Source organism: Poecile atricapillus, chromosome 9 (assembly GCF_030490865.1).
Source record: "Poecile atricapillus isolate bPoeAtr1 chromosome 9, bPoeAtr1.hap1, whole genome shotgun sequence".
Taxonomy (NCBI): Eukaryota; Metazoa; Chordata; class Aves; order Passeriformes; family Paridae; genus Poecile; species Poecile atricapillus.
The window spans coordinates 19,938,899-20,010,987 of NC_081257.1; positions in this window are offsets into that span (position 1 = coordinate 19,938,899).

Below are 72,089 nucleotides of genomic sequence, written 5' to 3' on the forward strand. Positions count from 1 at the left end.
GACACTGTATAAGTATTTATGAAAAAATCTGTGTGCTCTTAAGATGTCACGCATAATCCACACTGTGTGTCTCTTCAGTGTCACAAGCACATTTACATAGATTGTCATGAATTTCAAATTGCACCTCAAATCAATGCCAGAGTAAAATTACCTTGGAGCACAATGCAGCCTTCCTTTAAGAGTTAATCATCCAGGTGCCTCTCCGTTCGGAGGCAGTGCTGGCCCTGCAGTGACACTCACAGCTTGCTGCCAGTGTCAGGTGCCCTGACACATTTGTGGTGCCTCCGTGGGACCGAGTGCCACCAGGCTCTGGTGCCACCTCACACACTCCACAGAACACCAAGTGTGAAAATCGTGTATTACAAATGCAGCCATTGCCTTCACTGGTGCCAGCAGTGTCTCCAAAGGGTGCCATGTGCGTGCCTAGGGCTCTGCTTTGACAAACCATTTGTAAACATCCCGTGGGGACTTTGCTCCAACAGGTACGAGAGCTCTGATCGAGCATTTTCCCAATGCTGTAATGCTGTTGCCGTCATCTAATTGCATGTGCCTCAACTGTGGGGAAAGATGCCTTAAGTAGGCTGTTCTCTGGTTCAGTCTGACCATAAAAGGCTAAATACAGCCTTGCTCCAGCTCCATTGGTTGCCCACATCCAAATGGGATTAAGGCTTAGGCAGCAAGACCTTCTGGTTTTGGGGAGACAGTAGGAACTGGAGGTTTTACAAGGACCAACCAGCTCAGGGTGATACCACTCGGTGGGAACAGCTGGGTCATCTGATCCCAGGCTTCTTGCCATGTCCCGAGGCATGTTGCATCTTTCCAGAGAGGATAAATGCTTCCACTATGCCCAGAAACAGTATTTATCTGGTGTAATGAGTTTATTTCTGGAGCGAGACCATATGGCTGAAGCAGTTTCTTGTGGCAGATCACCAGTTTGCCAGTGCTGTAAATCATGGTGCATCCCATATTTTTGCCACGGCTCTCTCCGCTACAGGCCACCCTTCTGCTCTGCAGATCCCTGTATCCAGAAGCAGGCTTCCAGCAAGCCTGGCCATTCAATCCCAGGGCTGGAATTACCACATGGGGCTGGGGCAGGATGCTCCTCATGTGCTCCTGCTGCTTGGGTAGCCGGTGGGAAGGGAAAAGGGAAGGAGGAGTGTTTGGGCCGATGGCAGCGCAGCAATGAGACATGTAAATGCCAGCAATGCTTTTTAGCATTTCTCAAGCAAGGGAATGGGCCAGCAGATACGTCGTGGAGCCTCGCCAAGCATGTAGGGGGACATGTTGTTAACTTGCTGGTGGCTGCTGTAGCCAAGAAACCGAGTAGCCATGTAGGAACTGTGGCGGGCGGGAGAGAGAGAGAGAAGAGCACATGTAGAAATAAGGCTTCTCACTCAACAAATTCTGCTGTTTGCATGCAGAAAAAGAGGTATTTTTGCAAGCAGGGACTTAGGAACAAGATGAAATCTTCCCACTTTTATCAGCAAGGCAGTTAGTGACAAGCACATGGTGAAAGGCTCAAATTTTGGTGCAAATTACCATGAAAATAACTGAACACATAGAAAATTTGGAATTGCAAATATCGGGAAGCCATGGCTTTGTGGACTGACAAGATGGAAAATACATTCATTCTAAGGGCTTTGAGGTGTAATTTAGTCTCCTGGGAACTATCCTCCCTTCTTGGGTTTGGGGCAGGTTGAGACATTCCCACTGAGAGACACAGCAGGTATTTTATGTACATAGAAAACACAAATATCCCAGGCACTTGGGACATCTAACCAAGTATGGAAACACTGCCCAGGACTGGGGCGAGCTGTCCTGTGATTGTTCTCCTGGAGATCAGCCCTCTGTGTACTTAACTGCTTACCTGAATTCTGATGGAGAATTTATTTTTCTTTTCCAGTCCCGTTTTAAAAGATGCTGGGAGCTGGAAGTGAGTGCTTTGTTCCATCTTAAGGTAGCCACAGTTTGGTGGTAGGTGAAGTAATGACTATATATAGTCACTAAAGTGCCTTTGGATAGTTCTGGAGAACAACTGATGTATAAAATTAAGGTATTATTATTATTAAGGTATTATTATCCCAAGTTTGCTGCAAGTTAGAACGAGACTGCAAGAATTACCTTGGAGCAGCTAATACTGGCACAGCTGTGGAGTTTAAAGTTCTCTTTCTGTCAATATTGTGTTAATTTTATCTGGTGCTTTTGATTAAACAAACTAACCTGGAACAATTTTGGTAACTGATTTTCTAAATAGAAAAGGCACTAATAAATGAACATCAAGTTGCACCCCCCTGGCATCCAGAGAAAGGAAAATCCTTTATGAACAAATCAGATGTGGTCACACTGAGTCCTAAACACTACTCAGCTACCATCATGCTGATTTAATCAATCCACACGAGGTAAAAGAGGTAGAAAGTGGAGAATAATACCTCTGATGATGAGATATTTTAATGAAATGCATTGGGATAATTTAGTGGGGAATGAAAGTACTATGGATAAAAGTGAATCAGAAAGCATGAAAAAACATTGAACAGATCAGAACATGTATAATATCAAACAGAGGCTGAACATCCCAAATCTGTGCTTCACAGGTCAGGGGATGAATTGGAGGTGATTTGGCTGTGAGCCAGTGGGGTCAAAGAGAAGCTGATGCAGGAATTAAATGGTGGCTGTAGTCTGGGAATGAATGGGAATAGGTCTTTTGGGATTCTGCAGTTGCTGTATCTTGCTGGTTCATTAGAAATCATCCAGGGAGAGCTCCTGGAGTGGGGAGATGTGAGGAGTTGGTGTCCTGTTAAGTGTGAGCCCACAGACTTGTACTATCGGCTGTGAAACAGGGTCCTCAGTGAATTCATAGGAACCACCGTGGACTGAGCAAAAATAAGATTTCCTGGGCTCTGTGGCCGTGCAGTGCCCTCCTGCATGATCACCCTCCTTCATGCATCACCTTATCAGTGTGAGGGATGCAGGGGGGTGCTGATGCCCAGGGAGTAGGTATGTGTTTGGACCATGACCTGAAGGTAGAGGAGCTCACTGCAATTTGTTCCTCAACATTTTTGTCCATAAGACTGGTTTTGAGACTGAATAAAGGTGCAGCCAAGATGCATGGTCAGGTAATAAGATTTAAAGCAGAATTTGGGTAAAATCTCCGTGTGAGTCTGAGCACTTTGGGTGCTGGAAGGCACAAGAGATGCTCCTTAGCCTGCTATGTGATATTGGATGTGTGTGAAATGTAATTGTCCCATCCTTCCTGCACCATCAGATGTGCTGTTGACAGCTGTAAACAGGAACTTGTAAAAGGACAAAACCAAACCAACAAAAGGCAAAATTAAAATTTAGAGAAAGATTAAAACATGCATCTCTATGTCTGTTATGTGGCCTAACAAATTACAAAGTGGGAAAACCAAGGTCTTGAACGGATGTTGGTTCCCATACCTTGATTATCCATCTGGAGATTGGGTCCATAGTTTTTCAGAAGCAGCTTTATTTTTTTTTTTTCTCAGAATACATAGAAGGAGCAGATCTTTTGAGTAGGAAGGTGCCATTTTTACACAGTCACTGTTCAGACCATAGCCACACTTGAAGCCAAAAATAGAAAATATATTTTAGAACTTGTTAAATTAAAGAAAAAAAAAAAAGAAAAAAAAAGAAAGAGGAAAGAAAAGCCTCCAGCAGAACTTTGCATTCTCTGACTTTTCAGACTTTCAGGTCTGCTCTCCTGATTACACATTTTCTAGTTGATGACATGCCATCAGCTAAAGATGGATTTTAAACACAAGTCATGTCAAAAGTTTCTTTTAACCTCTTCAATATAACAAGCTGCTGATGGTTTACATTTCTGACAGTAGAGGTAAATTAATCTCTGATGGATGTTTGGAAGGCGGAGAGAAGATTTGCAAAGAGTGAGGAAGAAGTAAGATGGTAACTGGTAAAGGCAGTGGACATCTTCTGGAATGTAGTGAGTGGTGGGTGGGATGTGGGTGTGGTGATATTTCTAGATCTGCATCTATAAGTATAGATGCATCACACTTGCTATGTGTATGTATGTGTGGTCTTTAAATAAAAATAGTTTTCCATTATACTGTGCAAGTCTGACATTTGATGAGGTAGAATATTTCCAGATGGGTTGGATTTTGGAGAATAGGGAGTAGGTTATGATTTGTCTAATGAAATGTTAATTTTTTGGCAGTCAGAGGGGTTTAGGGTATATCAGTTAAACCCAAAGATGATTAAAAAGGGATTTGTGAAAGTTTGGAGTAGTAATTAGTATTAATTGAGGCCATCATTATTTTATATGATAAAGGTAGTATGCACGTGTAGTTGGACAACAAAAAGAATGCCAGGCTCGTCTTCCTTATTTCTGGGGTTTGTAAAAGTTTGGGAGGGAGTTTTTGTTAGTAAGTAATCCCAAGAGACATAACACGGTAAAACCTTGACACAAGGAAATTCAGCCAGGAGACAGTTGATTTCTCAGCTGGGAGGTACTTCAGGAAGAGATGGCATCTTGCCGTCTCCACCAGGACTTGGTAATAATTCTCACTATTCATGAACAGATGTCTTTGGTTGGATTCCCTAGGTGCATTTGAATTCATTAAAGGATCTAGGGAATCAAGATATTAATTCTAAATTATTACATATTATAGATTTTATTTTCTGGAAGAATGGGAGCATGGCAAAGAAAAAAAGAGGTTGTAGGAGAAGTGGTAAATTATGTCAAGGTAGCATAATCACAGAATACTATTATGCCACTCTAGGCTATATTGGGTCTTTTTTTGTTGTTTTAACAGTGGCTAGCTAAAATAGAATGACTTAAATTTTGTGTGCTGTGAGACCACAGTGGGAATGTTCATAAGTGATATTTGTCCTGGAATTCCTGAACTGGAATAAAGTATTAGAACCCTGTTGAAATCAGTGAGGATGCCAATTTACAGCAGATGAGGATGTGACCAACAAACTTAAAGCATTCTGTAATTCCAAGCTCATCTATTTAATATTTAACAAGTAAGGACTGAATTAAAGGGCCATTAGGTCTGTGTCATGTAGTTATTCTCACTGATCAGTACTTCTTTTATTGGGACACTGGAGGATTGATTAAAACTCTCTGCTGAATGAAATTGTATGTGTTAAGAGCAGCCTGCAAACTTTCCCTTCCCAGGCCAGCTACTTTAGAAAACTTTAGAGATGACATTTTGAAACTGAACATCCAAAAGCTTTTCAAATCTTCATGGCTAAAACTATATTCCATTACTTAGTTGCATTAACAGATGTGATTTTTTTGTCAATGGGAACTTGGCTGAAGAACAAATTTCATCAGTTAATATTTGTAAACTGCTTTGAGATCCACTGATGGAAGGAAACCTGGACTGAGAATAAGAGACGCCAACTACTGAAGTTTGTTTGCTGAATTTTCCATCTTTGAATCTATATTTATAGGGTTTCTTAACATCTCTTTAATTATCCCCTTCCAATTTTATTCCTCTTTATTTCTTCCCCGTTTCCTGTGTACAGATTGTTCTTTAGTCCTTTTTTCTCTTCACCCAAGGTTTTTTTTAACATAAAGAAGGGCCAAGTCACTCCAATTGGTCTTACAGGTGTATTCAGTTGGAGTTTGCTCCCTCCTCTACCTCTAAATACAATTTAACCCATTATAGAAAACACCCAGGACATGTATCCTGCTTGATATTAAAATATTAAATATAAAATATTAAAAATAAAATACCACACAGTATGTCCTATTTTAGAGTCCACTTCAAAGAAGGGTTTTTTTTTTCCAGTTTTATAATTTCTCTGCTTTGATTTAATTTTCTTTATTCTTCTATCTCCATTTTTCACGATGGACTTATATGAAAGGAATTCTGGGCAAATGGCAGTGCCAGTGGGAGAGTCTGAGAATGATGCAGATGATGAGCTGTCTTGGCCTGCCCATCTGCCCTAGTGATGGCTGCTCAAGTTGCAGCACATCTTGCAAAAGACCCTTTGATCATCCTCTTTTGATGAATTCATCACCATGGTCATGACTACCTCCATCAGGAAAATCTTCAAGCTGCGTTTCTTCTACTTACATTTGAAAAATTTCTAACTGGACCCTTTTTCTTACTAATTATTACTAATACTAGTAGCATTTGATACTAAATATCTTAAAGAAAAGTAGTTATTGCAGCACAAGATTTTTAGTTTAATTTTTTTATTCTGTGTGTGTGTTTTCTTTGCACAAGCTGCAGAAATATGGAATTTTTAAACATATTTATTGCCTGGACAGGCATCTCTTCCAAAGTTGGTGTATGTTTTATTTTTCCCCCAGCACTAGTGCAACATATGTTTCAAGGCAGCCCTGATAATGGTTTTTAGTGGTATTCATCTGTGATATTTCTAGTGAGTTTCCTGGTGTAATTGTAATTCAGAAGTTGTCTGTAGCCCTGTGATATGTGCATAATTGTCCCTGTCCACTGCAACCACCAGCACCTCTTGTCAGCAGGATTGATGGTAACGTTTTGGTTCCTTTTTTGATAATTAATTGCTGCTCCTTCCAACAACAGGGGACTCAAGCAGAGCTTTTGTTGTTCTAAATTTGAAATCTTAAGTCTGTGGAGATGTTTCCGGGAGGTATTTTCTCCGGTTCAACATACATTGTAACCACAGGTGTTGTATCATCAAAGAAAGAACCCATATGCTAATATAGAAATAACAGGCCTGTTTATTGTTGCAGTGCATCACCATCAAAGCAAACAACAACAACCACCTGTCTTTAGCTGTATAATTAAACTGACGGGTCTTTATTCTGTGCTAAATGATATGGTAATATATGGAGAATAAGAAGAATCATCCTTTTAAACTTTTGAGATGTTTGCAGCACTGTTGAAAACAGGTTTTTAAAATAGTTTGGGTTTGTTTTTTTTTTTTTTTTTAACAAATATGTTTCTAATAAAATGTTTCTCCTGGTGTAGTTGTGCTTTGTTTAACACTTTCTTCTATGCTGGAAATCCATCTTTCCATGGCTTTGGGTGGCCACCTGTTCTCGTATCGTTTTCTATGAGGCCTTCAGTGATTCATCTTGTTTCATTTTAATCACCTTTTACTTCATTGCTCTCAGGGGCCCATTTTTTTGTTTCTTTCTGCAATCAAAGGCAAGCTGAACCCCAAAGGTGGTCCATATCCTGACTGGATATCTGGCACATGCTTTTCTTCCTCTCTGTCACACCACAGAGATGCAGCAGTGGTGGTTCCATTCTGCACACAGCAAAAATCTGTTGATTCTTTTAAAACCAGCACAACTCTGATGTTCCCCCGTGCTGAGTGCTAGAAAACACCTCAGGATCTGAATGTTGACTTCTCAGTACAGGAATCAGTCAGGAATGTGTATAAACGTTTTCTTTGTATAGAAGTTGGACTATTTGCACATTATACCAGCTCTGGAATGGCTTGGTCAGACCTTCATGGCCAAATCTTCTGCTCGTTGACCATGTTTCCTACCAAAACCAAGCTCTAACAGAACATGCCTACTCCTACAGTTACTTTAATTGGAGAACAAATTATAATGTTGTTTTCACAGATCACTCTTCCTCCAGAAACTCTTTTGACACAGAAACTTGCATAACTGGTGCTCTTAGATGAGTAATCCGAATCGTGTTTTCTTTTAAAAGGCCAATCTTAAGTCCCTTCTCCTATCCACTAGACCTGTTAGTGCAGGCAGAAGGTTGTGCTGGCCTGCAGGGATGTGTCATATTGAACCTGTCATACAGGACATGGCTCACAAAGAATTTGGAGCACTAGGAATTTAAGGTTTTTGACAAACTGGGAACTTTCGTTATGAATTATGTATTTCTGTTCAAGAATTAGTGTGCCCTGCTTTTTTAATGATGCCTTTTTGCTATGCCCTTATTTAAATATTTCGGTCTGATTAAAGAGGAAAGGTATGGCAGGTCAGTTGGGGAGCTGTGCACCTTTCCCTGTTCTTCAAGGGATAGAGAAGGGGGACACCCAGCTTTCTGAAATCCCCTCTTTCAGAATCCAGCCTTATTCTTCTTGGCATGTTATCACTTCAGCACCTTCCTGTTGTTTGGGACTCTTAAGAAAAATGTGCCTGTCTAAAGAGTGTGCCCCTTGGGCAGAAATACTGCCATGAGGCAGGGGGCTGGGATCTTCACCTTGGCTCTTGTAGGTTTATTACTCTGAGGGCAGTGGTTTGGTTTTGAGCAGATGTTCTTTACTTCAAGGTGGTAGAAAGATTTTCTTCAACAGGCTACTGTGAACGAGGTAATTCCAGGCAGGAGTGCTGCTTTTGGGGATGTTTTGTGGCCAAGGGTAAAGATTTGTTTATGAAGTTGGCAGAGTGAAGTTTGTGTCTGTTTATATCATATTAGTTCAGTTGTTATAATCGAACAATAAAAACGATTTTGTGTAAAGAAATCAATGTATGCTCAGTGCTTTCTGCACAGGCAGTAGTGGTGGTCTGCAGAAGCCACACCAGACACTGCTCTTGTTTAATGAGGATTGCACTAAATCTGAGTCTTTTCCATGTAGATGTTCAAGCCACAAATTAGCCTCACTAGCCTGTTTAGGATTCTTTGATCATTTACACATAAAGTGTAAACTGTTTTACACTTTTATCTCAAATACCATCCTGCAAAATGCTTCATTTTGCAGCACAGGTCCCCTCCAGATGACGTTCTGCACCTGTTTGCACTGGCAAATCTCTCCTCTACTTTTTTCTAGGACTCTGTTCTGTAGATTTATTTCTAATCATCCATAAATAGACTCATCTGTGTTAGGTCTGTATGTCTGAGTAAGGGAAGCCACATGACAGCACGCCTCACTTGTTGGAGCAACAGCAGATCTGGGGAGAAAACTTGGTTTCATGGGAGTGGATGGAAAATTCTCATTGAATTAAACACATCCAAAATCTCTGACAGCTTCTTCTCCAGACTTGGCTTCCTTGTGTGGGACAGGGTGAGCTGCACAGGCTTGGTTTATCCTTCAAAAATATGGCTAGTAATACTCAGCTCTGAAACAGCTCTGGAATGGGGGAGAAAAAGAAGCTGAAAAAGTAGTTTATTTTTTTTTTCTTTAAACAAAAGCAGCACAGTTTGGTTTGCCTTTTCTGGACAGTGGTTTGCCCACTTTATTTTGTCAAATATGCATGTTATAGAAAGTTTAGGGATAGGGCATTATGACCAGATAATCATGGTTGTTATGGGCGTAGGCATGTGTTGAAGGGTTTACAGGATGTGTATTTACATTTCATGTTAGAGCTGGGCTAAAAGATAGTTTTTCAGTTATCAACTGTAGTTGATAAACTGCATTTTGTCAACCATAATTTGGTAGTTTCAGCTTGTTTTTCTATTTTATGACTTCGGTGAATGAAGTATGTAACTGGTGTTTATTGAAGATAATTGAGGGGAAGCATGAAAAAATAATAACATTTTTCCAGTAGTATTAGTCAATGAAATGATTTCTTTTCTTATGCTTTTATTTATAGGAAAAATAATAATGAATATGTTCCCATTATAAGTGGGAATCTTTCAAAATTACCTCTTTATAGCTTTGAGAAAATCCCAATGATTTCATCAGAGCATGACTGATGATACAGAAACCTAAACCAGTGAAGACTAAAATAAGGGCTGTGATACAATTAGAAGAGCATTATGAGTAAAAATATATGTGATGTTTGGGGTTTTTTTTCCCCAGGAGGGCTACAATTTTGACTACTTTTTAGTACTTTTAAAATGTTATTTAAAATAGTTTTGCAGTTTGAGATCTGATAGATAGGATTCGTGTGCTGCCTGTTTCTCCAGGCTGCAGGACAGGTATCAGTCCCATCCCCCTCTCTCCACCTTAAGGCAAGACCACCTGTACTTGTCATATCTGATGGACACTTGTCTAATCTATTTTTTAAGACCTCCAGGTCAGACTCTCCATCTTCCCCAAGCAATCTATTCTAGTGCTTCCTTAGCCTCATTGTTCAGTAATTTTCCCTAATGTTTAACCTTAATCTTTCTTCCTTCAATTTAATCCTATTACTGCCTCTCCTCTCTGCCATGGGCATGGAAAATAGATTCCTCTCAGCTTCTTTGCAGCAGCTTTTTATGTGTTTGACTCTGCCCTCCAGTGCCCTGTCTGACTTGTTTTCTTGAAGCTAAGCCACCCCAGTCCTCATTTCCTTGGAGGTCCCTGTGGTCTGCACCCTGCAGTGACTCTCCAGATTGCACATGGGTGGTTTTCTTCTTTCTCCAAACATACTTCTCAAGATTTAGTGCTGCATTTTGTTAGCTGGGGAAGCCTTGATGCTACAAGGTCTTGCAGAGTGGGAGAGCATTAAAGTGAGTGGGATGATTGGTTAAAAAGCCCCACCTTTGTGCAAGTCTGTGGATGGGTGTCACAAACTGATCACTCAGGCCAGTTGCTCCTTGCCTGGAGTGGGGTGTGGGGGGGGATGTTTTACATTTTTCCCCTTTGCAAAATAGGTTTTAGCTCCTGGGGTTCCTGAAGCAGATCTAAAAGGGCAGCCAGAGACATTCTTCACCTTCCAGCTCCCTTTGCTCCCCACCCTCCACACACGTACCTGCCTCATGCCACGAGGTGTTATTTTCTGCCCTCTCCTAAGCCTGGGCATATGGACCTGGAGCAGAAACTTACGGGTATATGCAAATGTTTTAATGATGCTATTTGCATATCTGGAAGTGATTTACAAAACGCTGCACATGGAGTTGCTTAAAACTTGGCACCAATAGTTCGTGGAGGATCATGGCACAACACAACAGAAACGGAATTTCAGCTGGTTTTTGCCAGCTCTCGCACTGCACTTTTGGCGACGGCTGAAGCGAGTCTGTCAATGAAGGAAACGCCTGAGTCCTCATACGAGCTTCAGTCCTGCCCAAGGGCAAAACATCCCATCATGGACTGCCTTTCTCTGCTTTCTTGTCACTTCGGGAGGAGCAGCCAACTGCAGTTGGTCCTGGCGGTGGGAAATGTTCTCTTGAGCACCCTCAGGGGTGCAGGCAGGAGGGTCCTGGGGGTCGAACAGCCCAGGGAAAAAAAATTCTGTCATAGAGCTATGGAATGGTTTGCAGTGGAAGGGACATTAAAGATCATCTTGTTTCACCCCCTGCTATGGCCAGGGACACTTTCCACGGTCCCAGGCTGCTCCAAGCCTTGTCCAACCTGGCCTTGGACACTTCCAGAGATCCAGGGGCAGCCACAGCATCTCTGGGAAACCTGCGCCAGGGAAGAATTTCTTTCTCTCATTAGAGGAATCTAAATTCCTCTTCTTTCAGTTTAAACCCATTTCCCCTTGTCTTTTATGCTGAGATCTACACTGCTTTTACAGATTTTGTTTATTTATTTGTTTTCCCCTCCTGCGATATGCATTTCTATGACTTGGAAATGCACTAAATTTAAATATTTGAGTTTGAATCCTTTTCAGAAACAAGTAACATTTTAAATTGATCTGTACAATTTCGTTATAACTGGATCCCTTTTTTTGGAGCCCCCACATTGTGAACCAAATGCACCTTTCCCATTTCTATTTGTAAGAGCTGATAATGTCAAATATACATGCATACCCTATGGAAATGTTTTGTGTGGTGGGGGGGTGGCACAAATGAGCAGAGGCCCCAAAACTCTGCAGCATTATTTTTCCTGTAGGAAGCCAGTTTGCAGGTTTTTGTGTTCACCTTTACATTTGTCACTTCTATTTCCTTTACTTTCCTTTTTTTCTGGATTTAATGTTAGCAGTAATAAGAGTGAGGGCACTGGAACTTTTGGACAGTGCCTAGAAAACGCGTGCTCTAGTCAAAAGAAAATCTCTCGAGTCTCTGTAGGCAAGTGCATCGTAGGTGAAGCTCAAAATAATTTAGCAGACCTTAGTTCAAGCACACAAAATTTTTTGGAGGTTATTTTGCATATGAGAAGCTCCATGCAGAAAGGGCTTCCATGGGTTCAGATGAAGGCTGGACACGTTCTTGGAGTAGGAATCCACAGATTGTTGTTAAAAGAAGGAAATTGCACATGACTGAAACCAGAGTTAAGCAGCATTTAAGGGAAGAAGTTTTATTAAGTTTGATTTGTCGCTGTTTGCTGCCCAGGTATCTACTTGTGCCTGGAGGTGGAGGCAGACCCAGGGTGAGAAGGACTTTTGCCCATTTTTATGGTTGTTTGACTTCTTTGCCATCAGGTAGAAAATTTTGTGCCACCTCAGATGAAAAGGAAGGAGAAATCCAACATCATTCTGAATAGGCTATTTAGGTTCTCTGAGGGCAAACAAATCCCGTCTGCGCATGATGAAAATATCCCTTTCCCAAATGCCCTTCATTGTGAGAGTGAAGGGCGTAGCTGAGGGCCCCTGCATATTAAATCACAGGTTTCTCACCTACTTATGTCAAGAAACAAGTGGTTACAGCAGATGAGGGAAGTGCAAGGAAACAGCAAGGCAGGATATCTTGCAGTGCACCAGCCTCTGAGCCACTGCCAAGCATTTTGTCAGCTTGGTAAGGAAAAAAATCCTAGAGGAATTTTAAAGAGAGAGAGCCCCGTTCAGGGCTGATTCCTCCAGCTGCTCAAGGCTGTTCTTCACAGAAATATTTACCTACTTCATCCTACTTACAGGGCTCAAAGTACTTCATGTAACTCTGTGTCCGTGGGACGGGGTGCTATGGTGGGATACTAAAGGCCAAATATTTTCTCCACAAGGAAATAAAAATGTCCTGTTTCAAAAGACAAAATCATTCCTGAGATTGTCCCTGCTGCAGACAATGCACAGCTCCCATAACACTCACAGCATGTTTTGTTGCCATTCTGCTAACATTGCATGTACTTTATATTTTCTCTGCAATTGTATAAATAGCATATAGGAAGAGGGAGACTATTTAGGGAAAATACTAATTAAAATGAACAATAGAAAATAGGAGACCTTATGTTTCTAAAATTAGAGGCTGGTTATTCAGTAATAAATAGCCCTGTCATTATTAGTTTGTAGTCCCTCCTTTCTCTTGCCTGACACACACAATATCGCTGTTATCCATGGTTTGCCTGTCTAAACATGGTTTCTTTCCAAAGCTCTACATTGTTTTCTAGCCCTTGTTAAAAAAGCTCCCCAGTTCTGGGCTTATCTGGCAAAAGAAAATAAGGAGAAATATTCTTTCTAAACAAAATGAATTTGATGAAGGAATAAAAAGAACGTTAACAAAGGTACTTTCATGCGCTTCCTGCTGGATCTCGCTATTGGTCTCTGGTAATTTCAGAATCCTGGGACCATGGGCCATGGTTTTATTTCCTAATAATTAGCAAGCATGTTGATGGGTTTGATGGCTTTGTTAAGAATGTGCTTGCTTAGCTTAAAGGGAAAGTTTGATGTGAATCTTGGAGCACAGTGAGTAATTGCTCTGTGCAGGCATGGCTGTGGTTGGGGCTGTGCTTGTGGGAAAGGCAACGAGGTTTGTGCCTGTGTCAGGAGTGACCTCGATGTGTTTTTACAGCCAGGCCTCGTCCCAAGCCCATGAGCAGCTTCAGAACTTGTATATCCCATGCAGAAACATGGAGACAGGTGAAATTTATGGTGTTTTAGTGTACATAATGGATGGCATCTTTTGCCTGATAGATGCTGGATCCGTGGTAACAAGGATTGACAGCAGAGGTGCCCATTTGAGGGTGCAGTTAGGGCAGCTATGGATTACCTGAGCTTCTCACTTCATGGAAAATCAGCTCCTGCAGGAGGACCCCCAAGGTTCACAAACTTATCCTCCTGATGGGCTTTTGAATACTCAGGAATGCATCTTACCCCCATCAGGCCAATCTTTTCTTGTTTCTTAGTGCTGAAATTGTGTTGCTCATCACTGGACTGTGTTTTGAATCTGTTTGAAAGATGCTGGACTGAGTGAAGTCACCTTTTTCTGTCACTGCCTCATTTCTATTTTATCTGGAACAAAAAACAACCTTTGTGAAAAGTGAAAAAGGGATGTAGAAGGTGTAGGAATCTCTGCTGGCTCAAGGAACAGTAATAGGGGAAACAAAGAAAGGAAGAGAATAAAGTTCCCAGGGAAAATGATAAATACAAAGGAGGAGCAGGAGAGGAAAAGGCATGAACAGCCATAAAAATCCAGTCCTGGCAGCTGAAAACTGGAGTGATTCTCTCATATTAATGATGGGAAACCACCTCTATAGTATACCCCTACTGGCTTTCACTGATAGAGCTGCAAGCAGCTGCTGTGGAAGAAAAGTGACTCGAGCACGAGTGAAACTATGACACTGTACACTTATTTTTTAGAGTGAGAGTGCAGTGAGGATTCATCTGTCATAATCATATCCTCTGTTGGATGTATTGCCCTTGGCAATGGGTACTCAATAGCTAATTTAGCTTTTTTGTTGTTCAGTAGCAAGATTTTTTGTGCTTAGTTCCCTTAGCTGTGATTTTTCATCAGCAAAGAACAAACAAATCCCTGAATTAAAAACTAGAATTTAAGAAATGCATATTTTGGTTTCCAATGCTACTCATCTGCTGGCATTTAATGAATCAATTGCAATTAGACTGCTTGCTAATTGTTTTTCTGGATCTCCTATTTTCAGTCATAACTGCATATTAAGAGGAGGTGGCAATAGTAGTCAGAGCTTTCCATTCTGCTAAATGAGAAGAAACTGAGCAAAACTTCCACAAACCCTGAGGATGAAGTATAGGAAATACCAGTAGACTTTACCACCCACTTGATTCTCAGCACGGGGCTTGCTCTATGTCAAGGTGCCAAGCCCAGGTCTGTAGCAGTCCAGATAAAGGGAAACCTACAGCTTTCCACAAAATAACATATGCCTGTGACACTTGGAGCAAGAGCACTAAGCTAAATTTTTCTCTTGCGAAAAAAAAAAGTGGTAATAGTTTTGGCCATATGAACAGGTTCTTTCCAAAGACAAGTGTGAAAAACCCCTTGTAATAGTTTATGTTTGGCTTAATTTATTTAAGTTGAGGGAGAAGAGCTGGCTTGACACTGCTGATACACTCCTGTGGATCTGGCAGTTTAGGTAGTCCCAACCCAGTACTTTGGTCACTCAGTCATGCCTTGCTTTGCATTTATCATTTCACCAGTGTAATACTCTATAATAAAATGGAGAAGTTAAGATACTGTGCACAGCGGCCATCAGCTCATATTTAAAGCCCTAAGTGAAGGAGCAGTAAAATCTTCTAGGAGTGTAAAACCCAGACAGCTTCCCCTAAACCTGTCTGTGGCAGCTCAGAGGGTGAACTTGAAACAAACAGCACATGGTGTGATATTGAACATTTCATGATCACGTGCTGAGTTTTGTAGACTTTAAAAACTCCACAACAGTTTAGAAAAGAGGCACCAGTCTGAGATAAGAGTTTCTGGGAATGGAATCCCCTCCCTTCACAGCACAGATTTCAAACCTGTGCCTGAGCAGAAGCTGTTGAACTGGGGGGAAAATACTGATTTTGCACGGGTTTAGCTTAAATCCATCTGGTGGAAGTGTGTATCACTGTCTTATTATGGTGCACTGGCCAGAAGACTTGACCTTCTCCCTCCAGCAGGGCTCCAGGGTGGCCTTGCTGGTTGTTTGTCCATGTGGATTGTAGTCCCCTTGGGCAAGGGCTGTCCCACACCATGTCTGGGGCCTTTCTGCTAAATACTGACAGATCCTGGGGGTCTGGCAGTGGTGCTGAGCAGCCCCAGCCTCCCTGGTGCTGGCTGAGTGGTGGCAGGACTGGTGCCCTCCCTTGCACAGAGCCCAGAGCCCAGTCCTTCTCCTCTTCACCTTGTCTGACTCATGGCATTAAGCCCTTTTCAGACTGTTTCTGCCTTTCCCTCCTCTTCCCACTTATTCTTTATTCCTTTATTCTTCCTCCCATTCTGACTAATTAAAAAAAAAAAAAAAAAAAAAGAAAGGGGGGGGTGAATTAAAGTTATTGGGGAGGTGTGGTGGTTTTCAGAGTTAAACAACACTGAAAAAAATACTTTCCCTTCATTTAGTCTTTTAAAGAAGTAATGAATAACACTGCAGGATACAATTGTAATAATATGAAAAACTCTGAGGTATCTGCAGCTTTATTCTGTTGCCTCCTGCCTCTCCTGATCACTATAAGTCATGCATGAGCTATTACTTTTACTGTACATAATTTCTGTTATCCTTTGAGATCCAATCACTCCCCTGATAAAGTGATTTTCTTACTTTTTCAGCCATGCTTACCTAGCTGTTTGTGTATGTGTGGATGTAATTTATCTGTTTATTATAATTCCAATAATGAAAAGAAGGTGAAATGCTATTATGAAGCTCAGCATGGTAATCAGTTTGTTGTTATTGCTGGCCATGACAATAATTCTTAAGTCTCCATTTTGTTAATGACACACCTTAGATTTTTTCCAAGCTGGATGTGATTTTGCCATAACTTTAATGAAGATATGTGATGGTAGAACAGGACACTTGAGTTTGTGAATAAGTTTACTCACGTGAGTAATCTACATATTTTAAGAGGACATTTCCCTCATAATGTAAGAATTGTTGCTTTTAAGGCATGGAGTTAGGGCTCTTATGCTACTTTACAAAATCTAAACTTGTGGGATCTTTCTAAATAAGGTCATTAAAACTTGTCTCAATGAGAAATAAATGTATATTTAGAGTAGCTTTCAGAAGAGAAAGAAGATGTATTACTAAATTGTACATCTATACCAAACTAAATTAAACAGAACAATACACAGTTGAAGGATAATGGATATTTGCTGTTTGTAGTAAATACTTCCAAGAGAACCATCATAAAATTAGTTTTGTGACTTGTATGGTAAAAGCAGTGGAAACAATTCTTCAGTCATTGGATAAACAGGTTTTCTAACATTGATGGACACAAGCTAGGAAAAGTATTGAATTTTTGTTCTAATTAGCCTTTTTTCCCTGCAAAATTTCCTCTTCATAATCTCCCTCCATGTCCAGTGCATTAAGGTATCTGTGTATATGAATTCAATTGATATGCCAATGATGTTTTATACATTGTCTTGTCTGCATCTCATTACTGTCATTAATAAGCACTCCAATACATCTCGTCACAAGGTTAATTGGGACAAATCTAAAATATGTCCCCTTTTATATTTTAAATATGATATCTCCTGGCAGCACATTCCTGGTGGATGGACACAAAAGTTAGGATGTCTTATTAAAGGTTCTTATAAAGTATCATAGCTGCATTCAGCAACTACACTTTGCTGTAAAAACAACTGTACAGAAAAATTGACTGCATGCAACAGAATCAAGGTGAAACATGCACTTTCCTAGGACAGGATGGAATACAATTTTTTACAGCTACTCTACTTTTCTTTCGGTTTTTGACCACACTTGTGGGTCAAAATTTTTTATATTATGTTATATGTGCTGGTCTTTCTAACAGCTGATTTCTGGTTTTGAGTGTATGGTTTGAAAAGAGTATTCCTTCACAAAGCTTGGCTGCACCCAGGTATGGCAAATAATAAAAAGGGCATTTTTCAAGTAAAAGGTGTTTTCTTTGGGCAACAGATAGGAGCCTTGGTGTTTTCATATCAAAATTCATCTCATGTCAATACCTGCCAATGTCAGCCAAGATAACACACTGGAACAAGTACATGGGTCACATATATGGCTTTACTGCACAGGACCAAAGGTTAAAACTCAGGGAAAGTGGGACTGAAATGTTCTCTCCTGTAGATGTGCATCACACTGCCAGACCCTGGATGCTTCACCTGATGAGCCCAGTTCACCTCACAGCTTTTGGGACTTGAGTTTTGTCGATTGACTACAATGAGTGTGAAGGGTTAAAAATTTCCATAGTATCTATAAATGGTGTTAGTGATGTTCCTCACAGATATTTATATCCTGTACCACAGATTAAATTAATTCTTCTCCATAGATCTGGGCTAAGGCTAAATCCCTCCAAAAGAGGGCTGTCCTGGCCTTTGTTTCCTCTTTGCAGAGTTGAACTTCAGTGATTCTGCATCCCTTAGCCAGGAGATCACCCTGCCACAAATTTTTGATTATAAGCACTACCAAACTTGAGACAGGATCAGGAATCCTAAGGAAAGGGCTTCAGGCAATGGCCTGGAACCATGCAGCTCCAGCCTTTCCTGTGATGTTAGAACACAGTGATTTATGCTTGTCTTAAGTGGAGACAAAATTTAATTTAGTCCACTATATACCTGAAAGAAAAATAGACTTCCATAATGCTGTTTCTATGGGAGGCACAGAAATATTGTTCATGTTCCGAGCTGAGGAGAGAAACGAGAGTGCAAAGCACTGGACAAGAAAGTGAGTATGTATTTCAGAAAATGGTAAATTCCAGCTCCTCATTAGTGCACAGTGAGTGGATATTTTTTTTTTCCCTGACACAGAATGTAAAGTTTCACATCCTCAAGCATGAGCTAAATAGCTTAGGCAGGCTGTGTACCATAGCCCCAGTTTAATTGATACAGTACTGTCACTTCAAACAAGCCATATTAGTGGCATGTTATCTCTACTGTTGTTTGTTCCAGACCCTAGGCAACAATTAATTTTGTCATGCCAACAAATACTTCATTTGATTTCTAATGTACCATTGCCATAACAACTTGGATAAATATACCCTATAAAATCTATAGATAAGCTTTTAAAAAGGCGGCTAGCTGATAAAAATCTGAATAAAAACCCAACCAATCACCAAACAAAACCACAAAAAACACCCCACCACAGCCCCACCATCCTGTAATTTGAGGTTGCTCAGTGGATCCCTATATGTCACAACAGGAAAGGTTGTGACAGATATTATTAGGTTGATGCCATTGGATACTGGACTGTCCATGTATTTCAGTGACCAGTTTTGCAATGCAAAGCCACAGGATTCAGCTAAGACCTGACCTGTTCTGGTCCTGCTGTGTATTGGACCTAAATAAAATCCTAGTGATACTGATGGAGAGATGATTAGCTAAATAACTTTCTTATAATGTTTTTTGTCTAAAGAGCCTAATTAAACTTATATGAGTCTTATAGGAAATGTCATAGTACTTTTGCATTAGAATCAGCCTTCAGTAACACTCTGTATTGCTAATATTAAGTAAATGTTTTAACAGATTAAACAGTTGTTATTGTGCTTGAAGCTTCTCTAACTTGGCAAGAGCAAAATAAATAATGGGTATCAGAGATCTCATCCTGTGGAAAGTATGCCTCAAACCAAACCCCCTCACATGTGCTTTTATCTCTCAAAATCATCCAATGTACACATGCATCTGCCAGCCCTGTCCAGTGGTGAGGCACTTTATAGTGCACTGAGAATAACTTATTGCTTAAATTTACTCTTGCTCTGCAAGTTTCTGGAAAAGTAAGTTTGACTTTACTAATGTCCAAATGTACTAATGTACAAAGTAGCACATAAAAAACTTATTCCTGTTACTTTAAGAAAAAAACATTTTCTATGCATTAAAAATCCACTATCATGTTTTCATGTTCAAAATGTCATACCTGGTTTTTGGCAGGATAAATTCTTAAGAATCTGTTATAGATGCTGAGATGCTTATAGTTCTTTCTCCAAAACATTTTGAAAAACAAAGAGGAATTCCGTTGTTGACTTCATATCTGCAATGGTTAGTTTGGGGAAAATCTGGGAATGTTCATTTTCCTAAGAAGCAAGGGTATTGTTTCTACTTACCCAGAGAAAGCAGCGAAGTGTCGACTAACTTCAGGTCTTTTCAGTCATTAATACAAGGTATTATCTCCATAAGAATAATTTATAAGGTTTCTACCATGTGTGAAGATAACAAAGCATATTTTAATAACCCAAACACAGTGGCTGAAAAGCCCATAAGTCTTTCTTTCATATAGTTTGTGAATTCTTTCCTAAAATTCCCCTTACCCCTAAAATATATCTGAAGACATGGAGATAGCAAGTATGGCTCTGTCCTAGCACTCCTCCCCAGCTGCTGTAAAATTGAACTATTCAAATGTGCTTCAAAAGATGAAACAAAATGAAAAGGGAAATAGATTTATCTCAGAGGCACCCACTTCTGATGGCTGAAGTGTTTGAAGTCCAAAGAGTTTCCATTGAGTATGTGCCAAGGAGCTCAGTTGTGTTCTCTGGGCGCCTGTTCCCCCGGCAGATGTGACATCCTTCATGTGAGCGAAGGATTCTTCTCTCATCAGAGCAAAGCTTTGAGGTGAATTGTTGGATGTTTCTAAATTCTCCTTGTTTGATCACCTGTGGCCAATGACACGGCCACTTGTGTGTTTTGTAAAGCAGCTTTGAGGTGTTTTGGTCTCTTCACACAAGTGAAGGTCACGTCACCACGGAGAGCTGAGCAGCAGGCGGCTGCGACGCTCTGGGCTCTCCCTCACTCCTGTTTGCTGCACTAAGGGCTGCAATCCCCACTGACACAGGGAATCTGTGTGCAGAGCACATAGAACTTTCTAGTAAAATGGTAACGTTTGTTAAACTCCAGCTGGTGCTTTTCTAATTCCTGCTGCTAGGAGGGAGCAGCGTGCCCTGTGCCTGGGATGTGGTAGGATGTCACCCTTTGTCACCAGGTAGCATCTCATTCCATCTCCAGATTGCTACCAAACACAAGCAAGCATAGAATGTTTGATGAATCAGTGATGGTGTTTTGATTTTTCTCTCAGCCAGTACCACCAGGCAATCAGCAATGAAAAGGAAAAAAAAACAAAACAGGGAAAGCATGTTCTTTCAGCCCGTTTTAAAACATAAGTAATTGGCATTTTCCCTTCTGCTAACATGAGTTCCAGGTAAGCACATCTCAAACTCCCTCTTTCAAACAACCCTCTGGGGAGGAGAGGATGGAAAAAAGGGCTAAGCAGCTGTGACTTGTACCTGAGAACAACAGAAAGCTCAGCTCAGCGCCCTGCCTGCCCTAGCGTGTAATGGGAATGACTCAGCCGTGCTGCCACCTCGAATCCTGCATCCATTCTGGCCTGCCCAGTGAGAGCAGATGGGCAGTGCTGCAGCACAGGGACCAGGAATACCTTCTGGCTGTGTGTCCCCAGAGAGGACATCCCTTAGTAGCTCAGGGTAGCTCTGCATCCCTCCCCATTGCCTGGGCTGTCACTACAGCACCTGCTGCTTCTGAGCAGACCCTGCACCCAGGGGTGAGACCTTCACCGCTGCCTCAACAAAGCAAGCTGGCACAAAGAAAACCTCTTTACTGCTTTTCTTCAGGCTGCTGAAGCTCCAGGATGCCTTGTGGCATTATCTGGGCTGAATTTTGGTGGTAGATAGCTGATGCTCTTCTTAAGACCCTACACTTTTTACTGTAGGAGAGGTGAGAATATCCACAGCAATGTGGGATCTGGGTAGTGATACAGTACTTAGATAGAAAAACTTTATGAAGCAAGTTCCTGAAAATGTTGGAGGGTGAAATAAAAGAAAACAGAATGGGTGCAGGCTCTTTCCACTGAAAATTTAATTCCTACCTTGGTTATGCTGCTGCAGTAATCAGGACCATGGTCCCATGGCCTCAATCTTACTCAGAGTGGAGGTATTTGTTATAGATGCCTAAAACTGGAGGAACAGGACTTTTCTGTTAGGATGAGTGTGGTGCTTTGGAAGCCAAAGGTGACCACGTGTGCTGCAGAGCAGGTGAGAAAAGATTGTATCCAAACAGATACATTTATCTTTAGAAAATAAGTAAAAAAATTCATTTTGCTTTGGCAAAATGAAAACTTTATCTCTAATGTTTCTGCCAGATTCTTCAACTGACTTTTTTTTAGATACTGTGTGACTCTGGTCCTCCCATTTCCCAGTGCAAACTGGAAGGAGCTCCTAAGCTGCTGTAGCACTGGTGGAAGTGGGGAATGCAGTCAGACAGAAAGAAGGAGGTTTTTCTGTCACTCTCAGATGTACACTTCTGTTACTGAGGTTTCTTATCAGAAAATGCACAATAGCACTTGAGTGTACGAAAACGAGAGCTCCCACCGAACGTCAGTCACTGCTGATAACAGGAGCTGAGTAGCAAAAACAAGATATTGGAGCTTGTTTATCTCCTGGCTGTGTTGTAACCATCCCTTCTGAAACACAGAGCTCTGGCCAGCCAGGCCTGTGCAGCTGCCCTGTGAAACACCAGGGTGGTTGGGTTTGTGTTCCAGGGAAATGTGGGCATCCAGAAGAGCAGGGGAGGTGGCAGTGGCCCACCCAGGAGGAGTCAGAGATAACAGTGTTGCCTGTTCATCTGTCCAAGCACAAGTGTCTTTATCTGGGAGACTCTTCCCTGTCCATTCAAAGGACCAAAGAAACATTTTGGACCAAGTTGCACCATAAGGCAGTTTGTACTTTAAGAATTTTGAAAGCAATTTTAAAATAAAACCTGTCCTCAAAGCACCCAAATGCTGGGCTGGAGGGAGCTGAGCTGTTTGCATGGCCAGAGGTGGGGAAAAGCACCATAAATGGGAACATCTGAGAGCTGCATCCAGTAATGGACTTAAGTATTTACAGGTGATAGAAGCAGCAGTTTAATGCATTATAGCATAAAAATCCTACTCCCCATCTGTCTGATGCAGAAAGCTGGGTGCTGTGAAGAGCCAGTTTTGCCCCTGCAGATACCAGGACTTGACCTAACCTTGATGGACCTGACAATTTCCATGTGTGCTCCTGGCAAATGCCACAAGGACAGGCCAAGCACTGTCTGTGCCACTGTCAGAAAGTCTTTCTTTGCTAAGTATAGTCTGGAATTGTATTGGATTTATCATCCTACTTGTGAGCATTCGTTTGCAAATGGTTTTACAGAGTCAGTGCTTTGGTTTGCAGGAGAGCAGAGCAGTGAGTCACAGCACAAGCTGGCACTGGCAAAACCTCTCCGTGCTAATGAGCTACACCCAGGAAACGTCTCCTGTGCCTGGGGGAACTGCACCCCAGCCATCCTCATCCTTGTCAGATCCTTGGTGTGCTGGCAGGGAGTGTTGGGGCCATGTGTCACACCTGGGCAGAGCTGGGGGTACTTCCCAAGTGTCATTCCCAGTGCAGGGAGGCAATGCCAGCATCCCTTCGCCTTGTCTCTCATTTTTAGGGAATGGGAGTGCTGCTCCATCCTCAGGAGGAGCTGGGGTGCCTCCAAGCGAAGCTCCAGAGGGGAGCACTGCTGGTTCCCCAGGTGAGGTGCTGGGTCAGTGTCCCTGGAGCAGTTTAGGGGTGCAGCAATGATGAGCAGTGTCCCTGACACTGCCCCATCCCTGGGGCTCAGCTCTCATGGGGACAGCAGAAAGCGTGGCTGGTGCTCTGCTCCCTCGTTGTGCTCAGTTTGCAGGTTGGCTCATAATGCTGTTAAAGAGAGGCTCACAATGCTATTTAAAAATCACTTTTCCAGGAAACAAATGTGCTTTCTGTGAACTGACTGCATGTGTTTATGTAGCAGATAGATTAATATGAGTGGGATCTTTTCACCACCCAGTGAATTACAATACTACGATAAGTGATGTTATCTTTTAAGGCAAATGTTTTTGTGTACTAATACCTTATCAGACATTATACCAGCAAAAAAAAAGTTCCTTTTCTGAGGCTGATAATACAAAGCCTTATGCATGTGCCTGTCTTGAGTGTTGCTTAAGAACGGTGAAACAATGAAGGCATTTGAAGACTATTAGCACAAAATGAGCTCAGCCATTGATTTTATTTCACTTAGTGTTTTAAAGCAGGTTGTATGCTTGCTTCCCACAGCACATATTTGATGTCCCTGACTCAAGCTTGCAAGTGGTTTGGTTTGAATCCTGAGGAAATAAAAGTACTCGGGATCCCATCCTGTGGCAGTTGTGTTCTCCCCAAGTGATCAGGCTGGGTTGGGTGAGGATGGGTTCCTAATGCTGCCTGAAACAGCATTTCAGCTTCCTCAGTGAGCAAAATCCCACACTAGTCACTCAGAGAAGCAGCCTGAAAAATGTGGGATGTCTTCTCTTAGCTCAGTTCTAACAACCCCCTCTTGCAAGTGGAATTTGCACACTGGAATGGTGTTTGGAGATTCATGGTCTAAGGGGGTACCACAGTATGAAATACAAATCTACTGTGTTTTAATTGTGAAAACAATAAGTAATATTAGAGTTGTGCAAGTATCAGCTAGCTCAGGCTATGCTTTTGTTGACATTTTTATGAAACACTTTAGAGGTATTTTTCTGTGAGTACCCATAATGGTTTTTGTACGTGTGAATTAATCATATGGGTTAGTACCATTATCACAAATTACTTGTGGAAGTCTGTAGTAAGGAAACTGAACTGAATATGGGCAGGCAATATTGATAATAGCATTTAAATTTATGTGGCAAATTTACTAACATGATGTTGAAAAAATATACAGTATCTAATTAGAGAAGAAAATCCTTCACTTCACAAGCATTTTATTTTATGCAGCAAGGACTGTCATTCCTCCTGTGAAGTTTATGTTGGTTGAAAGCATAAATTTTGCTGATATATATACAGGTTTCTGTTCCCAGTGGTGAACACTGTTACATTTAGAAAATTGACAAAATCAATGGCAGTAAACCAAAGATCAATTTAAATTTCACATTTAGCTACTTGTTTTAGAGTTTCTCTGAAATTTACAATCACTAACATGTTTTATGTTTAGAAGAAATAGATGATACAGCTGCTGCCCATTTGTAGCAATTGTCTCCTAAATCTGTGAACAGAAAATATAGAAATGCACATGTAAAATTACATATATTATATAATATACATAACACCACTTGTCTGCCATATAATTCTTTGCAGGTTGTTTCCTTATCTGTTGAAAGCATTAGGGAATGGTCACTAATAAGTGTTATAAAAGTAATGAATAGTAATTGTTTTAGATACTCAAGCTTTCGAAGCTGTTAATTTACTCTCCCATTCTGCAATAGTTGTCACTCTAAAATCAGGTCACTATAGAGGTAAGAATCTATAAATATAGTGCTTGTGTCATATCCCATCATCTCCAAAAGGATCATGCTCTCTGTCTGTTTAAGAGGTTTACATATTCCTTATAATACATGTATGATAAATTAAGCACTCTTTTCTGGGGCCCTTTAAATGGAAGGAATTGAAAACACAATAACGAGATAATTAATTACGGTCTTATACGTGCAGAAAAATTACACCTTTTTCGATTAGTGTGAAATATAAGTGTCAAATCAGTAATAAAATCCTGATCAATAAAACAATAATAACGGTGTTGTTAAAAGCGGACCTAGAAAGGTGTTCATGGCAATGTGTTTTAGGGGTTAGAAACCCTTTTAAAATAAACGGATTTCATCTTTACACTGTGTCATCTAAATCATTACAATGTTTGTGTATACAATTATCATCAGACGATAAATTGCAGCTATTGAATGGATTAAGTTTGAACTGTTTGACCTCATAAATCTGGGTTTGTCATAGCTTCAGCAAATGCTTGTGTAACAATCAGTTGATTACATGGCAGAGCAGATGTATGTATGTTAACTGGAAAATATGAAAGGATCAGGGTAATTCAAAGTTCATTGGAAGAAGTTTATAAATGTCTGACAATATCATGTTAACACGTTCTCCATATACCTTTCTAGCTGGTATTTTTTTTCCTATTCTATTTTTTTTCTCCTATTTTAACTGTGGGATTTGTGGTTAATAGAAAAAAAAAATCATAAAACTAAAACTAAAATCTTGAAATATTTGGAAGAGAATTTAATAGAGCAGTGAAATATTTTGGCAGGATCTAGGGAGACATATTCTAAAAACATCATTAAAAATGGACCAAATAGCAATCAAGAGTAAATAGCATTTTGGAAAAAAACAGACACACATACTTGAAGTGGAAAAATGGCATGAAAAAGCATAAGGCACTTGACAAAAGAGGAGCTATGGATTTCTGCAGGATTGTTTTAATCTACAGGTCATATCCCACAGATTATGGATTTGTCTGATGTGGTTCATCTGAAATAAGCATGGGCAGAAAATGCAGATCAGGACTTTATCTCCAAATTTTTCTTTTTGTGGTAGAAGGTCAGGCTTTTTTTCAGTAGTACTGATGATCAAGAGAAGGGAGCAGATAAAAATAGTTAACATTACATGCTAACACTTGTAGCTATGCATAAATAATTTGTTATTGGACCAATTTTTTTAAGAAAATGAATGCTTTTACACAAACTTTCCCTGTGCACACAAAAATTGTGCCTCTGCCTCTGGCTTCTCATGAGAAAAGATAAAAAACACATCTCTGAATACTTATTATATGTAAATAAAGCTCAAGTTATTGCATGTGACGAAATATTTTCTAGGCTGGCATCAGTGAAATCAACTCAAAAATTTTGATAACATGATGGTATCTCAGAATCCCACCAGTATTAAAGGCAGGTTGGACTGATTTTGGAAAAAAATACTAAATTGTAACAAAGCAATTAAATCTCTATGCACATCTGGGTCAAAATTGCTAAGTGATTTTTGTACATTTTAATAATGTCTTAGTTTTTTACATACAAAAAATATTTCTTTAGTACTTCATTAAAAAAATTATATATCTTTTCAAGATGAAATTTAGTTTACTTTCCTGTTAATATTCTTAAAGAATCTCATGTTCAAATCAAACCTTTTTATGATAAAATACTTGAATAAATCCAGAAGAAACTTTTTTTTTGTTTTCATTTAAATATTAAATTATTTAGTTTTGGCCCCCACATGAAAATGACTCTTTTCCCCCTTTATTTCTTAGCTGAGTAATGTAATGTAAAAAATCTCAGCTCTTTGAATAAGAAGAGACATGTTCAGAGTGCACACCCACCAAAAGGTATGTGTAGTGTAAGTGCATTCTGCTCTATGCACGTCTCTTCCTATTTTTGTTCAGAATGCCTTTGAAAAAAGGTTTTCCTCTTTGTGAGAAACACCCTGCTTAACAAGTGTCACTTGAAATTACTATTTTTGTATGCTCCTGTGAGAAATATTTGCAAGTAGTGCAATCGTGCTGCTCTTTTTGAACAGGTCTGCTCTGCCCAGGCTTCAGAACAGGGACTTGAAGGTTGGTGAGGGGACAGCCTTTATGTCATAACATGCCTTTTATTGTGAAAACCTTCAAAATCCAGCCAGGTTATACAGTGACAGAAATTGCAGTTTGCACTTGAGTGACATAGACTTTGATATTTATCAGCTCAGATTTCCATATGTTCTGTCCTTGTGGAGCACAGGCAGTGCCGCTGCCCCTGCGCTGAGCTGATCCCACCCGTCCCCTCCCCAGCTCTGGGGTAACTTCCACCCCCAGAATAATCAGAATATATTCCCACAGCTTTTCCTAAATGTATTTAATTTATTAATGAAATATCAATGCTAATTAAGAACTAGTTTTAAAAATGTTCATATTGAAGTCTTACTGTTGGAATTTTCCTTTGTCATTTATGGTGCCTACAGTGTTCCTATATGGCTGTCTCTCTTCTTAGCTCAAAATTTGTCTGCCTTTAAATACTGAAGACAGATTCTCACTTTGAGGAAGATTCTTAGGATGCAAATTGTCATTACTCCAAGAAAATCAGTTGAGTGACACTTTCTACCACTGGAGGAAACTGATCCCAAATAATACCTTGTTAAATGCAACAGGAACCACTCTACTGGGAAATCTCCCTGTTGTTGGTATAGGTGACTGTGTAAAGTCCTTTATAAAGTACCTGGGATTAGATTGTTTGTTTTCTTAATTTTCCTTTTCACCTTCAGCCTTGTGGCTGTGGAGGGGTTAATATGGAAGGCATTGCAAAGTCGTTTCTCTGTAGCTGTTGTAGAAGTCTGCTTGAATTTGTGCCACTCCTTCCCATTTAAAAATGAAAAAATAAACTGTGACAGAGATAATGTTGTGGTATCACTTAAGTTGCCAGTGAACAATAGTCTATATCATAAGAAAAAAATATACATATTTTGCCACAAGCCTCTGATCAGTAGACACTCCACACAGAATGAGCATAGCAACTACATTATCTTTCACCCTGAGGTTGAGGTCATTGTCAAGGATTTGAGGACAAGCTTGTATTGCAGCTGCCTGCATTTAGAGCTGTCAGAGCTAAGAAAAACCTGCCTGATGGACACATTCTTGTTTTGTATTAATTTTTTTTTAAAGCCCTGAAATCCTGTGGGAGATTTAATTAAGACCAAGTGCGGCAATCTCCAGGAAAAGGATAGCACCTTTAAGTACCTGCAGTTGTTTTTCATTCCGCTCCCGTGAGCTCCTACAACTGAATTTAGTGTAAGAGAAAGCAAATGACTAATGAACAGTACCTACTCTCCAGAGCAGCTCCCCATTCTTTGCTGAAAGGCAAAGGCTGGCTAAATGTCCAGCTTTGGAGGGGCTTGTTTCACGGATATTCAGATCTCAACAAAACAGCTCGCTGGAGCCCTTAACTGTATTACAATTGGCCTCTTAATGAACAGATGAACTTTTCTTTTCACCGTTTCAAGTCTGTTATCCAAGACTAAAGGGTAGCATGGCTATTTCATTTCTGACCTGCCTAACATATAATTAGAAGGTTCCTGGAGGTACTTATAATTGAATTATGGGTTGTTTCATGAGCATTCTTCCTAGTAGGTAGGGATGTAAAAAGCAAAGCTCATCTGGAATGCATGCAGGGAAAGCGGATGATTTAGTAGGTCTGTATATTGCCTGAAATATTAGATTACAAGTATGAGTCAAAAAAAAAATCTACTGGTTAAAATTTATTTTTATTAGGAAAATTATCCTAAGTCTAAAGCACCAATTTCTGTGACAGTATAACTGGATACAGCTCGATTGATTTTAGTGAAGCTCTACTCATTTATACCTACCTCAGGTTAGAGAAGGGTCCAGTGAATTAGTCCCAGTCACATATTTTTCAGACATGAAACATTCAGCTAATCTCTTGGAGCCCTGTAATTGGCTAACATAAAACATTACTGGATGATTAAAATTACAGTTGACTTTCAGATATGTTGTCAAGTAGATTTGAACTGTGGGGAAATAACTTAAAGGGTCTCTTTTGCTCTCTCTCTTCCATGTTTATGGATTGATTGTCAGATGCATAGCCCTTGTAGGGGAGCAACTCATGATTGCTCTCAGCAATACATGTCCTTCACCTCCTGTGGAAACTGCTGCTCTCAGTGCATGGACAGGATTATTTAGATAAATGTCAGCTTGGAAAATACAGGAGTATTAGTAGAGGGGAAGGACAGCACCTTCCAGATATGACCAGCATTGTCCTCCGCATCATTGTGGATTTCGTTTTGATGAAGGTCCCAGCTCCTCTGTTTTAAAAAGCTGCCAAGCAAAAATTTTCACTAATCTGTACTTTGACTATAGATAGCTAAATAACAGCCTATTTCATCCTGTCAGGGATGCTTTTGGAACAGGAACTGTTCAGACATCAAGAATACCTGCCAAATAGCCTTGATTTGTTTAAAACAAAACCAAAAATTCCTTCCACTTTTATCTAAATATGAACTTGTCTTTTCTCATCCAATTCCCTTTTAGTATACATGTGCTATTTTGCCCAAAATATAAATTGGGCAAAAGACTGGAAAAAACCACATAAATCAGAATGTTCCTCTTCCATGGCAATCTCTGCATAAATGTGGAGAAGAGGAGAGGGTTGAGAAGTAAAAACATTGACCTTTCCAGCTGCAGAAGAGGCAGAATTAAGTTCTAAGGTCACAAGGTGCTGCATGATGGAATAAGGGTCAAGGAGCCACTCCCTACAGCATTACCTCTGTGTTGGGAGCCATTGTGATATTTGCAATCTCTCATTCAGAAAGAGGCCAGTCTTAGTCTTTAATTTAGAATGTCATATTTCATGAATTTGTAAATGATAGCCAGAAAGCTTTTCTATAATCTGTATTAAACCATTTGATTTTGGCAGGGGGGAAATCTGATTTTATGAAGCTGATAACTATTTCAGCTACCTTCAAGTCCAGTTGCAGAGAAAGGAGTTTTATTTTATCTGTGGTACATTCTTCACAGGCAGCTTTATCCCACCTTGCCTTTTAAACTAAGGGTATATTAACCTTGGCATGCTGAGGTTACAATGCTACAAGTAAAGACTGTTTAAAAAATATCTGTAGTCTTCAAGTATAATGACCATGAATGTTTATTCAGAATCTTCGAATACTTTCTGATCTGTTTCCTAATAAAGCACTGAATAACAATAATAAATGCACTGTGCACTAGTCCAGCAGAATTATCTTAATAAGTAGTATAAGCAAAGCAAATAGAATCTGAAAACCCTTTCCTGGCACCAAAAGTCATAAATCTGTTTGTATTGTTCCCTTCTGGAGATCCCGTTTGCTGAACGGTCTTGTTGACATTGACTGTTCCTCTCATCTTGGCATAATCAATATTTTAAATATGCAACTACATGCAGACTGGAGTTATAGACATTTCCTCTTCCTCCCCAGCTGGCCTCACATCCACGTTCTGAAAGAATAGAAATCAAATGCACCCCTCTATTTTAGCATGTACATTACACTGCCAGTCCAGGAGCAGGTCTTCAGCAGCATTTTCCATAAAGTGTGCCAAGGACAATGTGAAAAAAACCAGCAGCAATGCAAAGTAGAAAAAGAGGAATATGAAATGGTAGAAGAGTAGAGTGTATTAGAGTCATGTGCAGAGTCAAGATCATAAACAGAGCAATACACCCTCTTCTGGGATCCATACCTCTAAGACAATGGGAAATACCCATGATATTCCATGAGGAATTTCATTTTTTCCATGAGAAATGATGCAGCTTCTTCTATTCCATGTTTTTGGGCACATTTGTATGTCTACAGGGCTTTCAAAGGAGAAGTGGTCCTTGTTTATGCAGCACAAAGAAAATACACAAGCATAATTCTCCTTAACATATCTTGCTCTTGTTTTTTTGCCAGTTTTTGGTGACTCCACTGGAAAGGGACTGACTTTCAGCCACTCATCTTCAGTGCTTGTCTCTGTATTAGTGGTAATTTGGGTACTTTTGGAGGGCCATGCTGTCAACAGCCCACTGCTTCTGCTTGTGTTCTCGCTCTTTAAATTCTACCAAGAAACCTCTCTTTGGCATCTGAGAAAATCCCCCAAATCACAATTTTAGGTTCTTAGGAAAATCAGCCATGTTATCACTATTTCTTTACCCTTAAGTCCCTGTTAAGGAGTGGATTGTTGATTGCCACTTCCCTCTCTCATTAGAGCCTTTGTCATAAGAATCTCGTGGCTCAGGACTGGTCAGTAAGAGGTCTGCATCAAAGCTCTTTTGCAACGTGGACTGAGGAGGTTTTGTTTTGTTGTTGAAAATAGTCTTTTTTTCTTTTTTGAAAAGCAAAACACTAATTCATTCTTATAGCAATCATGTTAGAAAGAACATGAAACATTGCCAAGAAACTATTTTCTTATAAACATCATAATTCACATCTCCTCATTCCCTCTTCAATTTCTCTTCTTGCTGCAAACATCTAGACATTCCCTGTCAGAACATGCAATTCTTTGCTTATGTCTTATTTCTTCGAATGATTCAAAATGTGCACTCATTAAAATACTAAGATCCTCTATTGAGTATTTACTGTTTTTCCTACTGCTGTGTGATATTTTGGCAGCTCTTAAAATGTTTAATTCTGTTATTGTGAGAAAACATCACCTTTTTCTACAGGAGCAATCACTAAACACCTGATCCCTGGCTCTAGCATTGCTGTGAAGAGCCACTGACTGCTCAAAATTGCCTTGTTGAGTGATAATCTCTCATGCAACAAAGAGAAAACCACAAGTTCCTTTGTTCCCTTTCATCATTAATATTGTACCTTGGTCTCATCCAGAGGGAAATGTGCAATATATTGAGAGTTTTGGAAGTCGAGATTGTGTTGTGATAAAGCTTTTGGCAGTTTTAGATATTGGTGACGTCTCCATTCTACCTATCTATGAAACACTTAACTGTTGCCTGTAACAAAGAGAAGGCATAAAAAAGTTCCAGAAAACCTCTTTGTGTCAGTTTTTGGTTAGTTGGTTTTTTTTTTTTTTTCTTTTTCTTTTTTTTTTTTTTTTTCCTAAAAGAAGCATAATATTTGTGGAGGTCAATCTGTGGCATTTGCCATATTTCATGGAGAGAGATGCCTGTAGGGCAGCAGGCCCTGATGACAGCTTGGAGGTTTAATTCAGTGCACTGTGATTGGAGTGTTGGGTGTGTGGGGGGCTGCGAGCACATGTGCAAGAGGCAGTGTTTTTATAAAGTGCAGGGAGACGACTCAGTGCTCAAGAGTGAGCTTCTCAAATGAGTTTTGGAGATGGTATTGAGGAGCTGATCAGCAAGGGGTAGTTTACCACAACTGCATGCACTAAGGAATGTAATTTCTGTTTGACAAAGAATTTTGAAAGACCACAAGGCAACTCTCAGATGCACCAAGCTGGACACCCACACTTGCAAGTTTTGAATATCATGGCTTTAATATTTACAGTAGCCTAAGCTGATACCAGCATCATTTCACTGATGCAGCAGCCATACAAAGCAATGAAGTTGCTTCATGCATTTAACTACTTTTAATTTCTGTGTAAGCACTTCTTAGCCTTGCAGACTCTGGACATGCCAGTCAGCCATGCTCTGTGGTTTCACTGGCTCTTAATTAAGCTGATAGTCTCTCAGTATCACCTTTTCAGTCTCTGTAATATTAATTTACTGTTACTGTTAGGCCAGTAATGGAACTGCAATACTCTCTTTCTAACTGGGAATGTTTGCTATTCTGTATTTTATTCAGGGTTCTCATCTGTAGCTTATATTTCTCTACTTCTTGTTGCTTTATTTAAGAAATTACTATCCTTTCCGTTTCCACTCACTGCCTCTCTCCTTATTATTTCTTTCTGGCTCAGTGCATTTACCTGCCAGCTGCTTCCCTTTGAATTTTTTCAGCTTCCTTTGTATTCTTCCTCCACCCATCTCCCAGTATAATAATATATCCTGTTGCAGCAAATGTGCCTGATCCTGTGCACAGTAGTTAATCTGTGAATTTCCTTAAGGTTTTTCATGTACGATTTGCTCTGCACATGCCACTGTAAAATTATATTTTAATTTGTTAAAACCTCTAATAGTTATTAATATTTAAATCAAATCAAGTTAAATGACTGTGTTTTTCAAATCAAAGCCTGTATATTGAAAACTGCAAAGACTTTTAGCATGTCTCATTGAAGGCTCACAGAAAGTTTTCAGCCTCCTCGAAGAAAGCATCAGTATTCATTTTTGATGCTGAGCCTTATGAATCCTTATGTTTATAACACTCCTCAACTGGAATAAATCTTCCAGCTGATTATCACAGCATTTGGCACAGTGCCACAAGCAGTTCTGGGAACAGTATTCAATCAATGTGTAAACTAGTGAAATGCCAGGAACTTTTGAAAAACCATGAAGGATGATTAGTTACTAAAGAATAAACAATGTTCCAACGTTGAGTGCAGCTACCAGCTAAAGCAGGGCTGAGGAGAATTTTCCATGATTTAAAATGAATATATAACATACAATTTAGGCAGGTAGTTATGTTTTGTTATTTCACACTCTGACATTTATTTAATCAAAGCCAGGTATACAAGGGTAAGATTTTAAAAGAAATAAACACTTTGATAATACTGTAACATGTCTGTGTTACCAACCATTCACTTATCCTTTATTTATAGTTAAATGGGAAGCTAATGGAATATAAAAAGTGAAGAACAAAAATTTGTATCATCTTCAAGAACTAACATAATAAAAAAAAACATTTTCTAGTCTTTCTGGAACTGCCTTAGATTGTTGCCCTTTATACTAAGTTTTGGTGCTTGATTTTATTCATAGAACGAGAATGCCTCCTTTCTAAGTTAATAGCACTTGTACTATTGGGGAAAAGGATTTTTCTGTCTGTGTATGTTTGAAAGAATCAAGTTGTAAAGCAGACTTCTGCATTTCCCTCAGAATTTAGTGCTCTTCTGAAGTGCTCACCTAAATCCTAAAAACCAAAATAATCCTTGGGTCTCAGAGGACAGAGTTAGTCCCATATACTTATATGCTAAAGTTCTGGTTTCCACAGCTCCCAGATTATATACAGTGATGCCTTTCATTTAGCTGTGCTCATTCCAGTGTCAATGGGATCCGTGGGGGTTAATTAAGGGTAGTTTATAATCTTTAGGAGATCTTAAATTTTCCCTTAAATTTAATAACCAGTCTTGTATGCAGAGCTCAACAACTGAGATAAATAACCTCTATCTCCTAAAGCACCCTTTCTATATATAAAGGTATTTCTCAGATGCTGCACCAAACTTTGGCTCCCTGTTTACTAGTCAGGCATAGCAAGAGCAAGGTTGAAACTCAGAGCCCAAAGTATTTTTATATTATTTGAAAGAGCAACGTTAAGTAGGCAAAGTATGTGCTGACAGCCTCTCAGACACACTGTGGTAGCACAGAGTCAGTCTGTTGCTGCATCCTGCCTACTGTTTGGTGCATAAAAATAATATCTGCCTTGTGTGTGACAAGAAGGTGTCGGGATATTCTCTTGGTGAGGCTGGAGACCAGAGATGTCTATATGCTTCATGTTATGTCGTTACATTTATTGACAACTGTAAATATAATACAGCTGAACTCTGCCATGCTACAGGAAAAAATATGTAGGCTCTCATTCCTCTCACAATAGCATTTAGTTCTTTAAGTCCAAAAACTGCACAGGGTCATGCACTGGGTTTATTAGATCTCATAGTTTTATACTTCTATACCCAGAAGTTCAGGTCAGCTGTGTGGTTTTTCCCATGATCTCATTATGTGTGTCAGCAACAGACATGCATACAAAGGCAAAATCCTTGAAAAATATTTGGATAATAGAAGAGTTCATGTTTTCTATTCTCAGATAGAATTTGTAGTCATCTTTTGAGCAGTGCTTTACAGTAGTTACACTATATTCCAAGTGGGAATAAATACATGTTTTCTAAGGACAAGAGTAATATTATGACAGAAAACATAATAAAACATTGAATTGGCAAGATGTGACAAAATAGGGGTAAAAAGAGGACTGTTCAGTCTGGTTTGAAATCTCTAATCTCTAATTTAATGTATGGCTGTGCAGAGATATTGCAAAAATAAGAAAGTAACGTAAATTACAAGTGTGTAATGTACACAGAATTGATACCCTCCAACAAATAAGATGTTTTGCTATGTATATCCCTCTTTGAAACATCTGCCTGTATTATTTATATGCAGAAGTGCTGTATCTCACTTTTTTCCTCCAAACTAAGTCCTTGTGCATGTAGGATTTGTACTGTAATACATTATTGAGACATTACAATGAGATGAGAGTGGGGAGCAGGAAAGTGATGGGGGTGGTGTGCAGGGTGTTTGTGTATGAGAGGCAAAGGAGAGGTTTGTCAGTGGGCAAAACAGACTTAAAAAGAACATTGGCATTTTAAGAGACATCAGTGTATGCCTTTAACACTAGGTTTTCTTTTTCTAATGGGTTTGACTTTTTTAATCTATGGAGAAGGTTAAAAGTGGTATCTTAGTTGAATCGCTACTGTATATCTAATGCTTGGAGGTTTTTTCCCCTCATGATGTGGAAATGGTTTCAATTCCTTTTAATATTCATTTAATGTCAGTGCAATATATATTGCCACCTTACTTACTGCATTAGTAAAAAATGTGCTTATGTGCTATGATTCTCTTGTGATAGAAACATAAAATCTTGGAAGGATCAAAGTCCACCAGCATTCACCCTCCTGCAACAGCAGGAAATTGATCATGCGAGAGATGCTCACCTAATGCTAACAGATTATTATTATTTATTATAGCACTAACAGCAGGGAGGTGCATTAGGCACCAGGAGGAAGATGAGGTCCTTGTCCTGGAGTGGCTTCAATCTCCAGGGTGATCTTGCAAACACTTAACTAGATGACCAACTATATACACATGAAATCTTTCTAGCTCACATATTTAAGTATTTTCTTTTTCTTCTGTACGAGGCATTCCTGCAGGGTCCGCAGCACTAATTAAAGTTAACGTTTCCGCTCTGCATCACAGAGAATGTGAATACATAAAGGGGAAGGGATCAAGCTCCTCCAGTGCCTTATGATTGTATGGAAGTTTTATTAAAAAAACACCACCCTGTTTCACTAGGTGCCTCTTATTTCCCTACACTGTATTTCCCACTTAATATTTTACAGCCAGCAAAAGCTATATTTTGTTATGCAGCCTTATTAAAACAAAGATCTTACTGACCACAGTGAAATTCCCGAAAGGCACCACTGTTGGGCCAGAGTCTACAGAGGCAGTTATATAAACCAGCTCAGAAAAAGGACATACATTATATTCTGTCATGTATATGTTAGGGTTACTCAAATGGCAAATTCTGGTCTAAATCCAAACTAAAGAAAGTTTTGCCCAGACCTCCCTAAGATTTCACTAGTTTAACCCTTCTGTGTTTGTGTGTTTGCTTTCACTCTATCAAGGAGGTCTTGCATCCCCAGCATTTCTGGCTGTGCTGCTGAGGTCTGTCAGGGCATCTTGTTCTCTGCAGTAAAATCATGCAGAGATAGCGGCAGATAGGTTCACTTCTCTGTAAAATTATTCAGCAGATTTCATTGCAACTCTGGCAGCTCTGTTACTCTGCACTGTCTATAAATGGATGGGCTTTTTGCGTGTTGTTGGATATTGTAATGGCTTTCATTTGTGAAACATCTTTTTTTCAGAAGTCCCAAAAATGCTAGCAAATGTGAATAACTTTAATCTCTCCATTTTGGACACATGAAGCTTAGAGACTGCCAATCCCTTTTCAGATGCCTCTCTCAGATTATTTTTTGGTTTAGGTATGGCTATGCCTCTTGCTGGGTTTTTATCCTGATAGTTATAATGCAGTACCAGCAACAGATCAATGCAGTGGGGCTGATGGTGAATTCTTCACCCCACAGTCATGTCCCAGCCACTGATCTGTTTCTTACATTTCTGATCCAGGAATTTTATCCTGATGACAGTCATGGACTACTGAGTCTTGGCTGGGGCTCTGAAATGGACTTCTACTTCTTGTGTAATCTACAATCAACACCTCTTGTCACCCAAGTTATATTCCCTGGGTTTAAAAACAAAAAGCAGGCAAACACAACAAAATAACAACATGCAAAATATATCGATAATGAGAACAAGCTTATAATTACTAAATGCAGAGGGACATATCAAAGCAGTGTTCTTCAAACAGGATATTATTTTATAATTAAATACAACTTCAAAAGAAAAAAAGCCAAAGACATGATCATTATAATGTGCATTAAGTGCAGTTGAAACATCATTTGAGTAAAACAATGCTGGGTAACAAGGAAGAGAATTTATAGAGAAGGAAAAATTAAAATCATTCAGTGCTAAGAGAAGCAGGCCAAATTATATTTGGAGAATTATGTTTTCTTAACATCTCTGTTATAAAATTATTCCCTGCATTATTTATCCTACAAGCCTTAATTGATAAATATTAGGTGACTGATTCTTGCAAAAGAGCAAGAGCTTGGTGGAATGTATTCTGAGCTGGTCTGGTTCATACTTATCATAAAAATGAAAACTACTGGAGCATAAAGAACTTACAAAAAGGCAGCATTACTGTGGATTTAGTGCAGTTGGTGTTTGATACACTGAGTTGTATTCATCACATACGCTGTGTCAAGGCATTGCTTACAATGTGTTGGATCATCTTACAGGCCATAAGCAAGCACTATATTTAAATTGAATGATACCAATATCATTCTGAGTTAATTCTTATATAATAAAGTATAAAAAAAGCAAGTAGCATCCATTTCCACATAATCTCTCTTCAAACTTATCTGTATTTGACTGTATTTTCCCCGTCAGCTTAAAAAAAGCAAATATAACTGAGAAGCCACCAAATTTAAAAAGGGTATTACAAAGACATTTAGTGAGGACATGCCATTTATTGGCTTTTTGATGGCTATAGTGTTTAAGCACATCACAAACAGAAATGGGCTTATTTCACATCTTCCCTAGACCAGGAGGCATCAGTAATATTCCTATTTGCAGAGACCAAAGCAATGCAGTGACACGCCTGCACCCTGCGGGGAGTCTGCGCTGCATCTGAAAACAGAACCACCTTTCTTTAACTGTTTTAACTGCCTCTCTTAAATTTTTTAACTGGTTTTGGTCCCCTGCTAAGGGACACCTCTTGCCCTGTGAAATCCATCTGTCCATCAAGTCCCTCTAGCTGTGAGTGCCAATAGACAGATCCAGGCTCCTTCATATTTGAAAATGCTGAGGGAGATGTGAGTGGAGCTCTGGGAAGAGCAGAGTTGTGCTGCTCCTGCTGGAGTGTTCCCCTGTCCCACTGCACACAGCAGGAGCTTTGCTTCTCTCCTCTAGGACTATTGCTTTACACTTCTTGTGCATGGTGGACCCCACCATCATGGGGTCACCTGGCCAGCAGAGACACAGGTGTCTTCAAACACATCCCTTAATTCCTCTGAGCAGGGAAAGTGCATTCTGGTTTATTCTGCAGGATGAATAGTTCCAGAAAAACCTTCTAATTAAATGTTCCACAGGTAAAATCAAAATTCATGTATAGTTGAAGCTGTTGGTGGCCAGACCCCTGCAGGTATATAGCATTCTTTCATGGAGGTATATTTCTGCATGAAAGAATGACCTAAAATATTTTTTTTTCCCAAAGTTTTATCAGGATGTGTCTTCATTAAAAGGTTCTCCTGTCAAGAAGTCAGATTTCTTTTTCCCATGCCTTTATGTAGATGATATTCTCTGTAAACACTACGGACTTCAGTAACTTCAGAAATAGGGGTCAAGGTATGAAAAGAACAATTGAAGGAGATATCAACGTACGCTTGAAATTTTGGGTAAAGTTTACTTTACCCTTCCTCCCACCCCCGTTTCAAAACACCAACAGGCTGTCCTTGCTTTTGGAGCGTCTCGTTCTCAAGGCTCTCACCTTGCAAATCTCTACGTATGTGCTTTATTTCTTAAGTGTACACAGACCACAGCCAAAGCTTGGGCATATGTGTGCGTAGGACTAGGATGTCGTCTGGCAGATGGTGCCATGGCACCTAGATTTCTTCAGAAGTCAACTGAAGCCTTCCATCATTTCATGCAGATAAATAGGAAATCAATTTTTGAATGTATTATAAAGTGTTATTCACTCAGAATTGTTTAGAAGGAATAGCTAGCATAGCACATAAAAACCTGCGGGTAACCTACACGCTGCCTTGCCATGTATGTGAAAGTTGAATGCTAGAGTTTGCCTCTTTATTTAACATTTTGCATACAAAAGAACAAGGTACTATACCATCAAAACAAATATTTTTATTTTTTTTTATGAAAGGAGAACAGATACATCAAAATCAAGGAGAATAGCCTTGAGTCTTGAATCTTAATATAACTGTTAGCTCATTAAGAGGAAACTCGGCAGGTTTTCTACGTCCCAAAATGTCCTTATCTCTGCAGAGCCCTGTGCTGATTGCTGAAGGTGATTTTGAGACAAAACACTTGCAGAATGGTACGACACAATTTGTCTTTGTGTCAGAGGGAACTGTTTAAATGACTTGAGGTAAGTCAGCAGAATAGAATAAGCACATGTTTGCCCACAGTCTTACCTGAAGATATAGTTGAGCTTGTATTACAAAGAATTCAGCTGTATAAATACCTCGTGCCATCTGTGTATGGCAGGGGAATTGAGCCAGTAGAAGCTCAAGACCTGTGTCAGTGTTCTCACAGAAGGACTGTTTATGAACAGATGTTATGTGGTGTTTTTCACAGAAAATGGGCTCTGGAGAGAGAAAATGTCTATCAATTACTGAGGTATTATGTATAACAGCAATTTTTAACCTTGAGAATGATACTTAAAAGTTCTCTGTGAAATATTCAGTGCCGTGACCACTTCCTTTGTGCACAGTAACACACGCCCTTGCCTATTGCCCAAATCCTTTTTGATATTACATTTTAAGTTCTTTCTGAGAAAATATATTAGATATTGTAGAACTTGTTATTCCCTGGGAAAGAAAAAAAAAAAAAAAATCAGTGTCCTGACTGGAAAACTTTTTCTATTTGCTGATCTAAAAATCAAGCTGAGTTTTTAATACTGGGTGCTTGTATACTCTATTTCATGCTTCTCAGACATATCTAAGGAATACATGGATTCAAAAATTGTAATTTACTAAGCAAATTATAGATTATAAATGGAAAAAAAATATGTATTCTGGCTAACCTTTGTTCAAGCCCTGGTAATTAACACTGATTTCAGTTGGGTGCTTGGAAGAATGAGGTCTTAATCTTAGTGAATAAAGATGAATTTACTTGCAACTGCAAAATCGGGCAATATTCAGTAAAATTTAGTAATTATGATATAGCTGTATTTATTTAATATCTTGCCAGTGCTAGTTTGTTAGACTAGTCATATCTTACTTTTCATTTTTATCCTTCTCTAAAACTCCTGACTTCACAGGGCCTTTGAATTTGGGCTCTCCATGACAATAAAAACATAAAACTGGAGCCCCCAGTTATTGCTAACAATTACAGCCATCAGAGTTGGACTGTGTTTTACCAATGGGCTCTTGCTTCAGGAGACAAAGTGTACCTTGCAAAAATGCACAATTATTAAATATTCTCACACGGGATATCTATGATTCTACAAGACCCTTATGTGACCTGTGGACAGACACAGTGTTTTGTATAATACATATATTTTTATTTTCCTCTAGATTTCTTATTATTTATTCAATAAATCCTTTTTTTTCTTGCTGACAGCAGTTGTATTTATAAAGCTAAATCCAACACAGCAAAATGTTCATCACTTTATAAACTAAACGCTAATGTTTTATTTATGTGCAATGAACAGAGAAAAAAGAACTGAATTGATGTTTACCTAACAAGCTGCAAAAAAGTGCAGTAACATAATAGTGAAGTTCATAAGCATTCTGGCTTGTAATTTTTGGTGTCAACATTTGAATTGCAGAAAGAGCTTATGCAGACATAGCACGTATACAAGTGCAGTTTAGATCTACATCTATAAAAATAACATCTGTTTAAGCATACATTACATTTAAAAATAACTGTACAGTGATCAGCTGGTTAAGTACAGTTAACCAGATGCCGTTTTAAAGTGCCAGATGGAACAATGAAACTAAGATTGAAAATTAAAAAATACTGTGAAAGGTCAAATCAATTAAGCAACCTGTTTTGTTGGCATGTAACAGTTAAAAGTAAGTTTAAACTACTTAAGGAATGAGCAATGTGAAGATGAAGCAGTTAATTTTTAACTTGCTATTTAGAAGAGGGAATGATAAAATGCCTGCCATAGTTCCAGGGTCCCTCAGCAAGTCTAGGGGGATACTGGGAAAACAGGCACAATTAAATAATGTTTGCTTTGTTTGCTTTCAATTTAAAATAAATAATATCTCTCAGGCTTTTAAGTAACGTCTTTTATGGCAGTCTGAGCTCATGCAACACAGATGCAAACACCTCTTTCTTCTCTCCTACGACCAGTGGGAGACTCCTTGGCTGAATCATCTCCTTGGGCTTGTTCTTTATGGCTGGGGTTGGTGCTCAGAGGGGTCAGGGATGGGCTCGGGAGCAGGCTGATGCCAGGGAATGCCATGGGAAGCAGACACCCCTTGTAAATGGGCTCACCCTGTTTATTTCTGGGAACTGAACCCACCTGAATTAGGAATGACACCCAATAAGAGGTGTAAGGTGCTGTTCCAGAAACAAAGGTGTCAGTGTGACTCTGTGAATAAATGACAAACATTTGTTAAAATTGCATTTGATAAGCAGCCTCTGAAAGACAGATTTGAGGAGAAGAGAGCTTATCCACCTCAGGGCTTTGAAGTCCAAGGGGAAAAATAGCATCTTTGAAATATTACTGAGGCAATGCTTTTTTTTTTCTTCAGTCCCAGCCAGTGTAAAATTCACAATCTAAATTTAAATTTTGGACAACAGGACGGTGATATCCTTGTTTTAATCAGGAAGGTGTAATGTTACCTGCAAGTCTGTTGGCAGTCAAGGCAGAACTCATGGATAATGAGAGAGGAAGTGCTGATTTTCTGATTTTCACTGCTGCTACTTTTTGGGGTTTTTTTTCCCTAATTTTTTTTCCCTAAATCGCTGCAACTCAGACACCCAATAATATGTATATACTATATATACTATAGTATAGTATATTGTTGGATAATCCTCCAGCAACAGTGCAGAAACCATGGACATCAGAAACCGTTTTGGAAGGAAGGTTGAGGCACCAAATCTGGGAGAGCCATGTGGCTCCAGGTCGGGGTGAGATGCTCAGCTGCCCTGGGGATCAGCTACCCCCCCCCAGCAACAGCAGTGCCATCCATCAGCAATCCCAGCGGGAATTTTTCCTGAATGAGTGTAGCGCTATTTTCATCCTAGGAACTCGCTGTTGTTCCTTTGTTTTAGTAACTTTGTTTATGTGCGGTTGGCGGAGGCGCGGAGGGCAGGGCGCCGGGGCATGGTGCTCCTTCCCGACACCTCCTCTCCCGCTCCCACAGCTCCCAGGGAAGGAGCAGCTGGACCTCTCTTGCTGCACAGCCAACTGTTTAGACCAGAAACACAATGAAAAATTCTGCGGCTGTTAAAATAAATAGCTTCCCGGCAGGGGGTGGAATAGTATGGCAGTTCCTAGGAACTTCGTGTACCCTGCTTCCAGAAAGTGCTGGGATAGAACGTGCTATGGAGAGAGAGGAAATAAGCCTGGCTTCTGCACTTGGCTCACTCTTCCTCCTCACACTGAGAATAGTTACCCTACAGATCGCTGGTCCTGTTGGATTCCCTTTCATGGAAATATTTTGCGTTCCTGCTGGTTCAGTGGCTGATGTTCAATTATTTTTTTTATTTTTTTTTTTTCCCCAAACAGTTTCTCTTCGTTGACAGCATAAAACAAACATTTGGGCCTGCTGTAAATAGAGAACATACCAGACCAGTGGCAGGTAGCTTGTGATGTTTAAGTGGGTTGCCAACTGAAGTTTGTAAATCTGCAAAATCGTATCATCATATTTAACAGACAAATGTGTATAATATAAAATCAGTGAAAAGCTAACATAATAAGTACTTTGACTATTATCTGGGGGCCTAATTAGACTGGTGGAATCACTGTAGTCAGTGAAATTAGAGTTATACAACTGAGGGGAAGGGAAATCCAGCCCTTTAGCGGAATGAACGTTAATGGAGCCCCGTTGACATTTGCTGTCCTAGGTATTCAGCAGCTGTTCCTTTCCTTTGTAGAAAACAGGACTTTGCTCTTCCCAGACCATATTTTCTTGAATTTAACCCTCTGGTAGAGGAAGCTGTGGAGAGACAAGAGGGGCTAATCCCTGCCTGAAGCCCAGAATGTTTCACCAAGCATCTTCCTATCCTTGTCGCTGCTTCTCTCTGGTCTCCAAAGGTGGTACCTTGCAGCAGAATGGGGCTGCTAAACCCTGTGTTCTGCATACAAGAACAGTTGCTGGGAGGTCACAAACCCTCTAGAAAGCCAGGGTTGTGCTCCCTTCTTTGCTCCAGCTCAGGCACTGAGAGGTGGTCCCCCGGCAAGCAGAGGTTCTGGGACAATATTACTGTCCAGGTGCCAACAGCCAAACCATGTGCAAGGGGCAGGAGAATGTGTGGGCTGGGTATGAAGGACAGTGATGGAAAGGCTGGAGGGTGCAGAGGAAGCAGAGAGGAGCATGGACTTCATTGGGATGTGTTGGACTGGTGGCTTACTTGAGGACGTGAACCATTCAGCCTGAGCAAATGGTTTCTCTGATGAAGGAAATAATTCTCAAGGAAGACCTTTTGATTGAATTTTGCTATTGCCCTCAGGTGCAGATGAGATGCCTGTGCTTTCAAGGCACAGTGCACTACTGGTGGGGTGAACTTGTGTTGGTGGAAGAACATTCTGGCAGCTGGAAGTAGAATTGGGACATTTCTTCCTCTGGGAGCAGGAATTCAAGCAAGCTGGAGCACCTGGAGGGTGAGACAGATCTACCTGGCTGCAGGCTGATTGATTGTGTTTCTGTTTCCCCCAACACCCAGTGCTTGGCCAGCCTTTCTCATTACTCCTCTCCTCAGTGCTCTCCTAACCTGTAGCTAAATCACCCTTGGCAAGTTTTCCTTCCCTTGCAAAGACGGCAACTCTCCTGTCAAGTTCTTGAGCATTTGTTTGTGCAATGAAATCTGTGATGCTCTAAATCTCAATGTGCATCAGCTGGCATGCTCTGACATTTGGAGAGCCTCACATCCATTGTGTGCCAGACACACAACAAGAGGCCTCAGCACAGATGTAGCTGGACCCCAGGTTCATCTTGGAAGGTAGGGAGGGATGTGCTGTGGGTCAGCAAGTGACCTGGAGGCTTTTGGTGGGGGAGGGAGGACTGCAAGCGAGCGGTGGATAGCCAGCTGGCTGATTGCGTTGAAACCAGGACAAACAGTTGAATATAATTTTCTTCTGAATTCCTAAAGTACCAGGACATCTGGCTACCTGAAATACATCAACAAATAGGTCAGCTAAGATTGCAAACGCACGCCTCACACAACAGCGCCGTGAGGAGAGTGAGGGCGACTATGCCAAGGAAAGTCTTCCTTTTCACAGTAACATTTTCTTCTAAAATCCTCTGCAGGCTTTTTTGACTTAGATCACTGGAAAATGTGTTAGTCTGGGAATCTTTAATTTAAAAAAAAAAAAAAAAAAAAGAGAAAGGAAGATATTCAGGGAAAGTGTATTTCTGGGGTGGAAGCAGGAGTTCTGCAGCCATGGGCAGCGTGGACAGGTGTCTCCCACTCGAGGGTATTCTGTGCCCCTGCATCCTGGTGTTCCCCACTTGCAGTGTGCCCAGTGTAACCACCACGTGGGGAGGGGCCTTCTCCCCCATTTTCCCATGTTTTCCCTTGCACCATTGCAGCTGGGGCTGATTTGGGAGCCCTTTGCAGCATCTGCACAGTCCCAGTGCTGACAAGGGCTGGAAGGTGGGAGGGGATTGGCTTCAGAGACCATTCCATTGTCTCTTATTTCTACAGCATGGACAGTTACCTTGTAGAAACCCTTAGAATTTCCCAAAAATTGCATGTATTTCATCTCTCCTTAGGCATTTTCAGGAGAGGGTTTTTCCTTGTGGCAATGAACACTCAAAATAACTCCACATTTCTCTATGTAAAAATGCAAAACTCTGATTATTTTTGTCACTGGTGGCCTTTCCAAGCCTCTTTTACCCCAAATTATATTTATACATGTATCACAGCTCCTATGCCTGATAAGAGTAATATATGGGAGCTGAAGTAAATGATGCCACTGTTTGTCCACTATTTTAGAGGCTTTTAAAGAAATTATTTTTAAAGCCTGCAAGGTCCTCATAACTTTTTTCCCCACCCTCTCAAGCCACAGAGGAACTAGTAGGTCCCAATAAATAAAATTCTTACAATAAAAGTCAAATATGGAATATTAAAACAAATAAAAAAAGTCATATTGTTGTTTGCACTTTATGGATTCTGGGGCACTGGGTAATGCCTTTTTTCAGTCTTTCTTTTGCTAAATCAACATTAGCTAGCAACACACCTAATCTTGACTGAACTATGTTATTTCCTGCCTCCCTGCCTTTCCTGTCTAAATCTCACTCTCTGCTGAAGCAGCTAAATTTGCTGCAAATGAGGAATATTTTGGGACATGAATTTTCTTACAAAACATGGGGAAAGATCTAATGCTGTAAGCAAACAGCACTCTAATTAATGCAGATCCAGGCTACTGAAAGCATTTGTAGGTTATGGTTATCAAAAAAAGAGATCAAGAGATTGATGCTGAACCCAGTACTGACATGTAGGATAAATACTGACCGCAAACATTTTTGGGAATGGTACCGGAGCAGATGTGAGCTCAGAAATTCTGGACCTGGAACATATGGGTTTTAATAAACAGACTTCTGTTCCAGCTCCTCAGTTGCTTTTTTTTTTTTCCTCTTTTTTTTTTAAACTGTTCTTGCTTAATTTTATGTGCCTGTGTATGCTTCCATTATTAATTAATCTACAAGTATTTGGCATTGCTTCATCGTCGAGGTTTTCTTTAATTTGAAAATGTGCTGTTTTAGTTTGAGCAGGACTTGTGTAGCTAATGTTAGAATGGAAACATTTTTAACCCTCTGTTTCATCGGGTTTCTATCATCTCCTTTTCTCCTTCGAAGAGGAGTAGTTGCCTTTATGTGTGTGCACGTGCACACGTGCGTGTGTGTATTATTAGCTGCGCTGTCATTTTTAATCCTTTTCTTTCAATCATCATTTTTCCTCAGACATGAAATATTTCAGTCTACCACGCTGCACAGGCTGCTCACGGTGAAACACTCGTAGCATTTTCAAAACCTAAAACAGAGGAATACCATGAGGATAGAACAAAAGAAATTAAAACACTAGATATGCCACAGTTGTCTTATGCAGCTGTTAGAAATTTAATTATTTTATCTCATAGAATAATGTGCCCTTCAGAAATCATTTTGGACTAGATGTTTCAAACCAATGATCTGTAGTTAATTATCTTTAATAACTGTTGCACATTATGGTTAGATCTATGTTTTTGCTAAACCAATTAATAATATCTTCATTAGTATAAAGACAAGGTAGCTGGATCCTTTCATTTTTCACATTGAAAGAGTAGATATTTTAAACAGCGTAATTTACTTTAGCCATACATTCCCGATGATATGACTAATTAATGTAACTTCAAAGACATATAACTTCCAAAAGCTACTTATTTAAAGTCATTGTTGAGCACTTAATGACATTATGTTGGGGCATTGCAGAAACCATCACTGCCTGAGTGTTGAATTTGCTAAACCTTTTTCTGCTACCAAACTGAAGGAAGCTTGAGTTATATTGAAAAGCAAATTGAGCCAATATTTCTTCATGTTCAAAAAAAAAACCCGCCACAAAACCTGTTGATTACAGGAGGATCTATCAAAAGTTGATGACCTTCTTTCTGCTTACACGTTGCAGCTGCCAGTTTTACTTATTCATGCAAGTCTGTGTGGAAAACTCTGGAAAAAGAGCAAAGAAAATATTCTATATTTTAAGAGTTGGGTGGAATTAATTTTGTTCAGAACCACTAGTTGTCTAAATATTCCTTTTGTATCTGCTTTTTTTTCTTTTTTTTTTTTCCACTTCCATGTCTCATTTTTTCAACTGGCTGATAACTACCACACAATTTTAGTCTGCTACCTGACAAAAAATTAACCCTGAGTATGGTATTAAACACACCAATGATTGCTTTGGTATTTCCAGTGCTCCTGATGGCACAGAGAATAAAGCCATGGATTTTATGGGGACAAATGGTTTAGGTCTCCTGTTTAGGCATGTGCGCTGATGAAAAGATTCTCCTGCAAAATTTCCCTGACCTTGAGGTAAACTGAATGCACAAAAAGATGTATTCTGTTTTTCATCTTATATGTATTTTCACACAATCTTCAAATATCATGCAGCCATCAGGGAAGGCTTTCTGAATCTTAAAAGAGCATCGTATATACAGCCCTCCAAGAATTGGTATTTCCCACCATGGAGAACTGTATACCAAGAATCAACCAAAAATAAAAAAAAAGAAAAAAAGAAAAAAAAAAAAAAAAAAGAAAAAAAGGAGAAAAAAAAATTACATCTAAGAGAATAAAACAGTGCAGTCAACTGTGCACAGGGCTGGAAGGCCAGGAGAGAAGTGTTAACAGCCAGTTGTGACAGCTACAAAATAATTATCCTAGCAGTGAGCACCTGGTCCTTCAGCTGCTGGGCTTCCCACAGGAGTCATCTTCAGTCCTGGTGCAGATAGGGAAGAGGGGGAATACATTTAGTCAGGATTAGACTTAACTGGAGGCAGAGATGGAGTTCATGGTCCGTGTCTGTGCTGGGCGTGTGCTGGCAGAGCTTGGGGCTGCTCATCCTAATTCACACCTAAAGGCTGATCCTGTTGGGGAGGTAAAAGGTGTGGATTCCCTTAATACAGGTCTGGTGGCCTTGGGGGTGGGATTTGGGGGTTGTAGAAATTCATCACTTAAGAGCAAAGAAAGGAAGGAGCTTTACAGTGAGTTATTGGTAAATTTAGGGGCTTTGTCCGTGTGATTTGTTGACTGGCATTTCAAATACAGGTTAACCTCCTGCAATGTGCAGGCTACCCCAAGTGATTGATATTTAATGACAATATTAATACACTATAAAAGGAAAAAATGCAAGGTGTCTAAAAGAAGTCTTTTCACACTGTATTTCTTTTTTCTCTGCGTGTCTACTGAATTAAAAGCCCGTGTTTGAGACTCTGCAGGGGCAAATCTATAGTGGCTTTCTGGAAATGACCAGTTCAAACCAACTTGTGGGAACCTGGCAGGGAAAGCATCCAAAAGATCATTTTCTAACGGCAACTTTATTTTGACAACTTGTAAACTCAGATATCTCTGGAATACAATGGCATTTTTCTCAGGTGCCAGCACTTCTGCAAAGTTGTTTCCCCCCCTTAAGGCATGCCATCTTAAAAATGCTGTGTATTAGTGCCAGACTGTTTGAAGCTGCTGCTATTAATGCTCCAGTGAGCTGTAGGAGCCTGTGTGATCCTCAACTTGATGGTGTGTTGGGCTGAATCTTCTAAGGGAGAGAAAAATACATTTCCCCTAAATGATCATTATTCTTTTTTAATCCTGCATGAATATTTTTCTTCAGTTACCCTGAAAAAACTTACACAGGGTAACATTAGGCTGTCTGCAAACTATGGGTCTATTTGATGAAAAACTTCAGTAAAATTTTCTGGAATTGAGTTGAATGGAATATTTTAGACTTAAAATTATGTATACTTTTTCATCTAGACTTTGCTACAGGCTCTACCATTTTTTAGATTAAGTAATGGACATGAAACATTATGTTTATTTTTCATTGTGTTTATTCTCCCTAGAAATCGAAAAGATTTAGTTTCCTATGTTGTTATTAAAGGACCTAGTCATTCTGAAATTCTTTAGAATTGGTCCATTAATATTTCTGGGCTATTTTGAGGTGTAAGCAAAATAGGTGGGTTTTTAGTAGTCATAAATATTATCTAGCTACAACTTACTCTTAATGTCCTTGTAAGAAAATAACACCATTGTTCATTTTCATTCCCTGGGGTTTACTCTTTGATGTCCTACATACCTAATCAATCTTTAAACTAATGCCAAGTCTGATTAAAGACTGTCAGATGAGGCTGGTACTTGTAACTTCATATTTTTGCTGCAAGGAAGGAGTGTCCAGATGAGGAAGTTCAGTGTTTGGATAAGTGAAGCTGTCTTATTAACTAAAATTTTGAGCTGAATACCGCAGTACAAAAGAAATGTCACTGCAGAAATGGGTGATGTTTCTGGAATAAGGATCACATCATTTTCCTTTCTCACCTGTGCAGGACATCCATGTTGGAATATTACTGGAGGCATTTTGAAGCTACCTCTTTTGTGAGTGTAGCTTGAGCTGTTGTTTGAGTTGTTTCTAGCATACAGCTGTATTTTACTTCATTTCAGTGACTTGTTATATATCTTTTGAGAACTTTAACCCCTCCCATTTTGGGCTGACACAGTAACTCAAGCTCTTTTCTCTTCCTTTTAAAGTCTGGGCAGCCAAAAAATCCAAACATTGACAATGCCTTGAAAGTAAGTTACCAGGAACTGGGAGAGGCACTGGACGAGTTAGGTTACAGATGGAAATCATTATTCTGTTTGATGAAAGTTTCAGTAATATTCTCCAACCTTGAGGTGAAGGAGGCTGACTCGTACAGCTCCGTGTCACAGCATCTCGATCCAGTGGGAAAGTGAATGAAACTCTTCAGTTTCCATAGACTTGGACTTTGCACTGGGGGTTCGTTTGCATGAGATATCAGTATCGTGTGCAAGCCAGAAATGAATTTGAGCAAATCTCAGTTGTATATGCTGATGTTAGTGAAATTATTGAAAATTTACCACTTGAGAACTCCTGGTAATTAAAGATTGCTTCTGGAGGTTCCCCTGCTCTTCAGAAATAACCTTGTGAAGTGTTCATCTAAGGGCTATTCACAACCTGCCTTTCTCAGAGTCACTCCTCGCTGCTGTGAATGCAGGGGCTGGATATGGAAAACAGGAATTTTTAGCACACCTCCTTCTTTGCAGAGCCTGTGTTTGGTTGGTAAGCCCTCAAGGAAGAAACACATAATATAGGGAATTTGATCTCTAATTTGGATATCACATTCGTAACACCTTAAAATTATGATAATGTGATTCTGTTACTGGAGGACTAATTGGGAAACCACAAAATCTTGGAATGCATAAGCCTGTCCCACATTAATGTTACTTAATGCAAATGCATTGGTTTTGAGGTTGGGAGTATTTTATAATTTAAGTAAGCAGTTTAAATTATGTGGTTATAACTTAAATAAAATGTATTGTGCATGGGAGTGATAATTCAGAGGCCTTGTGGCCACTTATCCAACTCCTTATCCCATGAGAATTATGCATGTTGTAAAAAATCTTGAATGAACCAGCAGTGGTTAAGAATATATATCTGAACACTTCCCTAGCTCCCAAGAAAATGAGTGATTGAAAATGTTAAATGTTGCTGCTGCCATATTTATGAATAGGAATCCAAGCTCTTGGGGCCATAAAACTTCATTTTCTCATTGTAGCCCAACTCGTTTGGCCAAAAGATACCCCTCAGGAGGGAGCTAGATGTGAGAGACTCTAGTCCCATCTGAGGCAAATGTCTTGCAAGGTATTTTCTTTTCAGTAATCAGTATGAAACAGTTGTATAACTTGTGTCTGTTGAACTGAGAAAAAGGATTTCAGATACTGAAGATCAAATAGAATACTGGTAAAAAAACCTCATCTAAAACCAAAACTTGTCAGAGAATGAAAAAAAATCCCAAACCCAGGCATGTTTTTTTCCTTAGGATGGAGACTATTTCTTAAAAGAAAATTCATATTCATCTGCCCATTCTGATTATGGCTGGGTCAGAAAAACTAAGTATACTGAGAAAGACAATTTCTAAGCTAACCCAAAGCAGAGAAGATTGGAGAATTTGCATGAAAACCTGCTCAGGTTAAGCATGTACAGTGCCCTAAGAGAGAGGATGAGCAGGGAGCACTGATGGGGAGCAAAGCTACTGCATTTTCCCTGCTGTTTTTCTTGTTGATGATTTGATGGGGTTTTTTGTGATAGCAGCCGGAAACACTATTTCCTGAGAAAATAATAATAAAAAAAAGTCCTCTGAAAACTGCATGGCTGGAAAAAAATCTGGTTCTTGTAGCTGTGAGAATTAGTGTACCACCCTGCCCTAAGTAAGCATTACATCCGGAATTAAACCCAGCTTTCCTCTGCCTTTGTTTTATTTATTATCTGCAGAATTGCTTTGTACGAATGTTATGAAAGAGCCCTGCATTGGGGAGTTTTTTTGTAAATGAGCCATTAGCTTGAGTAAACAGAATCTGGACGGAGTTTGAAGGCTCCACAAGGCGGCACTGGCGCATCTCGCATCCCAGTTCCCTTTCCCTGCTGGATGCTCCTTCGCCAAACGCTCTGAAATTTTATGTGCATGCTTTTTTATCAAAAAACTCTTCCGCTTCTAAATTTTCGTGTTACCTTGCAAAGTGTTGGGTTAACAAAATAGGAGTTAACCTTGATAAAAACCGTCAGTAATTTCTTATACAATGGATATTGTGTGTTCTGGGAGCACTAAAGCAATGATAATGTAAATTGCCTATTGGCAGTGACAAACAATATTCTTTTAGTACTTCAATATATCAGTGACTTGTGAATTTTGTACCCAGTTCCTGCTTTCCTTTTCGCTGCCTTTGCAACACGTTCAAAAAGTTTCAGAAACTGGTTTTATTTGATTTCGTTGGGTTAACAAATGGATGCACCACATGCGTGCGTGATTCTTTTCTCCCCCCACTGATCACAGCTGGTGACTGAGATGAAGCTACTTCTTGTCTTTACAAACTTGACTCCAGCCAGCTGAGATCCAGGCCCTGCTGCCTTTTCTCTGTTAAATACATTCTGAACTCTGTCAATAAACAGCAACATGGGAGAGGAGAGCAGTGGGCACAGCAAAACAAAGTGGTTTTCCTGATGGCAGTCCCGTTAGCAAGCGCAGAGTTGCTGCTGTCAGTAAAGAGGTGAGGTTGCCCATTTCATCTACTTATGCAGTAAAAATGCAACTGGAGAAGTGAAGCAATAGCAGCAAATGCTTCCTCTGTCCCTCTGTCACCCAAGGCAAGCTGAGTGGGGTTCACTCTGCAAGCCCCTCAAGTCTTGTGTCCCTATTCCAAATAGAGCAGGGCTGTTTTCATCAGAGATTTTAATAAATCAGGGTTTAAAAGAGATCTTAAGAAACTTTAGGATAAGATTTATACAATGCCCTTTTTTTTCTGTGCTGATACTACTCTATAGAATCATTGAACAGTTCGGGCTGGAAGGAGCATTAAAGATCATCTCATTCCACCCTTCTTCCACGGGCACCTTCCACTATCCCAGGTTAGTTCCATGTTGCCTCCAATGCAGCCTTGGACATTTCCAGGGATGGGGCAGTCACAGCTTTTCTGGGCAGCCTGGACAAGTGTCTCACCATCCTCACAGTAAAAAGTTTCTACTTGTCACAATTGTTCCAAAAAATGTGGACTATAGTTACCATTCTTTGGACAACAGAATAGCTTCACATATTGTGATTGCTGTATATTAAGCAAAATTTCCATTTTATTAGTTAGCCGGGTGAAAACAGATCAAAAGAAAGAAACATATAAAAGCTCTCCCTCCTAAAACCTTGCTGGCTCTTCTCCCTTGTTCTGTGGTCAAAAGTTAAATAGGATGTTCTGATTATCACCACTCCCAAAACAGATCAGTGGGATTTTTTGTTCAAAATAATTCCTCCTCCTCTTGCAGCTAGTCTGTGCCAACAAGTTCAAAATACGGGAAGCTTGACCTTAGCTACAGTCCTTGCTGATGTGCCACACATCCTGCACTGCCCAAGGAGCACAGAGAGCTGAGGCAATCTGGTGGAGACTTCCGAGCTCTGCCCTTTCCACCAGAGCACAGACACACCAGGGAAAGAAAACCCCAAGGGGAATCTGATGTAAATTTACTTGAAGCTAACAGGTTCCACAGATTTCATTGCACTATTGGAGCAGGCCCCAAATATGTAATAAATTGGCAAGGAAATAGTTCCCACTGTATATGTGGCAAAAAGGAGTCTTCACCTCCCAAGTGCTAAAGGGGAAAGTCAAAATCCCTTTCGAACTCTGCTGCATTCACCAGTGTATAGTGAAAGAAAACATTCCTCCCTGATCCCGATGCTGGCGATCATCCAGAGCCCAGAGCACTCTGGGAAATTCCACTTTCTGAACCCCGCTGTGCTACCTAATCACACAATGGGCTACATATGCCATCCAAGAAAATAAACACAGGTCTGGGAAGCTGTTTGTCCTGCAGGGCTAGGAATGCTCTTCCTAACTTGGCAGGGCAGCATAATCCTCTCTGAAAGGGGAGAGAGAGCTGCTTGAACTCAAACTGACTAATGAGATTGAAGAAAAGCCCATCAGAAGCTGGCACAGCCCTTCGCTCGCCCTGCCAACACACGCCAGGTGACACTGCTGGGTACTCTCACTGTGGCTTGTGTGTCATGATAGAAGCTGGACCATGGATCTAGACCCCAACAAGGGCCCAAAAGGCTGCTGAGTGGCAGGTTGTGCTTCTGAGCTTGTGGTTTATAGGGGAGGCTGCTTCCTTGGCTGGTCCCCTGGGCAAAATCTGAGTTTCAACCTCCACCATAGACCATGGGTGGTTCAGTAGTGACTAAAATTTCCCATGACTGCGGGTGTCTGAGCAGGGTCTTGTGGTCCATATGGAGCCTGGGCTGAGATGCTGGGATCTCAGTGAGGAGAGGGGGTGGAGGATGGAAGTGGTGGCCTGTTGAAGGTTGTCAGTTGGTCAGCAGCAACTGCAAACTGCATTGGCTTTCCTGAGACCCGCCTCGTGCTCTTCTCCGCTTAGCTCTTGAGATCATAACCAAATTCCTCCGAGAACAGGACTTGCATTGATTATAGTAAAAATTGGATCTGGATTTTAAATCACATTATTAGCTCTTCTAGCAAGATGAACTGAGCGATACAATTTGATTAAAAATTGCAAAGACCTCCCCTTCCACCTCCCTCGCTCAGTTTTGGAGCAAATGTGTGTTTCATGGTAACAGGGAATGAAAGCGTTCCACAAGGGCTTTTTTAATTACAGCATTAATAAAATGCACTATATGTTATTCTTGAAATCTACAGATTTGTTGCTTTAAACACATCATATTGCTCTCTGAAACACTTGAAACTCTCAGAAGTTTTTAAAAGTGTGTGTTTAGGTTAAGGTTAAGTTGCCCTTGACAGCATTTTTTAAAAAGATTTGAATTGTTGAATAACCACCTTTCACCCATCCCTAATTGTAATTTAAATGACAATATGCTCCCAATCAATAGCTCTTTGTCACACTTTGAAGATCAAGGATGAGATTTCACCCCATGAGTTTACATGGCAAAAGCTTCTTTTTCATAATGCTAAAAATGTTGCATCCTGCTGTTAAAGAAGTATAAGAATACCTGCTCTCAAATAATTAGTTTTGAATAAAAGCATTTAAGTCATACTTTATAGCCATTAATTTGAAACAATTCAAAGCCCTTCAATTCTGCACTTTGTTCACAGATAAGTATTACAATAGGTATTTTAGCCAATTGGAAAAAAAATCAGTTACAGCAGATAATTTGAACAACTTAAGTTGGGTGATACTGTAAGAGGTGGGTTTTGAATAACTATAGCTTTATTTTGCATCAACTCCATTTCTGTTCAGAACCATTTCTGCAAGTGGAAAATTGAAAAGCTTTTAATGGTGATCACTGTGTGTATGTGACTTTGCAACATTGTGTGCTTGTCTAACAGGTACGTGTGGGGGCATGTGGCTCTTTCTCCAGTTGTACATATAAAGATGGGCATTTATTATACAGGCTCCACTCAATAAGATTTTATTTTATTTTATTTTATTTTATTTTATTTTATTTTATTTTATTTTATTTTATTTTATTTTATTTTATTTTATTTTATTTTATTTTATTTTATTTTATTTTATTTTATTTTATTTTGTTTTTATTTTTTATTTTTTATTTTTTATTTTTTATTTTTATTTTTATTTTTTCTTGTATATTTTATATTTTATTTTATTTTTTATTTTTATATTTTATTTCATGTTTTATTTTATATTTTATATTTTATATTTTATATTTTATTTTATATTTTATTTTGCATTTTTATTTTTATTTTTATATTATATTTTATTTTGCATTTTATTTTATTTATTTTTTTCTACAACTATACTCTTTCTCAGAGTCCTAGGCAAGGGCCAGGCCTCCACTGTTCTTGGCATTATGAAACGCCAAACAGAATGATGGTCTTTGTCTGAGAGTGCTTACAATCCTTGTTTTTAGTTAGAGCAGGGAAATGTTTTAAGAAGGATAAAGTCTGGTCTGTTTCTGTGTTGTCCTTGGTAAACCCAATCTAGTCTGGTCTCAAAAACGGAGCAATTCTGCTCGTTGCCAGGGAGAATACATAGGTATCCAATGAGTCATGGTCAAACATACAGCCATTATTAGACCACAAACACAGGAGGAGAAAAAAGATTTCATTTGGACCTGTTGTCCCTGCCGAGCTGGTGAGGAGGAATAACAAATAAGCGAGTGGAGGAGGTTGCTCTTTAGGTATTTATGAGGAGCTTCTCTCCCTGTGGGGATAGACTGGGGAAAAGCAGAAATGTGCACGTTGGAAAATTTAACTAGAGCAAAGGAGGCTGCGTCATGGTGTAACTAAGAGCACTTGGTACATTTTAATGGCAAACTGGAGACAATGGGGAAGAGAAGCTGAAGCTGTAACGGGCTTTAGCAAATACAAAGAACTTATTTTTAGTTTGGAGGAGACGGGGCAATCCGAAGACAGACACAAAGAGAGAAGTGATTAAGTTCTGTGTTAGGGCAATGTTCTCTGTGGCAGTATCATAAATGAGCACGTTCATCCAGACCAAGATAAAGGATGCTGAAGAAAGAGGACACAGGGTGCTGAGCACCACAACGCATGGCTGTGTTTCTGTGGCTTAGCAGAAAAGGTCACGTCTGAGAATTGTTACACAGAAATGTTTTGCAAGACTGGGCCCATATGTATAAATTTAGAGAAAAATCTCAATTAAAATTGCAGCACAAGTTCTTACTTTTAACTGTGGGCTTACATAAATAAAGAGTTAAAAACAATTGATAGAGAAAAGGAAAAAATGTATTTTTGAATCCTTTAAAAAGAAAATCTATAGAATCACAGAATTATTAAAAAAAAAAAAACAAAACTACTTTCAGTATATATACTATAAAATAAAGACTTTGTACTTGGTCAAGTCAGCTTCTCCCGAGTTATCCTTTAGTGAGGGCTTACAAAACTGATTGATTTTACCCCTGCACTGATTTTTGGCTGGACCAGAGTAGGAAAAAGTTGTGGTGTTCAACTCTTCCTGTCTGGGCTGCTTAGTGGAAGATTTGGAGATCATCAGGTTGTGCTTAGGGTCTCACTGAATTGACCCATGCCCAAATACAAAGCAGCAAAATATTACCCTTAGTGGCATTGCACTCTATGCAGAGTGATCTCAAAGTAAGATATTGTATGGCTGTGAATGGCTCTGGGTATTCACAAAGCCTTTCTGAGCTCCAAGTTTTCCTACATATAAAACAGAGGCAATAATATTTCCAGCCCTGACACTAATGGTTAGGGAATATATACTTTTGAACATTAATTTGTGAGAAACTATATTGGTACAAAATATTGGTTCTGTTTGCATTGTTCCTGGTTATTAACCCTTTTATTGGTCATTGCATCTGTATACTCAAAACACAGGGTTTATTGATGTTTTTTATTTCCTATATGTGTCATATAAATGCCTTAACAGATGAACAGGGTAGTGAAAATGATAGGGTACTTCAGAACAGCTCGAAGTCACTGCTTCTTTAATAAAGCTTTGGTTTTGTATGTCAGGAGAGATGGAATTCACACCCCAACCTATGCACAGCTGCAAGCCCTATTAAGTGAAACCCCTCCTAAATTTAGATCCAATGGCCTCAGCCCTGGCCAGCTTCCAAAGACCATAGAGGCCTTTTCCACTCCTTCCACATCCCCCTCGCAATGTACCACGAGCATCGAGCCATCAAACCCTTTGCTCAGTAGTGGGAAGAACCAGTGAAAGGTCTGGGGGCTTGGAAAGTGCAGCAAAGTCTTCCTGCAAGCAGGGTAATTTTCACATGTGCATTCAGTCAGTAAAAGAACACTATAAGCACTGTAGCTCTTCATAAGCTGTGCATTCATTTTCCTGTGTACTGTCACTTTAAATAAAAATGGCCTATTTTTTTTTGTTGTTGTTTTCCAAGTAGCCCTAAAGACTGTGCTCATGAGGTGAGCAAGTCTGAGCCATGTTCAGACAGAGCATTTTAACTATCAGGAGAGTCCTGATGCCTGGGAGTTGCCAGGGATTGCATGTTAACAGTAAGCCAAATCATCAAAATGCAGCTTGAGTAGGTCCAGTGAGGGTGTATTATATTGCAACAATTGTGGCTGTTGGAGCTAAGGTTGAGTGGGCATTCCTATTATAAACCCCAACTGGTAGGGTTGAGTATTTTGACCACATCAGATAATGTCAAGTGAAACTTCTCACATGAATTGACACCCAAATACTTGTAACCTCCCTTACAAACAGGATCAAGCTCTTCCCCTTCCACCTACTCCTCTTCCCAGCCTACACTCGATTTTGTAACTGGGTCATTCTCTTCAAACCTGAATGGATAAAACATTGTAGATATTTAGTTTAAAGAAATCAAGATCAACAGTGACTGATTGTTGGTGTAGTTTTCACACCCATGTGCTTGATGTCATTGCAGCCATGCAATGCTCATGCAGACCAAACCTTGGCCACTGTGTCACCAGGGAATATTTTGTGATCCATTGTGGTTGTAGCAGGACAGTGATATCGCATTTCACCAGACAACCCTTACTAAACTGGTAGAAGCTCAGCACTGGAGCACATTTCCTTGTCTGCAGGCAGAAAGTTTCCCCAAAGGTTTTGCCAAAGTTCTCAGAGTGTGCAAGTGTGAACAGTGTGTCACAGGCCTGTAGAGCTGAATGTCACTAGCAGGGATTAGAGGGGCCCAAAACTTAACAGGATTAAAGAAAAAAAAAACAAAACACAAACTTGGATAAAACTTAATAAAATTATCCTGTGTTATGATGCTGAAGTTCTCAACACGGTGTTCTGGATGGGACAGAGGATTGATTTTGCTGCTACCAGCATGAACCAGTAAAGGATTAGAAATGGATTTCCTGCATAGGAGAGGGACTCTTAACTTGATTTAGGAGAGAAAGAATGCTCCAGTGGTGAGGGTGCAGCTGAACAATCATACCCCAGAGCGTTGTGCTATTTCCCTGTGGTCATGAGGAAGCTGAGCAGGCCTAGATCTCTGCTGATATTAAGGGCTTTAGCCCTCAGCAGTCTCTGGGGACTTTAAGTGAACATTTCCAAGGACAAGACTTTAGTCTGCAGTGCCCCTCTATCCTGTGGAAAATGAAGAGCCCAACATTTACTTGCAGTGCTGGAGTGGACAAGCCTGTTCAATCAGTAAAGAGCTGAATGAGTCAGGGGTTGAGTAGGAAGAGAGGGAGAGGAAAATCCTCCCACTGATAAATTGCTAACACTCTTTTGCAGAAGATTTAAGATACTCGATGGCATCATGATAATTTTTGTGTGTCAGAATTTCTAAATATTCAGACATCTGTTTTTCACCAAACCCAATGTGTAGAAGCAGATGAGAGATATTTTGCAAACTTTTAAAATCACCTACAGTGCTTAAGATGTTGAAGGTAGATTAGATAAGACTAGCAAAGTTATTTGAACATAAACATTTATTTAAAAAATATCCTCTGCTTTGCTGAGCCCACAAACATTGTATAAATAATACACAGTTCATGAATAGGAATGAACAGACTTGTACCCCTCACTGGTATGGATTTATATTCTGCACCTGCCAGGACTTTATTAACTCTCCTGAAAACAGTGGGATCTTTGCAGGGAGATCTAAAGGAAGTTGTTCTTGAGAATATGCCCCCGAAGCTTAAACGTCAGGTATTAATGGATAGATTTACAAATGTATTTAGGCAATTAGAAATGAGAATACATGATTAGTAATGCTTGTAAAAGTTTAACAAGTTAGGGGCCTGTCTGCTGGCCTGGGCTCTGTCAATGTCCTTTGATACATTCATGCATTTTCAGATCATAAGGAATTATATTATACTGCAAACAATGCTACCTGTGCTTAGCTTGATGCATGCAAATAGTCCTTGGTGGGACTGCTTGTACAAGTATTTACATATTTGTGGGAGCTGGCCTGAAATGGTAAACTTGACAGAATGCATCTAAACTACCATCTTTTTGACCATATTTTAAGTGTGGTTAAGCTTCAAAGTTGGCTGATTTCATGCTGGTGGTGAAAAAAAGTTCATAGAAAAATCCTGCCTGGGATTTGGTCAGAACTTGTTTGTCACATTGTTTTGAATCTAGCTTTTCTACAACCTGCCTTCTGTGCTCCCAGGGGTCTGTCTGAGCACTGGGGGCTACAAAGCCCTCTGCTCAAATAAAAGTCCCAAAATAGAGCATTGGCTTTCCTATGCAGTTGGGGGCTAAAAAGAAAAGAAACCTAGGTATGAACAGGTGTCCTGGAATTTGTTCAGTATGTTTTTCTCTATCTCTATCATCTAGTTTGGTGAAAAAACAAACAGCAAAAAACCCCAAACCATCATCTTCTAAGTCCACAGGTGTGTCAAGAATTTGAGTCTCAAAGAGGGGAAAGGAGGAAAGTTTTGAAATCATTTATCTGCTGAAATGCAGCCCACATTCCACAAAACATAGAATACTCCAAGCTTCTTGCAAATTGACCCTATGTTTGTTGTTTGGGAAAACACCTAATGAGTCAATTATGAGCACATATATCATCATTCGTAAGGTATTTACTGTATTATAAGTTTTAAAATGGAAATAAGTTATTGGCTTTCAAGTACCTTTTAATCTTGATATTAATAACAAAGAGAGATAGATCTGTCTCTACACATTAGTAATCTGAGGTTTAATACTCTATTTGATCAAAAGGAACATCAAAATGATCTTGTAACATCTCAAAATACAGCAGCAAGGTGATGGGGTAGAGACCAGTTCCCCAACAACTTGCAGAATCAGGATGGGAGTCCCAGTGACACAGTTAGTTATTGGATGACCTTGGACCTCCTGCAGATCAGAGGAAGTAGGAAATGTGCCAAACAAAAATTAACACCGAAGCATTTTTATTGCTGTTAGTGCATTTTAGTATGTTTTTCTTTTGTTAAGTGTAAGAAATCTAGAAAGATGAAACATTTGGAGAGCTGTGAGTGATGTGGTGGATATGGAAAAGGAAGCAAGTTAATTGATGGGCTTGGTTATGGTTTTATTATGGCCAAAATGTGTATATGTGGACCATGGCAATTGAGCTGGAAATGAGCATGGGAACTCTGGGAGAAGTAGCAGTAGGAGTAAGGGGTAACAAGGAGAGGATTATTAATACACTAAATTCATGGTAAGGAAAATATTTCTGTTTTTTTTTAATATGGGAAAGTGTGAAAATATCGGTGACACCTTTGGGGTAGAAATGACTTGACAGGTGATTGTATTAAAAGATTGTAGAGATCCTTTATATCAAAATGGTCAATTATATCTTTGTAGAGCCATCTCCCTTGGAAAATATCAAGTATGGCATTCTTTGATTGAAGCATTTCATCCTGTTACAGTAAGAGCACCAGAATCACTGTTTCTTCTGTGTAAATTCATGTACCTTAGCCATGTAGGTCATAGTTAGGCTATAAGGGACAAGAAAATCCCTGTAAACAAGCCCAAATCAAGGATTGCTGTACTGTTAACAAAACCTTTGAAGCCTAGAGATCCCACTAGCTCCCTGAGGTAGGGTGGACAGTCTGGGGTGGGAAAGAGGAGAGGTTTGGGAAATCATCCCAGATGCCAAAGCGAAACATGGGTGGGGCTGAGGGCATAGCAGCTGCTCCACTTCCCTCCTGTCAGGCAGGTTGGGTTTCCTTTGGCCCCCTGAGAAAGGCACTTCAGACCATGTGGAAACTCTGTGTGAATGAAATCCTCTCACTTTATGCATAGCCCTCCAAATTATCCTTGTATGAAATCAGATGCACAACTCAGCCTTGGTGTATTTAATGCTGCATCTCCTTTCCTGCCTTTTTCTCTCTGTGCCTTATTTCTCATGCCAGACTTATTCTCCCTTTGTTTTTATGGGTTTTGCAGCAGTAAATCTGGCTGCTGTTTAGCAAGGAGAGCTGTAGCTTGATTCAAACCTTAGTTACAGACTGTTTCTTTTTGTTGTTAGACACTACCCGCCTCATACTCTACCTGGCCAAAGCTGCCAAGTTTTGGATTTCCTAGAGGAGGCTTTTTATTCTGTCATCTTGTCTGCACATGTACACACAACCTCCAATTATATAATAGGTGAACTCACTGTTGTGCTATTGTGCATTTTCCTCTTTTTACAAGCGAACTGCACTGACACTTTTTTGTGTTTTGAGTCTATTGTTACCTCGTGCTGGGGCTGCAGCCCTGAGATTTCCTCGAATCTTCACTTTTCCCACACCTAATCAAGAGCTTATTTTTAGCATGTTTTTTTTTCCCCCCCCTCCACTTTTTCAATTTAAAACCTCTAAAATACTAAAAATGGCCAGGCCAACACAACCTCTCTAAACACCAGCATTGCATAATCTTCAGGCACATTGTCCACCTGACCAGGATGGCAGAAGAGCCTCATCAGTGGTAAAAGAGCTCAGTGTGTTCAAAAAAAAAAAAATCTAAAAAACAACGAAGAGGTGATTCCCTTGGTGCTGCTTTCAGGCTCAGCTTTCTGAGGAAACTCCTGGAGGGAGCACCATGTTGTCATCAAAGCCTCCAGCATGCAATTCACACCTGACAGCGAGGAAGAGGAGGAGGAGGACAGGCTTCCCCTTCCAGCCACACATGGTGTTTGTACACGAGGTTTCCCGGAGCAGGGCTCTCAGCTGGCACACCTCTGCCTAGGCACAGCTCCCCTCCTTCCCAGCACATCCAGAGAGATGAGCTTGTTGCAAACCAGCTCTTTGTTGAGAGCGGTTTCCTGGAAAAGTGACCGCACTTTCCTGATCGGAGGAGCGGAAAGATGCAATCTCTGCCCCTGACCAGCCTCGAGATCATCCCTCTCTGCAGACCACATAGGAGGAGGAAGGGGGAAAACAACTGCAAACAAACAAAAATGGAGTGAGGTGGCTGAGCCCAAATTAGATTAATTAGCTCCAGGCTGTTTTGTATGTTTATATTTAATTTAGGTTTAGCTACTTCAAAGTTCACATAGTTTTAGTTAATAACTTTACTATAACTTATTATTTTCAGATGTTGGCAGGTAGACAAGTTGTGAGTCACCTGGAATATGAGGCTAAATAAGTAATACTCACTGGCAGGGTTCTGACCATGACTGATTACACTTCTCTGTCTTCTGTGTTAGAAAAATACAGCTTCAGAAGGAAAAAAAGTCTACTTTTCTCACTTCTACTACCATTTTATGTTGAAATGTCCATGGGGTGGGTTAGATTTCATACATGGCTGTCTAGCTTTCAAAAACTTTCAATCTTTAATCTGCTGCTTAATGGTTAGTACATCCTGTGCCATACCAGGTCTTTATTATTTCATTTGACCTCTTTTGTGAACCTAAGAAGGTCCACCAGACCTGTTTGTTTATGAGCAGGGCGGTCTAGAGGTTAGTGGTCTTAAATCACAGAGGAGAAAATGAATGGGCAGCTCTTTACTTGGGATAATAAAATTGTTGTCACTCCAACTATAGATTTTTGTAGGTTATTACATTAGTTAAATAAAATACTGCCTCATCAATGCAAATTCCAGTTCCGGCTAGTCCTGATGTTGGCTGTAGAAGCAGGAATTCATTCATATTGCTGGCAGTAAAAAAGAATAAAATTGTGTTTGACAGGAGTGGAGAGTTAAGATCATAACTTTTCAGAACCAATAAGGGTTCATGGAAAAATATATACTTGGGAAGAACAAAACCCTAATCACAGGCATTGCTTACTGGAGGTCTACAGCTGTGACAAATGGTGTGATACTCATGAATATGCAAAGTTCTTTTCAGCCTGTAATTATAAGAATCATTGAGCCTATGTATGCATTTCATAGGAAGCTTCAGTTGCATAAAGCAGCAGATGTATTTTGGTGACAACAATCAATAGTAAGAGAGAAGCTCATCATAATCCCAGGAGCTCAGCCCAGACCTGACAGGCTATTTTTTCCTCTAGATTGCCAAACCCTTCCATGAATTTGCACCACTGGATTAATGTGTGTTTCTCTCTGCCCTCAGAATAAGTCTGCTGTCCTTGACACCCAGTCAGAAAAACCAGCTCCCCTCCTTTACCTTCTCTCCTATTATCCCATGTACACCTTGGAGAGAGAGAAATAAAATGCTACTGCCTCCAAACCCTTCCTCCTCCAAACAGAAATGGTCTGTCATCCCAAAACAGCACCAAATATTTGCAGGACAGCAAACCACTATTTTGCTTGGTTTTCCTGCTGGCATTTAATTTGAAGAGCTACTTCCATCTGGAGATGAAATAGCCACAGAATCTATCATCTAACACCTCTTTCCTACTGATGGGTTTTGCAGATGGGGCTCTGGCTGGACCAAATTCAGCAGCAGTGGCTGGAGACACAACCCCACATGTGCAGGTCAGCCCTGAGTGCAGGTAGGGTTAAATCTGAGTTGTAGCTGGCAGAAATGGGACTTGGCCTCTGCCTCCAGGCACTGCTTCTTGGATATGTCAGGGAGTCACTGATGGATGGAGATGGAGGGAGGTGTACCTGGTAAAGGTTTGCCTTTCACTATTCAAAGAACCTAGAAAAATCTAAATTCAAGAATCATGCAACAGATGCTAGAACTTAACCTTCTTAGCTCTAATGAAATCATCTCCAAAACCAAAAAGCTGTAAAAGAAAAAGGAAAAAAAAAATCCTGATAAATTCAGAATCAAGTGAGACATAGGACAGAGGTAGCTAAGACACCTATAGCAGCTTATCATGGAGGAAGATTATTATTGCTTTGTTATGTGCATCTGGGGACAGAGGCAGCTGTTTGTGTTTTCTAAATATCACCCTGGGACTAACATCTCCCCATACCAATGTAAGCCTATACTTTACAAATTGAAATACCTGTTTATCAGCAATATCAAAGTATCTGTGTTTATGGCAGATTTATTTAGGCAGCAAATTATGTTGTTCATGCTGGTCTTCATAAAAAGTGTTGGGATGTATTGTGTGTTAGGAAGGACCATCTCAGTATTTTACATCTTGTTTTCACTGTTTCCTCATCTGCTTTCACAAGATTGCTCAAGGTTTCTTTATATCAAGGGCAAAGCTTTTGTGAAAACCATGAGCCCATGTCTGTATGGTCAGTTACAGGCACAATTAAACCCTTATTCAGATGTTATGAAGGTGACCATTAAAATGTCTACAGGTTGTTTGGAGTTAACAGCAAATGTCTGAAAGGAATGTATATTTTTTGCCCTTCAAAAAATCACCTGGAAGGCATAAACAGGCTATCATGACAATTGTTATTGTATAGTTTAAGACTCTTTAGGAAATGGCTCTTTTTAGGGAAAAGGCAATAAAATTTATGTGTTTAAGAACAATGGGATATTTAAATATTGAGTAAAATGTACAATACAAAGAGAAATTGTATTCCAAGGGGCTTCATTGTGTGTTTTCAGGGCCTCTTTCTTTGTTCTTCTTAGCCTAAATGAGACAAAATACTTGTTCTTAGACAGCAATATAGTGATTTTGTAAGGAAAAATCTATTGGTTCTGGCATAGCCAGCCTGTGTCAGAAGGTAGCATGTGAGATGAAGGGAGCCACAGTGTTTCCAGCTATAAGACATCAATTTTTTTTCTTGAAAATTTGGGATCTCAGTACACCCTTGCCCAGGGAAGAAAGGGTGGCACCTTGCACCCCTTCGTGTGGCTGTATCACAGGGCAAACAGAGCAGACTCTGTGCCAGAACCATTATTAATTTTCCCTAGGCTGGGGGAAATATTGGCCCTTAATATCTGCACAAATTGAGCCAGGAGAGGGGAGGGAGCAATGAGAAGGGACTTTGTGATGGCTTGAGTTTGGGCAGAAACGAGGTGACAAACACCTCTAAAGCCACCAACATGGTTTGGGCTCTGTGGCATCGCAGCTGTGTCTCACACCTTGCTCAGGACTGTGGCATTTTAGCACCTTTAAACTGTTGACTTTTTGCATGCCAGAGTCAGATGGAGAGCTGTACATCCTCATGGCTGGATGGATGTGCTAAGCATGGAAAAATTGCCCTAAAATACAAATGAGTGACCTGTGGTGTAGCAGAAGGGGATCTTGTCATGCTGAGTGCTGTGCAATCTGTTGAAAGCAAGCCTTCATATTGATTAACTACCTTCTTTCTGCTGCCATAACATAACTGAAATCCAATATGTTACATAAATAAAAATCCTTCTGGTTATTAAGGGGTCATTTATTTGGGGAGAATGTCCACATGAGTGTGCATTTACTAATTCTGAATGGAAATGATAAATAATTGGGGTTTATGCAGAAAACCCACTGGGGTAAAAGCCTGCAGGGGTGGAAGGCTCCTTCCACGAGCAGGGTTGGGGTGACTTGGTGTCACTGATTTTCACCCTGGCAGCATCTTCTGCCTCCAGGATTTCTGGTCCCTGCTGGGACCCCCAGGCCAGGCAAGAGCTGGGCAGCTCCAGTGGTGGCTGCTGGACACAGATAGGGTAGGCAGAGGCAAAACTCTTGATAATGACACCAATGCTTGATTTTTTTAGGCATGAACTGCCCATAAATTTCAAAAACCAGACAAACAAAAGGCAGAATTTAGCCTCAACCAGAGATTTGCTGCCTGGCACATTTGTACATTTCAATTTCCAATAAGCTGCGTTCTCTAATCACAAGACTTCTAATCTTCCACCACCGAGTCACCGATTTTGAATTCAAATTTCCTTCTTTTTGTCTGTATTTAAAAAATAATAATAATCATTTTCCATCTATTGCAAATAACAATACAGATCCACAGACTGAATGCTGAAGTTGTAATTCAATCTCGGGCTTTGGCTGCCATTCATTGATACCTCGAGCTGTGCTCTTATTATTTATGACATCAGCAGAAACTCTCGATTGAATTGCAGCCTTATATTTAATTAGGGACAATGTATTATTTTGTATGCAATATCCAGAATTAAAAATAGCCCCTTTCCAGACTATAATGGGGAAAAGCCAGCTAAGTTTGAATATATATTCTAATTGATATTTCTTGTACTTATTCTAAAAGTAATCAAAACGTATGTTAAATATTAATTATAATATTTTTACTGCATTGTGCACCCTGATTTATTGCTGCCTCTTTTGGTTCACTTTTTAATTACTGTACATTATAAGAAAACTAAGGGGGTTTTAAATAGAAAAGTTATTTAGCATTAAAATTAATGTATAATTCAATATCAATCTTCATAGTGAATGTTATATTAAACGTAATGAACAAAAGGTGTATTTAACACAGTTTGCAAGTTTTTTTTTTTACTTTTTTTATTTTCTCTCCTCTCACAACATGCCTCTCAACTCTTTCCACATTTAAAAGTCGGGGACAAAGCTCATAAAGGAACAAAAGACTAAAATCAGGGATGGTCTTTTTTTAAAAGAGGTACAGTTTCAAAGCCTGGAGGGAAAAAAAAAGATAGAAATCAAAGTGCTCTTGAATACAGAGAACATTTTAAAGGAAATATTGAACTGTTTGCTTAAAAATCTTACATTATTGCCTTCTTTTTAAACTCAATTCCTTTTTGAAGGAGAACACCAGATAGGGACAAAGAGAATATTTTCATGCAAAAATCAGGCACAGGTACAGAGGCACAGCCAGACATCATTTCAAGTGGGCACAGGAATTTAATTCAAGTTATTCTCTCCTTTATTCCACATTTAACAAAGTTGAAGGATTTATCCACCTCTCTGACACTAGTGCAGACTTCACTAGGTAACATTTGTATCCAGTGGCAAGTAAATATTGGGCTGGATTTTTATGTCCACCTGAAATGGATTCTGGTTACGAACCTCAGCAGTTGTGGAAAATTAAGTTTAGCATCACTGCAGAGCTCTGCACACAGCTTTGTTAAGGTGTTATCAGCTAGAACAAAGAAATGATCCTTGTTTACCCACCCAGGTCTATTTCCAAGGCAGCACAACCCATTTTTTTGGGGGGTAAATTCACCTGATGTTTGGAGGCAGCTCCAAAGAGCTTCGAGTGCTGGGGAATGATGCACTGGGTGGAAGTGTTCCCATGAGGGTGCTTTGGAATCTGAATCTCCAGGGATGGAGGTGGTGTGGTGGGGCCTCACTGGCCCTGGTGTGTCCTCAGGGAGAAGTGGAGAAGGACTCAGCTGATGCCTTTGCCCCAGGGCAGGTCAAAGCCTGGGGTGTTTGGAGAGATGGATAAGCTTTTTAAGAAAATATTTACAGATGTGTTATCATTAGCCTGAGAACCTTCTTGTCTAATCTACATGACCTGGTTTCCTGAAAGGAGAAATGAAAAAAACATGTTTGTTTTTAAATAAATAAGAGATCCCTCACTAAATCATCTAACATACTGTCTATTTATATTTCATAAGGACAAATGTTTCTGACAACTCTCATAATAGGTCTGTACAAGTATGCCATGTTCTTCCCAAGGAGGTTTCTTTGAGTGACATAAATTGCCATTAATGAAAATTTTAACAATTCAGGATAAATAATTTTTTAACTTTTAATGTGCAGAGATGCAACATAACATGGCAGGCCTTGCGAGAGAAGACATTTGTTTTGGAAGGAAGTTGCAGAGTATATTTATTCATAGACCAAAATAAAAGCAGCATGAACATTATTTTTTAATAGCTCTGCATGTTGGGTGGCTGTACAGAAACACTGATATATTCCTTCAGTAAATACTGGAATTTGCAGTGCTGTAGTGCCTTGAGGAAATCTCAGGTATCCAAATGTTAAAAGTACTGATCTTGCAGAATTAAGCAGTGATGTTGACCAAGAGATCACCTGGGACAGTGGGACTCTGTGTGAAATCCCACCACAGCTCAGCTCTTTGTTTTTTAATGACACAACAGCCACTGAACCACCAGCACTGAGAAAGAAAACTTAATAATATTCCTCCAGAAATCCACCCCCTGCCAGCAAAATCATCATATTGCATCCCTAAAACACAGGTGCCAGAAATATCACCCAAGGGAGCAGGGAGACTTTCCTTGTCACTCTTATCACTCCTTCCCTCATCAAGCAGCGTCTGGGTCCAGTAATCCATTTGAAATTCCTATATCACTGTCATTTACCCTCCTTCCTGCCCAGTGCCATTGATGTTGGCATTGACAGGCACCTGTCACTTCCCATGAATTCTGGATCTGGTCCACTGGACCTGTGTGAGGCAGGCGAGGATCATTAGGATTTTGCAGTGTTAGTTCCAGCTTTCCCCTTATATAATAGCAGCGCCACTTGAAAGGCACAAAATATAGTTTCAATAAATGGCTTTCAGATCAGATAAATGTTTCAGCTCTGCTCTGGAGTTTACAAGAGCTGACAGTTGTCTATTTTAAGTGTACAACAGACACTCAAACATCGGTGTTTAAATATCTAATAACTCTTACATAAGACTTTGGCACTAACGATGCCATCACGCATTCATCTGAAAAAGCAGTAAACTAATCCCATGGAAAAGAAAATGTGGATATTGCTACTTAGTAGTGTATTGGGCAGGGATCCTTATTGATTCAATCAGAGTAGATTTATTTGTTAATGTTTGCCAGGCAAAATAAAAGGAGTTTTCTTTCAAAATAAGCGTGTAATTTCTGTAGCCAAGCTGGTGGAGGGTGAAAATGCTGTCTGTTGTTATAATGTAGGATTCTTTCTGTGTTACAAGAAGTTACTCTAATAACCTGTATGCATCAAAATCATGCTAAATTTGTTACATGAAAGTATGCAGTTGTGTTGTCTGTAGACCCTTCTGAAAGACTTCAGCTCAGCAAAGCACTTTTATTAGTATTTACTGCTCCCACTGAATTTAATATACCTAATTGCAGACAATAAAACAACTGAGATTCTTCAAATTAAACACATCTTTAATTGCTTTGCGAAAATTGAACAGTAATGTCATTATGTTAACAAACACACTTATCTAGAAGAGGATGATGTAATCAAACATGAGAAAGAGTTGGAGTGGAAAACTGGAATCTTTATCATTAAATGTGCAGAGCCCTTCCAGAAGCCTTAGGAAGGAGGCATGATGCAACTGAAATGTAATCCAGTGGGGAGAAAAAAATGGGGTGAAGAAAGTAGACACATTGCAGAGTTAATTCCTAATTAAAATTAAAACTGACAAAACAAACCCTGCAGGCAAGCATCCATTAGTGCCACAAGGCATAAGAACATGGAAATTTATTTTAGTGCAAGAGTTTTAGCTTTGTGTGTTTCCTCTACCAATAGCTGCTGAATTATTTGTAGTCTTAAGCATGAGGAGCAATTAGGGGAGGCAAAGAGAGCAAATGGTTGTGGCTGGTTCTAAGTGGGAAAAAGCCTTATTAATTGTAATGAAGCTGGACTAATTTCTTGCTAAATTTCCCTGAAGGGGAGTGGCATGTGGGGAATTTTGTTTAGAAAGTTGAAGTTTTCATGCAACCATTCATTTTTTTGGTAAAACACATCACTCATATTCTGCAAATACCAGCTTACTTTTACCAAACAGGATCAATTATTCTGGTCTAATCCATAACTTGGATAGACAGAGAATCATTGATTGCTAGAACATCCTGAGTTGGAAGCAGCCTGCAAGGACCACTGAAGTCCAACTCCAGGCATATTTCCTACACATGAGCAGGAGGATCTGAGAAGCAGATTTGCCCTCTTACATTTTGATTTTGAGTAACTCATTTAACTTCTCTGTACCAGTTTGTGTGTGAAATTGGAATGATATATATTTGCCTGATTTCTAAAAGCATCATAATGTGAGGAGGAAAGCAGCATGACTAATGTTGTTTATCATAGTGGTTTCTATCTGATTTTCTTTATAATGCACACAGTAGTCCTGCTCTATCTTGTGAATCACAGAAGCAGCTGCAAGCATGTAGATACCCTGTTTTGGTATAAGGGAATCACACACCAAATTACTGCTTTATTTTTGTAATGTTTTTCTATTCATAATTTCCACTTAAGTGGCACAATGGGGCTTTCCTGGGGCTCTTGTCCCCATCTTCCATAGTGGCTGCAAACAGAGATTCCTCTGTTTGTTGAGAAGTTGGTCTATCAGAGGGATGACAGATAACACTTAGTAACAGACTTTGATACCATGTCTGTTAGGGTGGAATGAACTATGTTTCAGTTTAATAAAATACTTCATTTCCTGTCTTTATGTGACAACTGATAACTAAAGCTGGAGAGGAGCAGTGATTCCTGTGCATGGAAGGGAGCAGAGAGGACTGGGGCTGGATGGAGAAAGATCATCTGTACCATCATTTTCTTGAGTGAGTAGATCAGGTTTCTTTGGGTGACTATATCCTTGTCTTCAGTTTTAAGATTCAAGGACACCAAGATGCTGAGAACTCATCTGCCTATTTATGGCTGCAGTGGAGAGCAGCACAGTTTTGCACAACTTTGCCTGTACTACTGCTGGTAGAGATTAAGCAGCAGTATTTATTGGGGAAATGATTAATTGATGCCTTTTGTGATGATTGATGAATGATTAATTGATGCCCAGCAGCAACAGGACCAGCACACAGCTCCCCTCCAGTGGGATGGGGAAGAGAATCAGAAAAAAAGTAAAATTTGTGGGTTGAGAAAAAAACATTTAAAGAGCAGTTTAATAACACCATATGGTCTGGAGTATCCCTTTGGCCTGTTGGGGTCAGCTGTCCTAGATGTGTTCCTTCCCAGCTCCTTGTAGCCCTCTCCTCCCTGGCAGGGCAGCGTGGGAAGCTGAGAAGTCTCTGACTCCATCAGTCCTACTCAGCAACAACTAAACCATCAGTATGTTACCATTATCATTCTCATCTTAAACCCAAAACATGGCACTGTACCATGTCCTGGGAAGAAAATTAACTCTGCCCCAGCCAAAACCAGGAAAAATCCAGAGGAAGAGCTTCCCTGAGCCAACAGCCCAAGAGCTGTTTTCCCTTTCAGCAGCTTCAGAAATAAGAGCATTGATGCCCTGTGCAAAATGACCTCATTGTCCACCTCCTGGCCATGCTGCCTGAGGCCATTCAGTGGTTGGAAAGTGCCCACTTAGAGCAGGGAAGGGAAGAGAGCCAGGCCTCTCACTGCCTCCTTGCTCTGCTCTTGTAGCTGAAATGAGATGCAATGATGTCTCACCTGGGACACTGCCCAGCTCTGCTCTTGAAAAGGTGCAATGCTTCCCACTGCCTACATTAACATTCCCACACTTCTCTCTGTCCCATGTCCTGTCCCACCAGCAGTGCAGAATACGGCTTTGAACACACTGGGACCTGGGCAGGGAGGACTCATGCACAGGCCTCACAAATTTGGTTGCTGTGGAGCTGAAATGGATTAGATTGGGCTCAGGTGCTGGAGATTTCAGCAGCTTCTGCAACCAAACCACTCTTCTCTTTTAACTTAAATGCACCATCTGCAGCTACACGTAGCATTTTGTGTACACTGGAATGACCTTAGGACATCCCCCAGACCATGCTCCTGCCCAAGTCAAGGTCAATTCACCCTCCTGCCATCTGAGCCCAAAAATGGCAAATGCTTCTTGCCTTGGTGTCACCTTCCCCAGAGAAACTGCTTTATAGCAATACATGGGTTATGCAAAGGACATCTCAGGGAGCTTCAGCAGCAGAGGGTCTAAGAGTTCCCCCTGTCACTACTGAGAATGTGAGTCAAAGTCTTACTGATTTTTGTCCCCCTGACTCCCTCAAGCCCTTTCTTTAAGTTTAACACTCATAGTTGTATGAGACTCCTTCTGTTCTGCATTTTCCTCCCGCTCTGACTCTTTTGCTTTCCTCATGACCT